At 37.3% G+C, this 72,089-nt stretch overlaps 1 long non-coding RNA gene across 1 annotated transcript; it reads left to right on the top strand.

The window, feature by feature from the left end:
• Window positions 1-24,087: 24,087 nt before the first annotated feature.
• LOC132508801 (uncharacterized) lies at window positions 24,088-27,828 on the top strand. Its single transcript, XR_009536776.1, has 3 exons — window positions 24,088-24,690; window positions 26,273-26,364; window positions 26,487-27,828. It is a non-coding gene; the product is annotated as an uncharacterized LOC132508801 (long non-coding RNA).
• Window positions 27,829-72,089: the final 44,261 nt, after the last annotated feature.

Genomic DNA, 72,089 nt, shown 5'->3' on the forward strand with positions numbered 1-72,089 from the left:
TTTTAAGGGAAGATTGAACCATGCATGTCCTTCAGCACCAGAGGAAATAAATTTAGAAAGGGAGAGAGAGGGAAGCACAGATTGAAAATCTGTGGGAAATTGGTGTAAAAAGAGATTGTTTGCCTTCATTTCCCAGACCTCCAGCCTCCAGGAGAGGCTAAGACCACGAACAGGGAGGTGAGATTTGCTGGTACTTACAGCTTTGCATACATTTACCCCTCTCTCAGGAGGCAGAGTCATTATTTACATTTTACAAGTAAGGAAACTGAGATTAAAAATTTGTCCAAGAGTATACAGGTAAGAATTTGCAGAATACATATTCAAATCATAATATTTTTATTACAAACCTCATAATCTTAAACCATATCTTATATGCTTGTGGGTACATGCGTGTGTATAAATTTTGACACATGTAAATAAGGAAAAAAAAACCAATATGTAAATACATAGACAAAGGAACCAAAGAATGTAATTATTTCATTTGTCTGTAAAATTAACATAATGAAATTCCAGGGATAATAGCCAATTGGGCCCCAGTTCTGTCATCACATGTTGCCAAAATATCGGCATGTGCTTTATTATAACCTTATTCAAGTCTCTGATAAAAATTACTGAAATATTTCATTCAATCTTTTATAATAGTTTCCATGTCCTAAGAACTCAAACATGCCACTTAATGGAAATAATAAATAAATTGAATCTATTTTCCCTATTTAAAATGTTGTAATTCCCTATACATTCCATATCTATTTCTTTTTATTTTCATGTAAAGATGTAAAGATTGCTGTAAATTATATTTATTAAAACTATGTTATGTGACACGGGATTTAAAATGTTTTTTACAAAAGCACTGGCTATAACACTTCTATGTATTATATTCTAGACTTCTTTGTGCACAATATTGTTCATAAGCAAATCTAAACTAAATTACTATATACATTTTACCCTCAAAGACACATTTAAACTAGGTATCCTTACAAACTCAAGCAGTAGCATCTCCTAAGGGTCTGATTTAATGTCTTTAATTCTACTTAAAATTTAATGATTACCATAATAAAGACATCATTACAGAATGATAATCCAAATGGTAATTAGCATTTCTATTTTGTTGCTTCAAGGTCAACACAGTGGCAGAGAAGCCTGTTCCTTCCTTTGCCTTGTAACATTTCTTTCCACAGTGCTAAACATTCATAGTGCAGATTAATATGGCTTTTGGCCTCACTCTCTGAGCTGCACATGAATCTTGGTGGTTAGACGCTGGGAAATTAACGAATGCACCACTCTGCTTCATTCTCTGCTCCTCTCTTTTATTTATTTATTTATTTAATTTTATTTTATTAACATCTTTATTGGAGTATAATTGCTTTACAATGATGTGTTATTTTCTGCTGTATAACAAAGCGAATCAGTTATATGTATACATATATCCCCATATCCCCTCCCTGTTGCGTCTCCCACCCACCCTCACTATCTCGCCCCTCTAGGTGGTCACAAAGGACCGAGCTGTTCTCCCTGTGCTATGTGGCTGCTTCCCACTAGCTGTCTATTTCACATTTGATAGTGTATATATGTCCATGCCACTCTCTCACTTCGTCCCAGCTTACCCTTCCCCCCGCCCTGTGTCCTCAAGTCCATTCGCTACGGCTGCATCTTTATTTCTGTCCAGCCCCTAGGTTTGTCAGACCTTTGGGGTTTTTTTAGGTTCCATATATATGTGTTAGCATACAGTACTTGTTTTTCTTTCTGACTTACTTCACTCTGTATGACAGACTCTAGGTCCATCCACTTCACTACAAATAACTCAATTTCGTTTCTTTTTATGGCTGAGTAATATTCCACTGTATATATGTGCCACATCTTCTTTATCCATTCATCTGTTGATGGACACTTAGGTTGCTTCCCTGTCCTGGCTATTGTAAATAGAGCTGCAGTGAACATTGTGGTACCTGACTCTGATTTATGATTTTCTCAGGGTATATGCCCAGTAGTGGGATTGCTGGGTCGTATGGTAGTTCTATTAGTAGTTTTGTAAGGAACCTCCATACTGTTCTCCACAGTGGATGTATCAATTTACATTCCCAACAGTGCAAGAAGGTTCCCTTTTCTCCACACCCTCTCCAGCATTTATTGTTCGTAGATTTTTTTGATGATGGCCACTCTGACTGGTGTGAGGTGATACCTCATTGTAGATTTGATTTGGATTTTTCTAATGATTTGTGATGTTGAGCATCCTTTCATGTGTTTGTTGGCAATCTGTATGTCTTCTTTGAAGAAATGTCTATTTAGGTCTTCTGCCCATTTTTAGACTGGGTTGTTTATTTTTTTGATATTGAGCTGCATGAGCTGCTGGTAAATTTGAGAGATTAATCCTTTGTCAGTTGCTTCCTTTGCAAATATTTTCTCTCATTCTGAGGGTTGTCTTTTTGCCTTATGGTTTCCTTTGCTGTGCAAAAGTTTTTAAGTTTCATTAGGTCCCATTTGTTTATTTTTGGTTTTATTTCCATTTCTCTAGGAAGTGGGTCAAAAAGGATCTTGCTGTGATTTATGTCATAGAGTGTTCTGCCTATGTTTTCCTCTAAGAGTTTTATAGTGTCTGGCCTTACATTTAGGTCTTTAATCGATTTTGAGTTTATATTTGTTTATGGTATTAGGGAGTGTACTAATTTCATTCTTTTACATGTAGCTGTCCAGTTTTCCCAGCACTACTTACTGAAGAGGTTGTCTTTTCTCCATTGTATATTCATCAAAAATAAGGTGACCATATGTGTGTAGGTTTATCTCTGGGCTTTCTATCCTGTTCCATTGATCTATCTTTCTGTTTTTGTGCCAGTACCATACTGTCTTGATTACTGTAGCTTTGTAGTATAGTCTGAAGTACAGGAGCCTGATCCTTCAGCCCCATTCTTCTTTTTCAAGATTGCTTTGGCTATTCGGGGTCTTTTGTGTTTCCACACAAATTGTGAAATTTTTTTATTCTAGTTCTGTAAAAAATGCCATTGGTAGTTTGATAGGGATTGCACTGAATCTGTAGATGGCTTTGGGTAGTAGAGTCATTTTCACTATGTTCATTCTTCTAATCCAAGAACATGGTACATTTCTCCATCTGTTTGTATCATCTTTAATTTCTTTCATCTGTGTCTTATAGTTTTCTGCATACAGGTCTTTTGTCTCCTTAGGTAAGTTTATTCCTAGGTATTTTATTCTTTTTGTTGCAATGGTAAATGGGAATGTTTCCTTAATTTCTTTTTCAGATTTTTCATCATTAGTGTATAGGAATACAAGAGATTTCTGTGCATTAATTTTGTATGCTGCTACTTTACCAAATTCATTGATTAGCTCTAGTAGTTTTCTGGTAGCATCTTTAGGATTCTCTGTGTATAGTACCATGTCATCTGCAAACAGTGACAGCTTTACTTCTTCTTTTCCGATTTGGATTCCTTTTATTTCTCTTCTCTGACTGCTGTGGTTAAAACTTCCAAAACTATGTTGAATAATAGTATTGAGAGTGGACAACCTTGTCTTGTTCCTGGTCTTGGAGGAAACGGTTTCAGTATTTTACCATTGAGAACGATGTCGGCTGTGGGTTTGTCATATATGGCCTTTATTATGTTTAGGAAAGTTCCCTCTATGCCTACTTTCTGGAGGGTTTTAATCATAAATTGGTGTTGAATTTTGTCAAAAGCTTTTTCTGCATCTACTGAGATGATCATATGGTTTTTCTCCTTCAATTTGTTAATATGGTGTATCACATTCATTGATTTGCATATATTGAAGAATCCTTGCATTCCTGGGATAAACCCCACTTGATCATGGTGTATGATCCTTTTAATGTGCTGTTGGATTCTGTTTGTTAATATTTTGTTGAGGATTTTTGCATCTATGTTCATCAGTGATATTGGCCTGTAGTTTTCTTTCTTTGTGACATCTTTGTCTGGTTTTGGTATCAGAGTGATGGTGGCGTCGTAGAATGAGTTTGGGAGTGTTCCTCCCTCTGCTACATTTTGGAAGAGTTTGAGAAGAATAGGTATTAGCTCTTCTCTAAATGTTTGATAGAATTCACCTGTGAAGCCATCTGGTCCTGCGCTTTTGTTTGTTGGAAGATGTTTTATCACAGTTTCAATTTCAGTGCTTGTGATTGGTCTGTTTATATTTTCTAATTCTTCCTGGTTCAGTCTTGGAAGGTTGTGCTTTTTTAAGAATTTGTCCATTTCTTCCAAGTTGTCCAATTTATTGGCATATAGTTGCTTGTAGCAATCTCTCATGATTCTTTGTATTTCTGCAGTGTCAGTTGTTACTTCTCCTTTTTCATTTCTAATTCTATTGATTTGAGTCTTTTCCCTTTTATTCTTGATGAGTCTGGCTAATGGTTTATCAATTGTGTTTATCTTCTCAAAGAACCAGCTTTTAGTTTTATTGATCTTCGTTATCGTTTCTTTCATTCCTTTTTCACTTATTTCCGACCTGATCTTTATGATTTCTTTCCTTCTGCCAACTTTGGGGTTTTTTTGTTCTTCTTTCTCTGATTGTTTTAGAAGTAAGGTTAGGTTGTTTATTTGAGATTTTTCTTGTTCCTTGAGGTAGGATTTTATTGCTATATTCTTCCCTCTTAGAACTGCTTTTGCTGCATCCCATAGGTTTTGGGTCGTCGTGTTTTCATTGTCATTAGTTTCTAGGTATTTTTTGATTTCCTCTTTGGTCTCTGGTGGACCAATGTCCTGAGCTTGGCTCTCCCACCTCAGAGGCACAGGCCTGACACCTGGCCGGAGCACCAAGACACTGTCAGCCACATGGCTCAGAAGAAAAGGGAGAAAAAAATAAAGAATAAAATAAAATTATTAAAATAAAAAATTAAAAAAATTATTAAAAACTAAAAAAAGCAAGGAAGAGAGCAACAAAACCAAAAAGCGAATCCACCAATCATAGCAAGTGCTAAAAACTGTACAAAAAACAGACAGACAGAACCCTAGGACAAATGGTAAAAGCAAAGCTATACAGACAAAATCACACAAAGGAGCATACACTCACAAAAAGAGAAAAAGGGAAAAAATATATATATCTACACATACATATAAAAAAAACAGGAGAGCAACCAAATCAATACAGAAATCTACCGATGATAATAAACTCTAAATACTAAACTAAGATAAACATAAAACCAGAAACAAATTAGATGCAGAAAGCAAACCCCAAGTCTACAGTTGCTCCCAAAGTCCACTGCCTCAGTTTTGGGATGATTCATTGTCTATTCAGGTATTCCACAGATGTGGGGTACATCAAGTTGATTGTGAAGATTTAATCCACTGCTCCTGAGGCTGCTGGGAGAGATTTCCCTTTCTCTTCTTTCTTTGCACAGCTCCTGGGATTCAGCTTTGGATTTTGACCTGCCTCTGCCTGTAGGTCGCCTGAAGGCATCTGTTCTTCGCTCAGACAGGACGGGGTTAGAGGAACAGCTGATTCGGGAGCTCTGGCTCACTCAGGCCAGAGGGAGGGAGGGGTACTGAATACAGGGCAAGTGTGTGGTGGCAGAGGCCGCCGTGATGTTGCACCAGCCTGAGGCGCGCCGTGCGTTCTCCCGGGGAAGGTGTCCCTGGATCCTGGGACCCTGGCAGTGGCGGGCTGCACAGGCTCCTGGGAGGGGAGGTGTGGAGAGTGACCTGTGCTCGCACACAGGCTTCTTGGTGGCGGCAGCAGCAGCCTTTGCGTTTCATGCCCGTCTCTGGGGTCCGCGCTGATAGCCGCGGCTCGCGCCCGTCTCTGAAACTCGTTTAGGCGGTGCTCTGAATCCTCTCTCCTTGTGCACCCAGAAACAATGGTCTCTTGCCTCTTCGGCAGCTCCAGACTTTTTCCTGGACTCCCTCCCAGCTAGCTGTGGTGCACTAGCCCCCTCCAGGCTGTGTTCAGGCAGCCAACCCCAGTCCTCTCCCTGGGGTCTGACCTCCGAAGCCCGAGCCTCAGCCCCCAGCCCCCAGCCCCCGTCAGTCCCAGCAGGTGAGCAGACAAGCCTCTCAGGCTGGTGAGATCCTCTGTGCGGAAATCTCTCCGCTTTGCCCTCCACACCCCTATTGCTGCGCTCTCCTCCCTGGCTCTGAAGCTTGCCCCCATGCCACCCCCCGTCTCCACCAGTGAAGGGGCTCCTAGTGTGTGGAAACCTTTCCTCCTCCTCAGCTCCCTCCCAGAGGTGCAGGTCTCACCTCTATTCTTTTGTCTCTGATTTTTCTTTTGCCCTACGTGGGAAGTTTCTTGCCTTTTGGGAAGTCTGAGGTCTTCTGCCAGCATTCAGTAGGTGTTCTGTAGGAGCTGTTCCACATGTAGATGATGTAGATGTATTTCTGATGTATTTGTGGGGAGGAAGGTGATCTCCACGTCTCACTCCACCATCTTGAAGGACTCCCTCTCTGCTCCCTTCTTTAAATGGTAATTATAGTTACACCATTCATGCTGCTACGGTTAAGCATTTCCATTAGAAAACCAGTCTGTCTTCTGAGATTAGTACTTCTCCTATAAAAATAGCCTATCCACTTAAATTAGACAAAAAAGCATATAAACGAATAACTCTGAAATTGTAATCTTGAGGGCAAAATTGGGAAAGAGTAAAAACAGGCTGCCATGTAATATAGTATAAGTTGTGCACTGAACAATTCCAGGGAATACAATTCACACAGATTTGTGCATCAACACTTCTGTGTTCCAGTTTAGGTTCAGTAACTTAAGTAGTGGAGGAAAAAAACTACAGCTGTATTAGGCTAAAAGTTAATCTCTGATAAGTACTTCAGAAATATTGCACTAAAAGTATAGATCGCAGGCAAACTCTTAAAGAAAATGTATCTAAGATGCTACTTACTGAGCGTGAGAGATACAGCTGGGATAGAAGGTACTAAAGGTGATATTATAAGAGCTGGTGACCAAAGGAACGTTCACATCACACCACATGGGAATGAGAGTTTATAGCAAAGCTTGTTTTTCCCTATGCTTTGCTTCCTATATTTGTAACCAGGGAGTAGAGATCTCCTTCTTAGCTGGGGCTAGGCAGCTGGCAAGGTGCATCAGTTGGTCTGAGCTGTTGGAATGAGCTAGATGTGTTTATTTAGAGATTAATTCTTCTATCATGACAGATGGTCCACCAAGTATGGTGTGTTTTTCAAAGCATACTTTCTGGGCTTCTAGTTTTTATTTAGGCCATGATATCAGGTGCTCTGCAGTGTAGAAGTAGTAGTACAGAATTCCTCACAAGCATTTTTTGGTAGTTGGAGACAGTTTCACTGAACTATTGTATAAAGGTCAAAGGAGAAGAATGATAACTCTTTGCAGAGCCCTTACTTCTCTACTACAGTGTTTTTAATGTTCTTATTTAGCCGTCCTTTTGGGCTTATTTATTGGGCTCCCCACTGAAAATGTAAATACGTTTCCATTTGTTTTGCAGCTGGAAATAGTTCAGCCAAGAGCAAAAGCTTGAACCCTAAGGGAAGCACAGGGTCTGGGGCATGGCAAGCTCCACTGGGGTCCTAGGAAAACCGAGCGGTTGGTTTTCTTGGACAAGGTACCTGGACATTCTGGTCCAACGGCAGTCCCAAGAGTGAACACCTGAGCTCTCATAGAATGTTATTACCTTCTGAAATGGCTGGGGCCAAAGCAGCAACAGGAATGACCAAGGAATGAGGATGAAAATCATGACATTTTAATGCTTTAAGCCTTGAGGTCCCCAAGGCGGGGCTGTGCTCCTGCCTTCTTTCTACCACACACCTGGGGATCTTCCTAGCATCTGGTGGCTGCTCAAAATAAGTTTCTTGAATGAATGAATAAATAAATGGTTGTCTTTCCATACACACTGCCTCATTTGATCTGGCAGCAGACTCCCCTGAATTTTTATTTCAATGAATATTATCGAGCATCAGGAAGATGGACAAATACATTCAAGTTAATGTCTAACACCTAAGAGCTGTCACTATACCAGAGCACGTAAAGGTACATGGGATAAGAAATGTGAATACATCTAGCTCTGCGTGGGCGTGAGGGTGGTCAGGGAAGGATGCATTAACACCTCTGTGCTCCTGGAGTCTTAAAAGGTGAGCAAACATTCTGTAGACCCTCAGGTGAAGGGAGATTATGCCAAGAAAACTCTCCACCTCAGTGTATACACCTGGTCACCTGGTGATTTTATCAAAATGCAGATTCAGTCGGTCTGGGTGGGACCTGAGAATTTTTTGTTTCTAACATATCCTGGGTGATGCTGATGCCATTGGTTCGACTATATTTTGAGTATCAAGACTTTGGGGGAAAAAGGTAACATTTAGAAAAATATAATCTATTCTATCCAGAGCACCATCTCCAAAGTGGTGGTCGTGTGCCCCAAGGGACACACAAGATGACAATGAGAAGAAACTATTATAGCTTCTTCGAGTTTAGTATCAGCTTCTGAAAATGTCTATTTTTTTTAACATACATGACACATTAAAAGATATATGTACAAGACATACAAATATATATAGACATATTTGTTTGAGAAGATGCTTAATTTTTTACTAAAAGAGTTTAGTGTTAAAGAAAAAAAAAAGGCTTAGACAGGACTGGTGCGGTGCACAGGAAAAGGCAAGGAATAGACCATTATCTCATTTCTCAGACAGAGACACTGAGGCTCTAAGATGTCAAGTGATTTTCCCAGGTTCACATAGCTGAGGCCTAAATGCAGACCTTCTGACTCTAAGTCTAGTGCTCTCTCCTCTCCTCTGTGCCTTGGGCACTTAGCTGGCAAACAGAGCCATAAAATAACTCAGAGCACAGGGAGAACCCTCACCTACAAATGCACTTTCCTTTGATCACTAATAAAACACAAGCAGAAAACGAAATTTGCAAAAGCCAGATTGTCTTACATTAGCGTCTCATTTGAGATAAAACCTTTCTTGCTGGTGTCCTTAATCACCTTACCTCTTCCCTTCCCCTAGGAATCCCTGGTGACAGACCAACTACAAGCTGTTTTGTATCTGTATTGCAGCTATCTCAAGATCAATTAGTATTTTTCACAGAGCTGTTCTGTAGAAATACAACAGGGGATGTGGACAAAGTCAACTGTTGTGAGTCCACAGGCCACAGCTGAGTTGCCCGTGAACCTGTAGGGACAATGAAAGGGCTGTCACATCTTATGACATCAGTCTGAGCTTTGAATATGGCCATTTCTGGTTTTATCTTAACAGAAGAATGAAGCCATAAACTAGGGAAGATTGGAGTGGGGAGTGGAGTTGGAGCATTACCTATGGAAGTACTTGCTTTGTTAGCTATCTTGCAAATGAAATAAATTCCATTTTAACATTGCAGAAGACCACAGCAAGTCACCTTCTCCAGGGGCCTTGACGGGAGACCAGGAGTCAGGGCCTGCGGAGGTGATTAGCTTTCCTGCCCGATATATGAAAAGTAAAAAGTACATGCAATATTAAAAAACAATTAAAGAGTGTCTTTAGAATGTGCCATAATGTGTGTATGTCCCGTCCTTTGCTCCAATCTCCAGCCCTACTTCCTTTGTTACTTTTGTTAGAGCCTGAAGCCCTGCAGGCACTGGAGGTTTGGACTCCAGAGGACTCGGTCCTTCCAAGTGCTAACCTGGCTTTCCCAGCTAGAGACTCACAGGCTCCTAACCAGTTTTCACATTGACTTGTTCTTGAATACCTCATTGTCATGATTATAAACCAAGTCTAAGGAATTTATGCCTGTTGATTAACTCATTCATTCCTTTACTCACTCGGTTATTCGGTTGTTGACTTTAGCAAGCAAGCCTTACCTAGTGCCTACTAAGTACTGGTCACTGTGGGAGTCACGGGAGAAACAGAATACATACCATCCTCACCTACCAAAAGCCCCTTGCCTAGGGGAGGGCAGATAAACAAGTAATCACAGTCCAATGGGATGCATGCTGGCAGGGAGTAGAACCAATGACAGAGAACTGGGTTCTAGTTCCAGATCCTGCATTTGTTAGCACTGGGAGGTAATACCTTTGAAGGGCTTGGCAATCTCTGGAGACACCAGCAAATTCAATAATGGGGGAGAAAAGTGGCATTTACTGAATATTGGGCAAGCTATATCTATTATCTATTTATCATACCTTTGCATGTATATACATATACATCGATATACATACATGAATATACATACATACATACATCTGTGCATATACACACTAATATACACAGATACACACATTTGCATATATACATATATTTACACACATACATACATATATACATATATATAAATGCATTTTTCATTTTCCCTCACTACTATCCTGAGATATTAATATTGCCAATGTACAGCAAATTATAATTTAGAAATTCTAAAAAGCTAGCCAAAGTTACTCTGAATCCACACAGTTTGGGCTCCAAAGCCAACACTGTTTCTGAAAACATGCCCTTAGAAGGGAGACGCAACGCTTAGTTCTGAGCAACTTACCGTAAATACTTTCATTGAGTATATAGAAAAGAAGCACAGTTGTTGCTCTTTAAAACTTTCTTTGGTTATGGGAGTTCTTGCTTTTTCCTTCTTGTGCTCAGATTCTTTCATATATTCCGGGTCACTATAGTAACACAGTGAAGCTTTAATTCCTTTCCCAAGGGCTAATCTCTCAGTGAAGAACTCCTCAGCTGTGCCAAGGAGTGACTGCCTAGGTAACAAATGTTTCCATGTTAATAATTCCCTTTAAGAGTGTCTGGGTCTTAGACAATCAACTTTCAACAATTCAGAAACCATATTTTAGAATTTCAAGATGGCAGATCCTGTATTATGCCATGAATTTCTCAGTAGCTGTGAATCTGACACCTTGAAAAAATATTTTCATGGATAATAATAGAAATCAAGAGGAGTTTCAGCCTAATCATGCAGGAGGTTTTCTGGGTTTTACGTATTAAATGTATGCACTCTCAGACCTGAGATTTGAGAAGCCGCTCACTTGAGAGAGAAGGAAGGTGGGTACAATGAGGTATCAAAGCTCTTTCCATTTTCCCAGCCTATAGAGATCACAGGTTTCCGTAACTTGTAGGCCACCAGCTCCTCTCAGGGCTCTTCAAACTAGCTCAGCCCAGCTTCTGACCCTCTCTGCTTTGGTCAAAGGGTAAATGTGGATAAGTAGTCACCACCCTACCAGGCACCACACTTATTCGGTGTCTTAGTCAGCTCGAGCTGCCATAACTAAATATCACAGACTGGGTGTCTTATACAACAGAAATTTATTTTCTCATATTGCGCAGGCTGGGAAGTCCAAGATCAACGTGCTGGCTGATTGAGTTCCCTGGTGAGGGCTCTCTTGCTGGCTTGCAGCTGGCTGCCTTCTCACTGTGTCCTCACAAGGAGAGAGTGATGGCCATCTCTTTCTCTTCTCATTAAGCTTCTCATCCCATCATGAGGGCCCCACCCTCATGACTTCATCTATCACTACCTCCCAAAGGCATCATCCTCTAATAGCATAACATGGGTTATGGCTTCAATATATGAACTTGGGAGGGACACAATTTAGTCCCTCGCCCTCAGGAATATAGTGTATAGGCGTATGTGAAGTGTGGTGCTCAAGCTGGGGAATGGGACTGCCCACACCAGTAAGTCATACTATCTCGGAGCAAAGTCGTGAGGTGCGGACGAGCATCACTCTTAGTGGATAATTACAAGTGAGATGCCAGAAGCTGACAAAGGAAAATCTTTACCCGTTACAAAAGAAGGGACAGTGCGAGTTCCCTGGACCCTCAGGGCTGCAGTGGGAAGGCTCATAGGATGAAGGAGGTGACTAGTTCCCATGGGGCTTCTGCACATTCAGTGGTCTTCCTTTCCTGGGTCTCACAGTGATTCTCTTCCACTGAAAGCAAAGTCCTCAGATTTATCTCCCAGTTCCTGCTCCACATACCCTGAAACCCTTACAGTCTCTCATCACCCTTCCTTCCCTCAAAGGTACTTCCTTCCTTTTACCTCCTTATGCTCTGTACGTTCTTTCATAATAGGTCTTGGTGATCCGTATCTTTAACCAAGTCAATAAGGGTTACTTTTTCTTGCATAACAGGAAAGTCTTCTTCGGCAAGTACTACCAGGGATTTAGAGAATGGGAAGTGGGAGGAAGCATTTATATTTGTATTTCTTTTGCTGTTATTTTATTTGCATGATAAATAAAAAATAATAAAAGTGCCACATTGCCCTATTAAAATATTATTCACATTATTTTTTCAGAGATAACCTAGTGTTCAAAGAGCCTATGTACTATACCTGGACACAGAATGATAAAGAAAAAAGCAAAAACAATAAAACAAAATACATTTCTTAGAAAAGCCATTCAAATACATGACATCACTGCTGTGAAGACATCTCTGACCCCACAGATGAAACTGAACATCCTTTCCTGTCTGTGGCCACTGTACCTATCACATCTATTATATTTTAACACCTTATCACATTATCTTGCAATTACAGACATACTTGGGAGATATCGTGGGTTCATATGCAGACCACACCAACAAAACAAATCTCACAATAGAGGAACGTCAATTTTGTTTCCCAGTGCATATAAAAGTTATGTTTACACTATACTGTATTCTATTAAGTGTGCAATAGTATTATGTCTAAAAAATGTATTCACTTTAATTAGAAAATACTTTATTGCTAAAAAATGTGAACCATCATCCGAGTCTTCAGCGAGTTGCAGTAGTAACAACAAAGACCACTGATCACAGATCACCATAACAAATGCAATAATAATAATGAAAAAGTCTGAAATGTTATGAGAATTACCAGGATGTGACACAGAGACAGGAAGTGAACAAATGCTGTTGAATAAATGGTGTCAATAGACTTGCTCTATGCAGGGTTGCCACAAACCTCCAATTTGTAAAAAACACAGTATCTGGGAAGGTCAGTAAAACAAAGGAAAATAAAATGAGGTATGTCTACATGTACTTTCATATGTTTCCCACTCTAATCTTCAGATTCCTTGAGGGTAGGGGCTCTCCTCTAATCCCCACGGTATACTTAGTGTTGAGTGAGACACCAGAGCCATGGTAGTGCTTAATAAAAGTTATTGGGTATTTAGTGCATATTGAGTTGGCATATGTGAAGTTATATCATTTCCAGACTGACCAGATTAGGAAATTCTTGACATCTAATCAACTCTTCAGCTTTGCCATTGAATAAAACAAACTGTCCTGTGGCCTATGGAAAATAAAAAAGACCCAGATTCAAGTTAACGACAGTCACTAATTGGCTAAGTGAGCTTTAGCAATGTGGGTAGCGTATGGGCCTCGTGTTCTTTTCTGAAAATGAGTGAATTATACAGGATGATGTCTTAGTTCACTTACAGCACCAAAATTATATTCTTTTATGTGCAACCATACTATGAGATAAGAAGTGGAAAATATTTTAATTTTTTTTAGAAAAAAAAATTTCCTTTGTTTTTATTAGAATTACAAAGTCCCAATCATATTCCCTAACTTCTCTACAGCTGTTTTAAAAATGAGGTTAAATGGGACAGAAATTGGGAGGAGAGACAGGAAAAGTGGGGGGGGGGGCGGAGAGGTATTCTATAAGTAATAGTCTTTTGTTGTTTTGTTTTTGTTTGTTTTACTATTCCTCCATCTTCTTATGTCTGAAGGGGGAAATATTTTAATGTAAACTGCACCAACCAACTTTGTGCAAACAGCAAATGTGCAGAATTGTAGAATTTGCTATAACTCTGCAAGATGAACCCCTTTCTTTCTCATATTTTTGTTAAAGAAATTGCCTTAGAGGGTACATACCTGCTGTGACAATGCAGAACATTATTGAAAGCAATACCTAAATTGAACAGACGCTCAGACTCAATACCATTTGGGAGATTGAGTGAAGTTTTTTGCTGTTATTTTGGGGAGAAGAAATTGGAAAATTAGTGCGATCTGACAAAGGAGGAATATGAGTGTGTCTTAGCCATTAACATACTACCAAATGGTACAGTCATCGGCTAGGGCTCAGGATGGCTAGTTCTAAATGTTGGGCTTGGTTCTGAAAGAAGAATCTGCAAAGACAGTAATATATGTGCTCACAGTTCGCATCTCAGTGACACCTTTGCAGGCACATTCCTGTCCTGGTAATGAGGCTTCTGCTACTGCGTGGCCCCAGTGACAGTTGGGTCCACAAACAGCAGTTCATCAATTGACTGAAGGTGTTTCCCCTTGGAAAATAAAAACTGCACGTACAGACCACAAAGTGATGGAAAAATCGATTCTCAACAGCCACACAATCTGGTGAGTTCTGAAATACAGCTTTGGGAAACAAATTCTCTTGCTGCTGCTTTTTAAAATAAGTATATTTCATTTATAAAATATATTGCCAAAGACATCAATAGTAATAAGGATTCATAAACTGAAAATTAACTCCAATATATCTAGAAAGGGGCAAAACCTTTTTTCTTGATTATTAGAAAATAATATCTCAAAATATTAAATGTCATTATCCATTATTATTCTTATGAAAGTCATTTATGTTTTTATCATGTTTGTAAGTTTTTGTGGAAAATGTTTCTTAATGTACATAAAAGAACAATTTGGTAAGAAACATGCCCAATTTCAGTTTAGGAAGCTTCCAATAATGTTTGTAATCTTACGTTCCCAAGTTTGGGATTTTGTTTATATTTATATATTTTTCAAATTCTCAAATAGATACTTGACACAGTCATGGGCCCCTGACTTTTTCAAGTGACATTTTCTTCTTTATGAATATCTTTAGACTTTTAGTGAAGACCTGTTTTTTTCTCCTAATTGACCTGTCTGCCTTTATCCTTTCTTTCTTCAGTTGCTGTAGATGATTCTACCAATGCCATCTTCTGTAAACACTTTTTATACCTTGGCTCAGATGTCTTGGAGTCTACATAAGAATGTCATTATATGCAGGGAGTCTAACTGCAAAATTCAGAAGCTACTCTTTGAAAAATAACTACATGTGATGCATTCTTTATTCAGTGATAAATTTACAAACATACTAATATTCAAATACCTCTTGATAACCCAGAACCCTAGGCACCAGTTTCTACTAATGCTTTCTAGTTTCAGTATGTTCTACATAAGGACTACACACATAGAAACTATTAATAAGACATCTTCATGTTCCCAAATACTATACCCATTACTTCTAGATCTAGATGTAAATCTACAGCAGGATTTCTTTACCTCAGCACTACTGAGATTTGGGGCCAGATAATTCTTTGTTGTGGAGCTGTCCTGTGCACTGAAGGACCTTTATCATTGTAGGAGTTTATTCCTGTCTTTATGTCAGGAGCAACCCTGCTCCCCATGTGCCCCTGGACTCCTGTATCTAAATGCCCCCTGGCGGGCAAGATCACCCCAGTTAAGAGCCACTGATCTAGAGCCTTTACTGAGGAAAATATTTGACCTTGCTTCCTCTGTACATATATTACAACAACGGGCAGTGAGAAGTCAAGAGCGGGAATTCTGATGCCCCTTCTTGGGGACCATGACAATTTGGAAGAGAGAGCTCCGAGTTATGACCGGGAGGCATAGGTTTTTGCTGGTTTGTTTTTTTTTCCCTCACCATTTCTGTAATTTTGGACAAGTTTCTTACATTCTGAAGACTCTGGTTTCCTCATTTATGAACGGAGTAGTCAGGGAATAAAGAATCTTATTTCTTTACAGTTCCATGCTGCCTACTTTACACAATTATTTTAAGGATGAATGGCGGTACATGCAAATAATATCAAAACTTTAAAGTTAAAATATCTGTAGAAATGTAAGTACTACCTGTTAAGGTCATTCCTCATGTCTGCCAATCCATTGCCTTTCCATCCCCTCTGTAGCCCAATTTAAAGCTTACTCTCTCCAGAAGCCCTTTCCTGATTAAGTTGACCTTAATTCCAAGTTGTGTAACTCTTCCTTTGCAGTTTTCTTCAGAGTCAGTTTATGAGTCATTCAAGGAAATTAGTCTCATCACTTTGTAATCACACCTCGTTTGGGACCCCAAATAGAATTACATAGTCTGATCACTCACTTAATTCACTAGATTTGGCTCCAAAAGACTTTTGCTATTTCCGAAACAAAATCAGTTTTCAAGAGTTGAAGATTTGTCAACTTTGTGTATGCTGGAAAGGTTGTGTTGTACACTCTGAAAACAATTGCAAGGGAGAGGTTTCATAAGATTTGGAGACTTAGAAACTTGTGGGGTTGAAAATATTGTTAAGAAAAGAATCACTCTGAATGTGGGTAATTATTCCTTTATGACTAGTCTCATTGTAAATCCATAACCATGAACCCCGAGTCCGCCTTAATGCCGCCTGACAATCTAGCTCTGCTTTCCTAGTTCGTGAGCTCATCCTTCTACAGATCTAGACTATTCCTTCTTCTTTTTCTCTTTTAAAGCTCTACCATCTCCTCCCACAGTCTCATTCTCTACTGATGACGTTGAGTTCTACCACACTGAGAAAAAGGAAGTAATCAGAAGAGAACTTCCACAGACTGGATCACCACTTGAGTCCACCTACCAGCCGTGTACCCCTGCACTCTTTCCCTCTCGGTACGAGATGAGCTACCCTTGCCCCCTACACAGAGCCGATCCCTTCACTTGTGCATTCGAGGTTACCTCTTCTTGTCTATTCAGGGGCGCTGCTCCAGGATATCTCCCTTCTCTCCTGAGCATCATTCTTTCCCTCTTGACTGGATCATCCCCATCAGCACAGAAATATATCTTTAAAATATCTGTCCCTTGCCTTTTCCCTTTCAATTTCCTTCTCATTTCTTTGCCCTCTACCTAACAAACCATCTTGGAACAGTCCTCCTTACTCCTCCCTGACAACCACTACCAGTTATGTGGCTTCTCCACACCACCTGGACGGCTCTTGTCAAAGGCACCAACTGGCTACAGGCAACGGTGACTCTTCAGTCTTATTTACTCAGCAAACTGACAGAATAAAAGTAGTTCATCACCTCCTCCTTGTTGAAATGCCTTCTTCACTTGGCTTCTGGAGACCCTGCTCTTGATTTTCCTTTTTATTTTGTTTCTCCTCCTCTGTCTCTTGCTGTTCCTTCTCTTCTCCTTTTTGCCCTTTTAACGTCAGGGTGCCCAGGGCTCATGCTTGGTCATCTTCTCTACTAGAGCTAGACTTACTTCCTTGATGATTTTATCCAGTTATAAGGCTTGCAGTAGCATCTATATGCTGATGGTTCCCCAATGTATATCTAGAGCCCAGACGTCAGTTCAGAATTCAAGCACATGTATATCACGTGCTCCCTATTCTATCCACGCTTGAATGTCTAGTAGACATTACAAACTCAGTAATGAGTTTCCCAGGGAATCTTGTTAAACTTATCCATAATGTATATGTCTAGAATCCAAATCTCTTCTCACCACTTCCACTGCTACCACCCTGGCCTAAAGAGCATCACATTTCTTCTGGATTATTCCAACAACCTTATAACTGGGCTCCGTAATTTTTCTCTTGTTTCCTAATGGTCTGTCATTGAGAGCATTCACAGTGATTCCTTTGAGCTTCTCTTCATGTCATGTCCCTTCTCTGCCCAAATCAAGTTTTTTTTTTCACCCTCCAATTAAAGGTATATATAAATCCTTGCAATGGCTCACAAGACCCTATATCATCCGAACTCGTATGTTTCACACCCACTTGGTTTTCCATGACCACTATTTACTTCAGAGCACTGGCCTGCCTGCTGCTCATCAAACATGCCAGGAATATAATTGCCCCTGGACATCATCTCACTTGTTCCCTCAGCCTGGAACTGCGTAGCTGACTCCCTCAGGGCCTTCAGGTGCTTCTCAGATGCACCTTCCCACTGGGTGTCTCCCTCACCACTCTCTTTGAAACCGCACCTCACGCCCCGCGACACCACAGCGCCGCCACCAGCCCGAAAGCCCAATGCTCAATTCCTCCTTCCACCCACTTTTGTAGCGCTAATCATTTCCTAATATATTACATAATCTAAATGGTATTACAGCTTATTTCTCGTTGTCTGCTTCCCCCGGGACAATATGAGCTACGAGAAGGAAGAGAGTCTTTAATTTCTTTCTGTTTTATTCCCCGATGTATTCCAAGGGCCTATGCTCCTTCCCAGCCCATAATAAGAGTTCAGTAAATATTTTTTAAATAAACAACAATTAAATTTCAATAAAGAGTTGCCTCTTAGATGTCAGTAATCTTACATCTTTCAGTGAATCCAAACTTGCCTGAGGTCAGGGATTGTACTTCTTTGCATATAATCTTTATGGAACAATTAGAACATATTTATACATATAGAAGGGGCTCAATAAATGCCTCCCAGATGATGAATGTTTACAAATATAATCTTTTCAAAGCTCATTTCAGTGTGGAGTTAGTCTATAAATACACCCTTTCCAGAACATTGAATACAAATGAAATAGACATACACATGGCATAATGATCTTGGATAATGCAATGTCTCTCTGTTTCTTTTACTGACTAGCAATTGTTACAATGGAAATGTCACCATGACCATACGTACTGTTGGTAGGCAGAAACAATGGTGCAAGAAGCCTGACATTGTACACGTATGCCGGGGACTTATTTGACAACTTTCTCTGTGTAGGCAGCAATAACCGAATTACTTTCACAAGCAAGTGGTGAAAATGAGCACATGGATGAAACAAAACTTGATTTTTCTTAGAAAATAGTAGAAAATGGGTCACAGTTGTGTCAAATTTGCAAAATCCTAGCAATGAAAGAGGCAACTGGGACATGGAGACTGTGTACGAGCCTTGGTAACTGATGACACCTTGAGTGAGGTGGGCTGGAGGAGACATTTGTTAGATGTGAAAACTGAACAGGTCAGATACACAATTTCTTAACCCCAGCAAAGATGGGTAGAAACAGATGCTGTCACAGTTCAGTTCTGAAGGCTTTAGCTTTTCATTGAAAAAAATATTTAAAAAGTTACTCAGGCAGCACATGAATAATCTTTCCTTACCTTTTTCCAATCCTCTGCCATACCCAGAGGTAGCCACTTTTGTTATTTAGATTATCTTCCAAGTGATTTTCAATAGTTATATATAAAATATACACAAATATACGTGCACACATACAGACACACATTATACTGGTTTTATACTTAGGTAAGTACAACATACTGTATGTAATAATTTGTGATTTATTATTTTCTCTAATTCTGTGCTTTGGAGATCTGTACTTGTCATTACCTATAAGTCTATCTCATTCTTTATAATGATTATATGATATTCCCTAGAAGTATAGAATGGCAGCTTATTTGCTTATGCCTATTTTGGTATATACCTGAGTTACTCTCAACTTTTAACGTCTAGTTAAAACCTGGAAGCGAGCACTTACGCGTCTGTGCGCGTGTACCAGTGCTTCTGTAGGGCAGACCCTTCACAAGCAGGACCGCTGGGTTTCGTCTCCACGGAGTTTTCACCAATTTATGCTCCCACTAATAGTGTTTGAGTTTATTTCCCCGTTCCCTCATCAATACTAAATATAATCCATTCTTTTAAAATTTCCCAATTTGATATGTAGAAAGGGACAACTTCTGGTTACTTTTAGCTTCTTTAGTTTTCACATCTTTGACAGTAGATCAGTTTACGGGGTTTCTTTTTTGTACACTTATTAGTAGATGCACTGTTTTTTTCATTTCTTTCTTTCTTTATCATTTACCATTTTTTCTTCATTTTGCTTTTTTCCTTGCTTTCCTTCCATTTGCCTGACTGTCTTCTCTAAGCCAGAGGGTCATTCAGGCTTAGGGAAAGGTGAGGGAGAAAGAAGAAACTCAGTGCATTCTCCAGCCTCACTGCCACTTCCCTTCACTTCAAGGCATGTTTGGGAAATAGAAGAAAGAACTTGTAAGTGGAGATGCTGGACTAGTGATCGTTAGCTTTGGATACCTATGAGAATCGCTTAGGCCTTTTGGGTTTGTTTAGCTGTCACCCCTTGGCATGGTGCTTAACAGCAGAGATGAGAGAGGAAGAGAGGTTTAGAAGTCTGGGAATCTTTCCTTCTAATCCTTGTTTCAGTGTTTCTCCAAGAAGAGATGGGCTTTCTGAAAGTACTTAAGTAGAATGAGGTGGGAAGTAGACCTGTGTTCAGTCTGAAGTTAATTTAACTGACAATTGTATGTGTCATTGTGCTAATGATCAAAATCAGACAAAACAAGTTACCTGAGTTTAAAGAAAGGCACAATGCTTGCCTACTGGATAGTGTATCACATGAAGAGGATTCCCAGATTGTCAAGCACTGCTTTCCTCTTCTGCCTGCTGTCATTCTAACTTACCCCCAATCTACTGGAGATTTCCAGAAGGCATCCTAACTGACTTCAGTATTGCTAACTGCAGAAACTGACTGCATTTCCTTCTTTTTAAGACATTACATCCTTCCCCTTTCTCAAATTAAAGATAAAATCTTGGTTCAAGTCAACATTTCTGACAGAAGTCTAAATGCTCATGGGGCAATAAAATGCAGGTTACAAAAAAGGAAAGAAGGAAAAAGAAAAAAGTAACTGTACAATGCCTAGTCTATGTAAAGAATTATTAGTGCACATGGTATGTGGTTGTTCAGTTTGGGAAGCATACTTATGCACTTGAATAATTTTTTCCTAAATATTTATTGATTGACGTACATTCCAGTCAACTTTAGGGTTAAGATTGGGAAATTAGGGCCATTTAATGATTTGTGAGAATAAGTAGCCAACAGCTAGCATCCAATGACGGTGACGATTTTCTGAGGTTTAACCGTGCACTTGGGTACCCAGGTTCTCCACATGGAGTCTCTAGGATTCTATTTCTGCTCTCTCTTGGGCCTAGAATGACAATCATGATAAATTATATCATACTGTGAGGTGGTTTGTGATGAAAACAAGTTTCCACTAGGGACTGTAACACAACCTCCAATCTCATGCTCTGATAAAACGCTTAGAAATGTATGATTGTCTCCTCTTCCTTCCTTTTTGTCTTTGTTAAAAACAAAAACAAAAATAATGAACAGTGAACTAAAATGTATGTGGGTAACAATAAACTTTGTAGAGAGAGATTAGGGTTTCAATGATGTTATCTGTCTATATCTATATCGAATTGTATTTATCATTATCTCATCGAATTTTTTTGAATTACTCAGTTTCAAAATGGAAAAAAGTGGAAAATGAATGAACAGGGGTTTGAAACTTTTAAGTGTTATAAATTCTGGAGTTAGGAGAGCTACAGATTAAAAAAAAAATAGATGACAGCTTTCTCTTTGAAATGGGCAATTACACACTTATACAGAGTTCTCTGTAGATGGAGCCCAGTGCTTAGCATGTTGGGAGATTACCTGTATCAGAGAGGCTAGTTTATTTCATTACTTGAAGATGCAATCATTTTGGGGTTAAATAGATCACCTATTTGACTGTGGATTAAGCCTGTTATTTGGTCGAAGTGAACAAAATTGGTCTTCGTAAAGGAGAAACGCAATGACCTGCCAAATTTTATTATCAGATTTCTTGCTTTCAATCATTTCAACTGTGTGGTATTCTTGTCTTTCTTCTCCCCAGAGTCTGCTCAGGACCTTGGCAAATTACTTCTCTGAAATAATCTTCCCACCTCTGGAGGAATTGCTCATAGAACTCTGGAAACATTGGAAAATCTCAAGATGTAGTTTGAGATACTCTGTAGATGAACAGAGATCCTTGGCCATTTCTCATATTGAAGATTTCCCAGGCAGGTGGCTCTGAAGAGTCTTCAGTAGACAACATCGTCACTTTGTGTGCCTCGAGAAGAAGCAGGATTATATCAGCTACTGCTACCCGACTCCTGCCGACTCACTCGTTGATTCACTGAGTTTGTTGTACTGCATGAGCATCGTGGGATTTACGAAGAAATACAATACTTGGACCACACTCTCCAGGAATTTACAAACTTAATTTTTCTATCATGTATTCTTATACAAGATCCCAGCCTCTTCTATCCTAAGAGACTGAGAGATTCCTAATCAAGTACCTGGACTATATTCTTTCTATATCAGATTACGTTCAAAAGGTGTCTGAATAATTAAATACAGATAAAAAATTATAAATAATGCAAAAATATAATGGATGAGGTAAGAAAACTATATAAAATAGATGTTTACGAAAGCAAGGCAGTTATGAGCTAGACTGTGTCCATTACAAAATTCATATATTGAAGTCCTATATACATATAAAGTCACAATAGAATGTGAGTGTATATGGAGATAGGATCTTTTACAGAGGAAATTAAGTTAAAATGAGGTCATTAGGGTGGGCTCCAATCTAATGTGACTTATTGAAAGAGGAGTGGACACTGACACACAAGAATATGTGAAGACACAGGGAGAAGACAGCCATGTACAAGCCGAGGAGAGAAGCTGCAGGAGAAACCAACCCTGCCAACTACCTGATCTTGAACCGCCAGGCTCCAGAACTGTAAGAAAAGAAATTCTGTGGTTGGAGCCACCTAGTCTGTGGTACTTTGTCATAGTGCCCTAGCAAACTAATACAACCCAAGACTTGAAAAGTGAGTCCAAAATAATTATTGATCAAATACTGTGTATACTTCATTTTAGTAAATGTTGTGCAGTGGACATTAATTTACCCAGGACTTAGCTACTTGAAATTAATACCTGACATGTATAATTACACTTTAGGTACCTGAAGAATACACACACACACACAAACACATGCACATTCAGGAACCTACAGCCAAGTGGGGAATGGCTTTTAAGACTGGTAGTTGAGAATGAAAAGTGGGAAAATCACAATAATGATAACAATGACAATAGTGACTCTATATTTAGTGACTTCTCTGTGCTAGATATAATATGAAGCATTGCCACACCCTTTTTATTAAAGATTTCTATTTCTGTCATAGTTGAGGACCTGAAGCTCAGAGAAGTTAAATCTTTTATTCACCCAAGATCTCACAGCTAAACTTTTTTTTAACATATTTATTGGAGTATAATTGCTTTACAATGTTAATTTCTGCTGTATAACAAAGTGAATCAGCTATACATATACATATATCCCCATATCCCCTTGCTCTTGCGTCTCCCTGCCACCCTCCCTATCCCACCCCTCTAGGTGGTCACAAAGCACCGAGCTGATCTCCCTGTGCTACGCAGCTGCTTCCCACTAGCTATCTATTTTAAATTTGGTAGTGTATATATGTCCATGCCACTCTCCCTCTTCGTCCCTAGCTAAACTTTTAACATAAATTTATCTGAGTCCTAACCTGAAGCTCTTATGTCTGAAGGAACAGACTTGACAATTGCCCATTCTTCCAAGGTGAAGTAGGGGCTTCCAAAGATTCTCCAGCCCCAAGGAAGGTCAGGTCTGCACCCCAGGGCTCATTAATGCTTCTGGGTAGACACTGGGTTTTAACAGTTACCAAGAGCTCTGAAATCCGTATTAACCCTTCAAACCTGGGAGCTGCCCTTGGAAAGTTCTCTTATCTGCCCTCTGCTGAGTATTTCAGATCATTAGGAAGCTACCTTTCTTTCTCCCGAAACTTCACCCAGTCACTTGGAGATTAGCTTGCAATAGACCTCTCCTGTACCCAACTGCTCTAAGACATTAGATAGGAATTGTTGCTAAGGTCTTTAGAAGGTCACAGCCAAATATGTGAAATAGGCAAGAGTACCACACTTGAATTTGCAAAAAAAATATGCCTTGAATTTGCATTTAAATGCATTTTAATTTGCATAAAAGTCTATTTTATGCCTTTTGAGTATACATTTTATAATTGTTCTTTTTCAAAGCTGTCATTTACTTTTCATACTTTCTCCCTTTCCTTTTCAGTCCTTCCCAAGGTTTCTGCATTCTTAGGAATGCCTCCTTTCATGACCCAATCATGATGTAATGGAGGTACTGATGCTTTTACATAAAGAACTCACAGGGAGGTGTGTTGGCACCATCCTTGGTTCTTGTTTCTCATCAGAAAAATCCACTTACACACTCTTCTCCCCTTTTCCTGTCTAGTGTCTGCCCTCCTCCGTGATTGTTAAGCCCACCACTGTCGATGAAAATTGCATCAGGAAAGGAAGACTTTATTCAAAACTACTGCAATAGAGGTCAACATTACTGCAGTAGGAGAGAGATTGAACTCAACTCTACTTAAGTACTAAATTCAAGAGTTTTTAAGTACTGGCATGAGCCAGTGTGAATGTGCTGAGGACACAAGGGAGGAGTTTCATCAATGTGATTAGGCATCTGTGTTTCCTAATTGGTGCTTCTACCCTCCCTGGAGACTTGGAGAGAGAGGTGTGATCTTCCTAATTACATTTCAAAGGGATGGCTTTCAGGTCCTTGAGAAAGACATTCCTGGGCTATAGAATTGGCAAGAGGCTGGGAGAACATTTACATCTCAAAGAGCAGAGAAAGAATTTACAATGGCAAGTTCTCTAAAGCACATGCTCTAAGAAAAGAGAGGTCAGGGGCCCATTAGTCAGGAAGAAATCTTTGTAAAATGTAGTGAGGAAAAGTTAGGGCCCTCGGATCTATGCAGACAGCTGTATTAAAAACGGTAGCCATCCAACCTCTTCCCCATGCCTGACTTTTATTTCCTCTCATTAGCACCCCTGATGTGCGGAACTTCTCAGTTTATTAATGTGTAGGGAGGCACAGCATGAGACTTACATCTGGAAGCTCAAAGCAAGCAGCTATTCTTCAAAACTACAGTAACCAGGTTACTTTACAAGAGTCCCTCACCTACCAAAGAAGAGCTAATCGAGTAAGTGTCCACATTTTAGATATTTGGGAAGGGTATTGGTCCTTTCTTCTTTCTTAAGTCCTCCACAGAAAATCCTGAATGGTGGTCATAATGATGTCAACCAGCCTTGAACCACTACTTTGCAGCAATCCATGGTTTTGATGCTAGCACATGCTAACACTTGTAAGTCTTAGTCGTATTGTATAAAAAAGCAAAGTGAGATGACAAGAAGTATAGTGACTTTCTTAGAGTCACTCAGATAGTGATACTTTGGGGAAATGAAATGTTTTACAGATTAGCTCTGCCATTTACTGTCTCTATGACCTTGGCCAAATCATTCAACTTCTCTGTGGCTGATGTCCCTCATCTATAAAATGGGAATAAATAATAATACAAAATTAAGGGGTGGTTGGGAGTTGATGAGAAAATAATCCATGTACAGCCTGCAGAAGATTCCTGAGCACATAGGAAACACTTGATAAACTTTAGGAATTATGATTTACTGGCTAAATCTGGGTTCTGCATGATTCTAAAACTCATGCTTGTTTTTTTATTGTCATGATGTCATCTATGTTGTTGTAACCTCATCAGTTACCTAGAGGTTTGACTGAAAGTGTTTTTGTTAAACATAAAATTCTAAGGGCACAGAGGGGCACATAAGGATTACAGATGGCACCTGTTCTTCTCCTGTTTTCCAGAGAGACTTTATTTCTCTCAATATCAGATTCTTACAGAATCTAGTCTTTTATACCAGTTGTCCAGGCATTAAAATAATCTCTGTAGCTACCTGATGTCTGGGTTGATCATTTTTTGTTCTACGATGTTCATAAAAGCAAGAAAAAAGTAAACTTTTATTCATTTAATTTCGGCAGCTGAGACCAAGATGACAATATGATATGCTCCAGCTTTTACTCTAATTGAGCTTATGACTCTTTTCTTCTTGACTCTGAGTTACATCTTTCCTTGATCCAATTTATTGTTCTCTGTTCTAAGTTTTCCTTAAGATTTCCCTTAAATCTAACTCACTTTGTGAATTTCTAATCCTAATTCACGCCCACAGAGTGTAAGGTTGACAAGATGTTTCTCCATTCTTAGTCATCTGGACGTTGGAGGTACCTATTTTTCACTGTGAAAGTATCTTGATACTTGATAACTTGAATAAGATATCAATGGTATTATTGAATATTCTCACTTAAAATGTGTATCTGTTTTCTATTTTAATTTTTCAGGAGAATGGAGTGACTAATATTTACTCTGATATTGAATACAAGCAGCTCAAAATATCTGAAAGAAAGCAGGTTTATGCCTCAATTGTTGAAATAATTCTGAAATATTTTGTTTATGAATATGTGATGTAGTTCATTTCTTTTGGCGAAATGAAACACCAACTTAAAAGGGGTTATCAGAGGCTAAATGCTCTCATCAGTGTCAGTGTTGATATTTTGGGCATTGTTCCAACGGATCATAATCTGAGAGATAATGATTCTAGTGCTGTTTTCCCCAGCTGTTCTTAGTAGTGGGAACAGCTGCCATTGTTACACTTATAAACTCTATGCTTGGCAGAACTTGTGATGGAGTCTGAAAATGCATTTTTTGTTTGTAGGTTTCTTTTCCTGCACGGCAAAGTTATGTTCAGATTTAAAACAGGAGCAATACAAATGGTCTGGTTGACAATAACAAAGCCTAGGAGACTTGGTAAGAATTCAATTGCACTTACAGACATCTCCTTGGATCTTCTCTTTATCCTGGTTGAGTGAATCATTTGTGATATACTTATTTGAATAATCTTGTCTTACATGTAAAAAAAAACCCTCAAGGACAAATGTAGGTGAGTGGAGCCCACAGTCTGCCATGTTGTGAGATGTAAGATTAACGAGGTTAGAAACTTCTGCTGCTTTTCGTGGATGATGATTCTTCATCAGGAATTCACCTTCTCTCACCTGGGTCCCTTTGTGCCCAATGCCAAACTGGGAAGACAGCTGGACTTGAATAGAAGTGCATACAAAAAAGCTTTCCCTGTGTGAGGCCTGTCGGCAGTACAGAGATTGAACCAGAAACTTTGGCCTCATTAGCCTCGTGTTCTACCAGCTGGCTCTAGGAAGAATTAATATGCAACATGAAATGATTTCTCTGAATGATCAGAAATAAAAGAAAATGGATTTGAATCAAAGTGTCTTTTTTACCTGAGTTATATTGTATCCAAGGAATCTTCAAATTTCCTGCATCATAAATCATACAATGGCACTAGACATCTCACCAGATGTCAGATACACAACTTCAGGAATATCATGTCGTGGGCTGTACATATCTGACTGTGGAGCTTTCTTTTTAATTATTATTATCATAAAAACCTAGAAGTTTTGCCAGAGACTGTTACAGTGTTTTAAGCCCTTTTGAAGCTACATTTGAAAAAGACTTCAATCATACCTTTATTGAGACTACTTTTTTTTTTTTTTTTTTTTTGCGGTAAGCGGGCCTCTCACTGTTGTGGCCTCTCCCGTTGCGGAGCACAGGCTCCGGACGCGCAGGCTCAGCGGCCATGGCTCACGGGCCCAGCAGCTCCGCGGCATGTGGGATCTTCCCGGAGCGGGGCACGAACCCGTGTCCCCTGCATCGGCAAGTGGACCCCCAGCCACTGCGCCACCAGGGAAGCCCAATTGAGACTACTTTTAAAAAACAAAATCTTACATGTAAACTTGATAAAAGGAAAAGATGTCTGAAACCCAATAAACGTGGACATTGTCCAGGATTCCTTCTAGGTTCCCTTCTCCATTTACTTTCTTAGACTTTCCACCTCCAGAGAATGCTCAAAATCGTTTTGGAATCTTTTCTAAATGCCAACCTTTCATCTACTGCCTGGTGGAATTTTCAATTTGCATAAATCCTTCACTTCATCAAATTGCAGAGCATCTCCCATAAACTATATTATTTCTTAAAGTGGCATTCCCTTTTGACTTTTGTTTCTACTGGTACAGCTTCCTTTCCTCAATCACTCAAGTTTAATTCTAGGTCATGACTGCTCGTCAGCTTTTTTCTTTCACTTGACTGTATGCTCCCTAAGTACCGGAATTGTCATCCTTTTATTCTCCATTGCCTGCTGCAGTTCTTACCACACTGTAGTTGTTGAATAAACATTTCTGGAATAAATGAATATATATATTTTAACCTTTGCTTGCTTTGATACTCTTCTTATGATTAAAGAAATTGAATAGATAATCAAAGAATTTGAATGCAAAATCAAAAGTAAAATGTATAGAAGGAAAAGTCTCTCTTTCATTCTCACCTTCCAGGTATGCGGGCCTCTCACTGTTGTGGACTCTCCCGTTGCGGAGCACAGGCTCCGGATGCGCAGGCTCAGCAGCCATGGCTCACGGGCCCAGCCGCTCCGTGGCACGTGGGATCTTCCCAGACCGGGGCACGAACCTGCGTCCCCTGCATCGGCAGGCGGACTCTCAACCACTGTGCCACCAGGGAAGCCCTTGGTGCTGTTTTAAAGTTGTTTTTTGTATAAATCTTGCACGGGTCTTATTAAATTTATAGGTGTTTTGTCATTCTATTGTCTTTTGTATAGGGCCTTCCCTTCAGTTATATCTTCTAACTAGTTTTTGTTTGTATGTATACAAGCAACCGATTTCTTCATATAAATTTTGTTTTATGTCATCTTTCTGAATTTTCCTTTTGTCTGAAGTAATATTTTATTATGTTTTCAATTTCTCAGGCCTACATCATATCAGCTAAAATTGATTGTTTTCCTTCTTTCCTTTGGAATTTTATAACCGTAATTCTTTTCATTTTATTTTTGCCTTGTTCCTCATTTACAGTGTTAAATGATGGCAGTTGGTTTGGTCCAGACTTTAGTGGGATTATTTCAAAGTTTTCTGATTCAAGTATTTTGCTGACTTTTGAGTTTATCTATCTATCTACCATGTCTTCATTTGTGTGTGTATGTGGGTGTATTTGCATACCTACATAACTGTATATGAGTATATATAATGTACATATAAGTGCTTTTTCAGCATATATGTAGTTCAATTTATACTTGTGCCAATTTGAGTCCTCTGAGAAGTATATGCTCAAAAAGGATTAAACAAGCACAATTAGTGGGGGAAACACATGAGAAGAATAAAGGGTGCAGGGCAGGAGGAGCTTGTAATGCAGGCCTGGTAGTTGTGAAACAAGAAAGGGAAGGAAGGGAGATTTGGTGGGAAGATTCTCAGATGCTGGAGCAGTTCTAAGAGAGTTTGGCCATCATTATGGGGAGATCCTGGGCCAAAGTTTTCCATTAGAGGAGTTCTGTGAACCTTCACTATTGCCCTATCTGTGCTCACCCCTGACTGGAGACGCCTGAGCACCACTGCAGCATTGGTGTTTCATGTGGTGGTCAATCCAGAGGGGTGGCTGCTGATACCAGTTAGCTACACACCCACACAGATCTCTCTTGAAGTAAAGCTGAGAAGCTCATTTGTATGGTTTCCACAATTCACACTTCTAATTAACTACTGGATTCTTTTTATCTTTATATAGAATATTTGCATTTCTGCTCTCAGGGCATGTTGGAATTTTCCTGAGGCAAGAAAGTTGCTCCAAAGCATTTCAGGTCTTGGGCAACCCTCATGTTAACGTTTGACATAGAAGCTGGTATATATGTTCCTATCCCACTCATGCACACTTAGAAGACCAGATCTGAAATAGAGCCTTATAGTAGAAACTTTTATGGCTACAGATATTGAATTCAGGAGAGTTATTCATTCTGCCTTCTTCAGTAGAAAAGAAGGAGAAAAGAAATACAAAGACTTTTGAGCTGGAGAATGGTAAAAACACAAATTTTTTCAAACCCAAGAGGCAAAAACTACGTGAACTTTTGGTGTCAGATATATACCTGTGTCTAAAATCTGGTCATTACCACAAATATTTAACACTCAGAGCCTGAGTTATTCCTTCTTTGAATACACAGGTAGAAACCGTTTCCCAGCATCCTTTGCACTAGGTATGGTCATGACACTAAGAGCCCAAAGTACCTCTTTGAACACACAGGTAGAAAGCGTCTCCCAGCATCCTTTGCAGTAAGTATGGTCATGTGACTAAGTTCTTTCCAGAAGAATGTGAGTAGAAGTGACATGTGCCCCTTCCAGGTGTGGCCATAAAAAGCTTCAATATGAGATACTCTCTTCTTCTAACTGGATTCAAATAAGGATGAGGCAGTAGGTGATGGAGCAGCCGCAAGATGGAAGCCCTTCCTGAACGAGACTGGAGGAGAATAGCTACTCTACTGAGAACACCCACCCAGGGTTGTTACATAAACATTAAGTAAGCATGCCTCATGCTGTAGCTGTTCAATTATTAAGTCGATTTATGATTTAGAACACTGAAAGATAATAAAGTGAGCATTCAATGCTAATAAATACATAAAGTTTAATTTATAGTAGATGCTCAATAAATATTAATTCCTGCTCTAGTCTATGGCACGACCATAAGGTACTTGACAATGTATGGTTTTAAAATAACAGAAATAAAATTTAAATAATCTAAATCTAGGCTATATTTAAGGTGTATACATATCCTAATCAAATTTCTGTTAATCTGTTATTTATAGAACATGATTGCCTATACAATAATAGTAGCACAGGAACTGTAGAGCCGGAACGTTTTCTGTAAGTTTTTTGGATGTCGGAAGATCATTACTCACTCATTTATGTATGATTTAAAAGAAACCCTAGGGGAGTGACGGAGGCAGGGCCAGGAGCTCAGGCAGCAATGCGCGGACCCGGGCAAACAACACCCTGAAATTGGGTGACATCATCTGCCTTGGGAGGAGTTACAGGCTTTAGCACTTCTGTGTGCCCATTTTGCTGGAAGACATACTCCAGGATGGAAAGGCAGCCATGTGGCTGACAGGGTCTTGGTGCTCTGGCCAGGTGTCAGACCTGAGCCTCTGAGGTGGGACAGCCGCGTTCAGGACATTTGTCCACCGGAGACCTCCCGCCACCTCGTAACATCAATTGGTGAGAGTTCTCCCAGAGATCTCCATCTCAACGCTAAGACCCAGCTCCACTCAACAATGAGCAAGCTACAATGCTGAATACCCCATGCCAAACAACTAGCAAGACAGGAACACAACCCCACCCATTAGCAGAGAGGCTGCCTAGAATCATAAGTTCACAGACACCACACAACACACCACCGGATGAGGTCCTGCCCACTAGAAAGACAAGACCCAGCCTCATCCACCAGAACACAGGCACCAGTCCCCTCCACCAGGAAGCCTATGCAACCCACTGAACCAACCTCACCCACTAGGGGCAGACACCAAAAAGACGAGAACTACAAACCTGCAGCTTGTGAAAAGGAGACCCCAAACACAGTAAGTGATGCAAAATGAGAAGACACAGAAATACACAGCAGATGAAGCAGCAAGGCAAAACCCCACCAGACCAAAAAAATGAAGAGGAAATAGGCAGTCTACCTAAAAAATAATTCAGAGTAATTATAGTAAAGATGATCCAAAATTGTGGAAATAGAAAGGAGAAAATACCTAGGACCTAGAAGAACTAAACAGCAAACAATGATGAACAGCACAATAAGTGAAATTAAAAATTCTCTAGAAGGAATCAATAGCAGAGTAACTGAGGCAGAAGAACAGATAAGTGACCTGGAAGATAAAATAGTGGAAATAACTACTGCAGAGCAGAATAAAGAAAAAAGAAGGAAAAGAATTGAGGACAGTCTCAGAGACCTCTGGGGCAACATTAAACACACCAAAATTCGAATTATAGGGGTCTCAGAAGAAAAACAGAAAAAGAAAGGGTCTGAGAAAATATTTGAAGAGATTATAGTAGAAAACTTCCCTAATATGGGAAAGGAAATAGTCAATCAAGTCCAGGAAGTGCAGAGTCCCATACAGGATAAATCCAAGGAGACACACGTCAAGACACATATTAATCAAACCATCAAAAATTAAATACAAAGAAAAAAATTTAAAAGCATCAAGGGAAAAGCAACAAATAAGATACAAGGGAATCCCCATAAGTTTAACAGCTGATCTTTCAGCAGAAACTGCAGGCCAGAAGGGAGTGGCAGGACGTATTTAAAGTGATGAAAGGGAAAAGCCTACAACCAAGATTACTCTACCCAGCAAGGATCTTGTTCAGATTCCACAGAGAAATTAAAACCTTTACAGAGAAGCAAAAGCTAAGAGAATTCAGCACCACCAAACCAAAAGCTAAGAGAATTCAGCACCACCAAACCAAACCTTTACAGCAAATGCTAAAGGAACTTCCCTAGGCAGGAAACACAAGAGAAGCAAAAGACCTACAATAACAAACCCAAAACAATTAAGAAAATGGTCATAGGGGGCCTCCCTGGTGGCGCAGTGGTTGAGAGTCTGCCTGCCGATGCAGGGGATACCGGTTCGCGCCCCGGTCCGGGAGGATCCCACGTGCCGCGGAGCGGCTGGGCCCCGTGAGCCGTGGCCGCTGAGCCTGCGCGTCCGGAGCCTGTGCTCCGCAATGGTTGAGGCCACAGCAGTGAGAGGCCCGCGTACCACAAAAAAAAAAAAAAAGAAAGAAAATGGTCATAGGAACATACATATCAATAAGTACCTTAAATGTAAATGTATTAAATGCTCCAACCAAAAGACACAGACCGGCTGAATGGATACAAAAACAAGAGCCGTACATATGCTGTCTACAAGAGACCCACTTCAGACCTAGGGACACATACAGACTGAAAGTGAGGGGATGGAAAAGATATTCCATGCAAATGGAAATCAAAAGAAAGCTGGAGTAGCAATTTTCATATCAGACAAAATAGACTTTAAAATAACGACTATTACAAGAGACAAAGAAGGACACTACATAATGATCAAGGATTCAATCTAAGAAGAAGACAGAACAGTTGTAAATATTTATGCACCCAACATAGGAGCACCTCAACACATAAGCCAAATGCTAACAGCCTTAAAAGGGGAAATTGACAGTTAACACAATCATAGTAGGGGACTTTAACACCCCACTTTCACCAATGGACAGATCATCCAAAATGAAAATAAACAAGGAAACACAAGCTTTAAATGACACATTAAACAAGGTGGACTTAATTGATATTTATAGGATATTTCATCCAAAAACAGCATAATACACTTTCTTCTCAAGTGCTCATGGAACATTCTCTAGGACAGACCATATCTTGGGTCACAAATCAAGCCTTGGTAAATTTAAGAAAATTGAAATTGTATCAAGTATCTTTTCTGACCACAATGCTGTAAGACTATATATCAATTACAGGAAAATAATTGTAAAAAATAGAAACACATGGAGGCTCAGCAATACACTACTAAATAACCAAGAGATCCCTGAAGAAATCAAAGAGGAAATCAAAAAATATGTAGAAACAAATGACAATGAAAACACAACAACCCAAAACCTATGGGATGCAGCAAAAGCAGTTCTAAGAGGGAAGTATATAGCAATACAATCCTACCTCAACAAACAAGAAAAATCTCAAATAAACCACCTAACCTTACACCTAAAACAGAGAAAGAAGAACAAATAAACCCCAAAATTCACAAAAGGAAAGAAATCATAAATATCAGATCAGAAATAAGCAAAAATATAATGAAAGAAACAATAGCAAAGATCAATAAAACTAAAAGCTGGTTCTCTGAGAAGATAAACAAAATTGATAAACCATTAGCCAGACTCATCAAGGAAAAAATGGAGAAGACTCAAATCAACAGAATTAGAAATGAAAAAGAAGTAACAACTGATACTGCAGAAATACAAAGGATCATAAGAGATTACTACAAGCAGCTATATGCCAATAAAATGGACAACCTGGAAGAAATGGACAAATTCTTAGAAAAGCACAACCTTCTGAGACTGAACCAGGAAGAAATAGAAAATATAAACAGACCAATTACAGGCACTGAAATTGAAACTGTGATAAAACATCTTCCAACAAACAAAAGCCCAGGACCAGGTGGCTTAGCAGGTGAATTCCATCAAACATTTAGAGAAGAGCTAACACCTATCCTTCTCAAACGTTTCCAAAATATAGCAGAGGGAGGAAAACTCTCAAACTCATTCTATGAGGCCACCATCACCCTGATACCAAAACCAGACAAAGATGTCACAAAAACAGAAAACTACAGGCCAATATCACTGATGAACGTAGATGCAAAAATCCTCAACAAAATACTAGCAAACAGAATCCAACAGCACATTAAAAGGATCATATACCATGATCAAATTGGGTTATCCCAGGAATGCAAGGATTTTTAAATATATGCAGATGAATGCAATAAACCATATTAACAAATTGAAGGAGAAAAACCATATGATCATCTCAATAGATGCAGAAAAAGCTTTTGACAAAATTCAACACCCATTAATGATAAAAACCCTCCAGAAAGTAAGCATACAGGGAACTTACCTAAACATAAGGCCATATAAGACAAACCCGCAGCCAACATCGTCTCAATTGTCAAAAACTGAAACCATTTCCATTAAGATCAGGAACAAGACAAGGTTGCCTACTCTCACCACTATTATTCAACATAGTTTTGGAAGTTTTAGCCACAGAAATCAGAGAAGAAAAAGAAATAAAAGGAATCCAAATCAGAAAAGAAGAAGTAAAACTGTCACTGTTTGTGGATGACATGATACCATACATAGAGAATCCTAAAGATGCTACCAGAAAACTACTAGAGCTAATCAATGAATTTGGTAAAGTAGCAGGATACAAAACTAATGCACAGAAATCTCTTGCATTCCTATACACTAGTGATGAAAAATCTTAAAGAGAAATTAAGGAAACACTCCCATTTACCACTGCAACAAAAGGAATAAAATGCTTAGGAATAAACCTACCTAAGGAAACAAAAGACCTGTATGCAGAAAAGTATAAGACACTGATTAAAGAAATTAAAGATGATACCAACAGATGGAGAGATATACCATGTTCTTGGATTGGAAGAATCAATATTGTGAAAATGACTCTACTACCCAAAGCAATCAACAGATTCAATGTAGTCCCTATCAAATTACCAATGGCATTTTTTACGGAACTAGAACAAAAAATCTTAAAATCTGTATGGAGACAAAAAAGACCCCAAATAGCCAAAGCAGTCTTGAGGGAAAAAAACCGAGCTGGAGGAATCAGGCTCCCTGACGTCACACTATGCTACAAGGCTACAGTGTGGTACTGGCACAAAAACGAAAATACAGGTCAATGGAACAGGATAGAAAGCCCGGAGATAAACCCATGCACATATGGTCACCTTATCTTTGATAAAGGAGGCAAGAATATACAATGGAGAAAAGACAGCCTCTTCAGTAAGTGGTGCTGGGAAAACTGGACAGCTACATGTAAAAGAATGAAATTAGTACACTCCCTAACACCATACACAAAAATAAACTCAAAATGGATTAAAGACATAAATATAAGGCCAGACACTATCAAACTCTTAGAGGAAAACATAGGCAGAACACTCTATGACATAAAGCACAGCAAGATCCTTTTTGACCCACCTCCTAGAGAAATGGAAATAAAAACAAAAATAAACAAATGGGACCTAATGAAACTTCAAAGCTTTTGCACAGCAAAGGTAACCTTAAAGAAGACAAAAAGACAATCCTCAGAATGGGTGAAAATATTTGCAAATGAAGCAACGGACAAAGGATTAATCTCCAAAATACACAAGCAGCTCATGCAGCTCAATATCAAAAAAACAAACAACCCAATCCAAAAATGGGCAGAAGACCTAAATAGACATTTCTCCAAAGAAGACATACAGATTGCCAACAAACACATGAACGGATGCTCAACATCACTAATCATTAGAGAAATGCAAATCAAAACTACAATGAGGTATCATCTCATACTGTTCAGAATAGCCATCATGAAAAAGTCTACAAACAATAAATGCTGGAGAGGGTGTGGAGAAAAGGGAACCCTCTTGCACTGCTGGTAGGAATGTAAATTGATACAGCCACTATGGAGAACAGTATGGAGGTTCCTTAAAAAACTGAAAACAGGGGCTTCCCTGGTGGCGCAGTGGTTGAGAGTCCGCCTGCCGATGCAGGGGACGTGGGTTCGTGCCCCGATCCGGGAGGATCCCGCGTGCCGCAGAGCGGCTGGGCCCGTGAGCCATGGCTGCTGAGCCTGCACGTCTGGAGCCTGTGCTCCGCAATGGGAGAGGCGACAGCAGTGAGAGGCCCGCGTACTGCAAAACAAACAAACAAACAAACAAAAAAAACCTGAAAACAGAACTACCATATGACCCAGCAATCCCACTACTGGGCATATACCCTGTGAACACCATAATTCAAAAAGAGTCATGTACCACAATGTTAATTGCAGCACTGTTTACAATAGCCAGGACATAGAAGCAACCTAAGTGTCCATCGACAGATGAATGGCATAAAGATGTGGCACATGTATAGAATGGAATATTACTCAGCCATAAAAAGGAACAAAATTGAGTTATTTGTAGTGAGGTAGACGGACCTAGAGTCTGTCGTACAGAGTGAACTAAGTGAAAAAGAGGAAAACAAATACCGTATGCTAACGCATATATATGGAGTCTAAAAAAAAATGGTTCTGATGAACCTAGGGGCAGGACAGGAATAGAGACGCAGACATAGAGAATGGACTTGAGGACACGGGGAGGGGGAAGGGGAAGCTGGGACGAAGTGAGAGAGTGGCATGGACATATATACACTCCCAAATGTAAAATAGATAGCTAGTGGGAAGCAGCTGCATAGCACAGGGAGGTCAGCTTGGTGCTTTGTGACCACCTAGAGGGGTGGGATAGGGAGGGTGGGAGGGAGACGCAAGAGGGAGGGATATGGGGATATATGTATACATATAGCTGATTCACTTTGTTACAAAGCAGAAACTAACACACCATTGTAAAGCAATTATATTCCAATAAAGATGTTGAAAAAATAAATAAATAAAAGAAATCCTTGTCTAACACATATGGTTCCTCCTACAATAATAGTCCAGAAGCAATATTTTGTAGCTGACCTTTGAGCGAGTGAGTTCTGGGCGAAAGCCACAACACTGTAGTTTTTGGCACTAGTCAATATCTGTATGGTAGCAAACTTGGCAATATTCAAAACAATGTTTTTTGAACAACTTTGATGTGTCACTGTTTGAGGCATGCAAGTTTTATATGTCACTCATAAAGGACATATAGTATTTGCACATCTTAGTTAAGAAGAAAAAATAAAGATTTCCTAATCTTCAACTATAATATTATACTAAACCTAACTGTTTGTATTACTAACTCTACATCAGATCCTTGCCCTGTCTGGGAAGGCAGATTTGTTTATAAATACACAAAACAGCAGAATGGCATTTGTGGAAGGGCTGGCAGAAGGCATTTTACACACATAATCTCATCTGAGCCTCAGTAGTCCTTTGAAATAGGCATTTCCCACTATTTATGGATGGCATTAACTGATGTTCAGTGATGGTAAATAAATACAGGCAATGAGACCCAAGAATAAAATGTTAATCCTGGAGTTGATTATGAGCCTGACTGTGCCCAAACCGATGTTCCCTCCATCAGACAGCACTGATGTACTGTGGATTATGTGTGTATGCTCGAGTGTATTCCCTAAACAACTGAAGCTTACTGTTTGAAAACCTAAACTTTTAATGATTAATTTGTAAGAAAATCCTTCTAAAACCCAACTTCTCTTAAAGGAGGTTATTGTTATGCACATCTTTTAGGGTATTACACTTGCCTTTCTATCAGTAAGGGTTTTTACTAACTGGGATTTTTGTTAAACTATATTTTCCCTCATCTTTATTTTCCACATATGGCAAATGTCTGTATTAATACCTATCTCACAGGATTATTGTGTCAGTTTAATGAGAGACACAGACATAAAAAGTGCTTTGAAATCCAAAAACTGCTATACAAATATTAACTATTTTTTTTTTGCCACTGAAGTAGAAAGATTTCATCACTAAAAATGTCTTTAGATAGATTGAACAACAGCACCTATCACTGGGTATTTGCATGTCTCAGTTGACAGCATAGTATACTTCCACTATTCTGATTGGACAGGAAGGGGTATATGTTGCCCTTTTGTGTGATTTTGTGTGTGCATATGTGTGGTGTGCACCACGTGTGTGGCGTGTGGCACAGGTATATCTATATTCTATTTTTATTTATATATTTGTCATGGCAAGGTACTCTTTTCACCTTTTTTTTCAACACAATAAATAATTATTTCTTTAAAAACATTATCTTTTTCCAATCTTTCATCTATTTCTTCTCTGTGCAGTTAGGGGATTGCATTGCTCCCACATGTACCTTCCAGCTCTAAAGCTCTGAATCCATTACTATTTGTTGAACTCTCTCCAACACTTCCCCACGCCTTGGGAGTTTGTGGTCACAGCTCACTGAATCAAGCCACAGAAGGGATGAAGGGTGGCCCAGGATTATATGTTATTTTCAAAGAGTTGATCATAGTTGACATAAGTCAACGAAGTACAGGGTTTAAAAATCAGCTATATTTACAAAGAAACAAGTAGATACACGTGGAATCCTTCTAGCAAAAGCTAATGTCGTACATTATTTAAGTCCTGATATATTCAGTATCATTGATAGTTTAAAATATCCTTATTTGAACCCTTTAGAGCTGACGTGAGTGCTGAAAGAAATTCAAACACTTTGAAATATACAATAAAACTTCCTTTGGAGATGTAGTATTTGTAAAATTTAAAACACTTTGAGAGTCTAATAATTAAGGATTTGTCACCGGCAAAGCCCATTAACAATTCTCGGGAAATAAAAACAGAATCTGGGTAATAAAATAAAAGTCTAACCTTTTTTTTTCCTTTGTGCTCAGTCTAGTTTCGCTGTTCACAGTGGGCAGCGTGCAGAGGTCTCACTTCGGCACCCTCAGGCCAGAGTTCCTGATGCAAAGCGGCTGTGCCGGTACCTCAGCTCGGCGAGCCGTGGGCGGAAGTTGCGCGCGTAGCTCTCGATCCAAGATGGCGGCGGGGGGCCGTGTGCAGAGACGCTGCACCCGGCACGGGATCTGGAGCTGTGAGCAAATGCGCCTGCGCCAGCCCGCGAAAACGCCTCCTCCCTCACCACTGGCTTGAGCGTTGTGAAGTGGCACCGCTCACGGCCTGCCGGGGAGCGTGTGCTCCAGAGCGAGAGCTGACAGCTTTCCATTCTCTCGTCAAAGGATAAAACTTTCCTTTGCTTCTGAGCCGAATTCGAGCCCGTCCTGTTGGCTCAAAGGACGCTGGGAACCCTTGCTGAGGCCTGACTTGAAAAGGTGAGTAACGGATTCAAAGAGAGAAAGATGATTTTACGCTTACCGTGGAAAAGAAGTCTTAGGAAAGGAACTCAGAAGCATAGAAATAGCCATAGAACTTACCTAGGCTATTTTCATGTTTATAGAAAATCGCCGTTTTCACAAAACTCAGTTCTCGAAAATAGTTTATGGAAATGAGGTTCGAATGAAGCAACATCATCTCACTTTGATCACAAATTTCCAAAGGGGAACCTTTAAATATATGGGAATACTGTGAAGCAAGTTGTAACAATCATGCTTTTGAAATGTATAAATTGAACTTCAATATACAAGGATAGTTTTTTCCATAGACGAAGAAAAATATCGAATTAAGGCATATCAGCATGAATTATTATATGCTGTGATAAAGGTCACTATAATTTATGTTTTGCCCCTGTAATAGGCACAGTTCATGGAAATTGGGGTCTCTTAAATAAAGGCTCTTTCACTATATAAACCCTTCACTAGAGGACATGTTAACAAGCTCCTTTTCTCAGCTGTTTCTTTTCATCCCAGTGGATAGGGTAAGGGAGCAGGTCCTGGGATGCACCTCTCCCTTTAAGTTACCTCAGCCTCCAAATAAGTACAGTACTTTCTTGCTCCCAGCCCTGGAGAGCAGGAGGGGCGTGCTGCTTTGTCCCACCTGCTGTTTAAAAACAAAGCAAACAAAAAAACACAATCCCCTTTTCTCTAAAAGGTGTAGCCAATTTATGAAGAGATGCAAGAAAAAGGAAGTTTTTTGGTGAGCTCATTCATGGTAATTGAAATACAACAAAACTGATTTTTTTCTGAACTGTAACTTTTGCAAAATGAAGAACCCCAACATATAGATATGAAAAAATATATCTTAAAAATTGTTCAAAATAAGATACACAGACAGCCAGTGTAAACTTAGTCCAATGCTTTATAACATCTATAATTAAAGAGCTGTAAGTGGTGTTCATACTGGTGTCCTTGTAAGACTTCAGAATTCCAAAATGACTTTTGAATTATATGAGTTTTTGTGTTAATTGTGTTGTAATTCTATAATTCAATAATTTGCAAATTCTCTGATATCCTATGCTTGGCTTATCTGTTAATTTTCATATAATCAGTATATTCAATTCCCAGAATAAATAAAAATAATGAAATGGGAAAAATGGGTGAAGGTAGTCAAAACATACAAACTCACTTATAAGGTAAATAAGTCCTGGGAATTTAATGTACAGCATGGTAAGGAAAAAGAGAATTCTAGACATTGGACTTTACGTGCCTGTGATTAAGGTTTCTTTCAGAAGAATAATGAGAGAGAAATGATAAAAAAAACTTTATTGCCCCTGGTAAAGTGGAGTCAGACTTTTCAGGAAGATGTTAAGTATAATGAATTGTAACTAAGAGTTGAGAGTTTACATTTTAAAAGCAGGTATTTTTAAGCAACTAAGTTATTAATAAGAGTCTAGCTGAAGTTCATTCTATAATATCATAACTGTGCTAGTGTTTATATTTTAGCAGTGATAGTAAACTAGAGGCTTATTTCCCAAAGTATATCTGATATAAAAATAGCCCTTTTCTTTGAAAGTTGTATCTACACTTATTTTTACTTAAAACTTTTTTTGGTTAATTTTTCCAAGCACATACATTTATGGTGGTGTGTGAACAGAAGCTGTAATTTTAATAACAGGAAACAAAAAGTTCTTCACAAGCTAAAAGTAAGAAAGGTGACATGCATCAATTTTATAGAATGAAAAGGCTCATTATGCATTCACTAAGGCATAGAATAATTTGAGGCATCGATAGCATAAAATTTTGGCTTCTTAATGTTTGCTTAATACAATTGAATAAGTACAACAATAATATATCAAAAATGTATCAGTAAGATTTTTCTAGATTTTATTAATTCCAATACAAATAGATTTTTTTAATAAAGACAAAATGGGAAATTTTTCTAGCATTTACCTTTTATGAAAAAATAGTCTTTTCCAGCATAGGTTTGTTTTTCAAGAAGATATTTCATTGCAGGACTTAATAGACTGGTTTGCTCACATTTTCTGTCAGAATGAAAAAACTCACTAGAATTATAGAGTCTTAAGTAGCCAAAAAAAGTTGTATGTTTTAAGCTGTAGAATTTTATAAAGTGACATGGGGAAGATTAGTTGAAGCAATATATTTTCCTGAGTTTTCTCTAAACAGAGAATTAATTTATAGAGGCTGGCAGATGAATATTCATTCTGCGCAAATTAAAACTATATTTCTGAAGATAATTTCAAATATTTTATGCATAATTATTTATAAAGTGGTTATAGTTATTTGGGAAATAGCTATAGAAATAATTAACATAAATAATAAACTTCAAGCCAAAGAGCTTATTTTTCCCTTATATAAAAGCTAGGAAAATACATTTGAATTAAAGGCATGCGTGATGCTGTAATCAACATAGTAGAGAACAAACTGCACAATGTCAGAATTCTGGAGCTCTTGAAGGATGGGGTAAACATGAAAACTTTACTGAGCCATTGGGTGAATTTTGAGTTGAAGTTATGTAAAATTAAAGATTGGAAGGGATATGTACATTTCTTAAAATGTTTTCAGAAATTCCTTAGTAGAAATTTATATCCTTCTGAAGCTGAAAAACCATTGGGAAGCTTTAAAAGTGGAAAGCATAATAAGGAAGTTTTGTTAGGATGTATAACTTTTCGGAAATGGTTAGGGACAAAGGATACAGAAAAACCTTCATTTACAGTTAAAATAAATTTATATCTCTAAATGCCAGTTAGCAGGCCTCCATTGACTCTTGGTGATTCAGTCTTTAATGAAATCATAAATGTTTCCCTAGAGCGATCTTGCACATCTCCCCAGAGGGCAGCAAAAGTACCCTGAGGTAGATCTTGGATGCCTGCCATGTCCCACCTGCAGCCGAAGGGGTTCTGATTTCCTCAAGCAGCAATGTCCAGGTGGAGGCCCGAACACACAGGGCGTCTGGCTTACACGTCATGTATTATGTACATCTGGAACAATGTCAAAGCCATAATTAACACAGAGGCAGATTTTTGCACCATATTGTGGAGCACCAAAACACCCAGAGTAGAACACATCACCATTTTCTTCTGAAACTTAGCTCTTGGATGTCCAAAATAATGCCGAGTTAAAGGAGAACTGTTATAATTGTTGTCTTCCCTACAGATCTATAGAAATAAAAAAAGCATTTAAATTTAGACATGATTTTTGCATTATTTTATTTACAAATTAAAATTCTGAGAATATTTTGAAGTTTTAAGAAAATTTTGTTGAAAATAAGTTCAAGAAAATTAATTTCAGATTTCTAAAAAGAACTTCAGTGAGGCAGAAAATATAAATTAAAGCAGATTTTAGGAAAAAATATCTAAGATATGTCTACTGCAACAAAAACCTTAAACAAATAAAAGGAATTTATCAAAGCTAATTTGTTTTAAAAACAACATGATAGTTACATTGTATTTATGCTAAATATATTTATTTTTAATGATGCTCTAACATTGTAGTTAAGGGATCTAATGATGCGAAGAGCTTATCTTTTCTGGTATTTTGTTTTGATGATAAATATCGATACAAAATATCTAATCAAAAAAAGTACTCCAATGTCATTAGTACAATTCTTCCATAAGAGTTAGTTCATTCACACTGATCTATTTTATTTTCATTGTTGAATTTAAATAGTTATATATCACACATTATTTTCATGCAGTGAGGATCTTTGTATATCAGTAATCATTTCTTTTTTGGTTTATAGTACTTATAATAAAATGTCAACAGGATTTTTCAGTTAAAAATTTTAGATAAATTTTACTAGATGCTACAGGAAACAAAGGTTAAAGAGAAATGGACTCTAAAATCATTTTCAGAAGGACTGTAATAGAAATGTATTTCTTTTATATGTTGAATTTCTCAACCTTTTTGGAAAATTTATGAAATATTTAGTGCTCCTGAAGAGTTGTTTGACAACTTAAAAATTACTTTTCACGTAAAGGTGATTCCAATTCAATAAAATATAAAATGAAGTACAATGAGAAAATAAAACCCAGATAACATTCAACCAAAGAAAAGAAAACACTAAAATATTTCTATTTCAAAATAGTAAGGTGAGGTATATTTAGTTTATGGTCCCTCATGATCACACTGAAAACAACTAAAAGAGTGAAAGAATAAGAAATATAAATAGTGGTCAAAATGTAAAAAGGGAAGAGAAACATTGGCAGACATTTTCCAAAGGATCTATATAAGAAAATAAATTTTCAAAGAAACGTAAGATTTCCAAAAATTGTTCTCCATTCTGAGAACTTTCCAACAATTCCTCTTTAAGTGAGAAAGGAGAGAGAAAAAATCAAATTTAATAAATACAAGGGCTTAAGTATGGAATTATAAGACAACAGAATGAGATGACAGGTAAGCTGGCAGACATCAGGAAAGAAATGAAAAAAAATTATAGACACAAAAAGCACATAAGAAGTAACAGAAAACAGAATACAGGAGCTAAAGCAATTATGTACATGGTGGACAGGCTGGAGGAAAGGAGACTGGAAAATCACAGGTATATTATACAGGATAATAAAGAAGGCAGACATTAGAGAGTCAGCAGGTCAATACTGTATGTTCCTTACAAATATGACAGAATAAATGAAAAAGAAACATTTAAAGATAAAACAGAAAAGAATACCTGAAGTGTAGGTAGACCTGAAACTGCAGTTTGAATCAACCCTCCAGATCCCCAGAAAAACTGACAATAATCAACTCCAAAATTTATGCTGAAAAAGGATGTAAATTCAATGGCTGAAAAAAAAGTCTACAACTATTTAGGGAGGAAAAGTCATCAAATAGTAGAAAATATCAAGTCACTCTTAGAATTTTCTACAGCAACATTCAAGGCCAGTTGATAGCGGAGGGTTGCCTCAAAAATTCTAGGGGAAGCTATCAACCTCCAATTTTGTACTAAGTCTTTGAATACAAAGTCAAAATACAGAGAGTCCCACAAATCCAAAAATTCTCAGGGATATGCAACCTAGAATATTTTAAAAAATCTAGTTTTTTCCTAATTTCAACCAACTCTGAGATATGTCCACAATCTTACATGCAGGCAATCTGGTGTTCAGTATCAAGTATAAGACACTTCAAACATAAGATTATTTACCTGACAATTAAACAAGCAACCTCATGATGAAATTCATCCAATCCACAAAGGAATCAAAATAAAGAAGTATGCAAAGAGGAGATGTGGTAAAATGACTGATGCTGAGAATTAAACCCATCTAAATAAAACAAATTATATATTTGAACAAGATGTAAATGCAATAAAACATGACAAGGAAAAAATAATGCAACCAATGAAAATAGGCCAGTGGAATAGGGAGGTAGAAGGAAACACATATATGACTAATAAAAATCTCATATATATAGCATGGAATCAACCTTACAGTATTTAGAATATAACCATGCGGTTTAAATAAAACCACAATGACTTCAAACTCAATATAGCTATCAGAATCCCTTCTTTCAATCTCAGAGATTTTTAAAGGAAGACTATCTCCTGTAGTAAAGAAACATTTACACGAAATTCCAGAATCCTTTCAGTGTCACTTCAGTTTGTATTTCTTGTCTTACATTCAATTAAAATGGGATGTAATACATTTTAAGCATGTTTAATGTAATCTTATAATCATGAAATTATTTCATTCTCTGGTTCTCAGCGTCCTCATTCATTATCGGTACGTGTCCCTGCCCACATGTGTACTTATTTATGGAAGCATGGATGCCACAGCCTTACACAGATGATTTCTAGCTGGCAGGGTCTTATTGCTTTTTTGTCTCCCTTTTTATAGACTGCTATTTTAACAGAGTATATTATCTTAATAAATCAACACAGTCTTTAAAAAATGTATTAAAAACACACCCTGATGGAAGAGTGAGGAAAAGAAATAAACAGACCATGGAGAAATGTGAAATCACAAGTGCTTAATAAAAATAAGGGGTGGTGTGTGGGAGGTTTAACCTCAATGACAGCTAACTAACCAACTAAAATTTTAAAAGTGAGAGATTATATTTTCTCATTTCAGAATATCTTCAAAGGAAAAACCACAGTAATAAATGCCCGGAAGACAAAGTCAAATGTGTATTGGGAACGTGAACTATACAAACTTCCAAGAACAGTCCGGAGATTTGAATTCCAAAAGGTCTGGTGAGTTTACATCTTTTATCTATGCAATTCACTTTAGGAAACAATCTACAGAAATAACATGAAATGCAAATAAGGGACTGATGCTTGTAGAGACTCATCCTTGCATTGCTTATAACACAGAGAGTAGATGAAACCTATTATCTGCCTAAGGAAACATTTAATATTGATGTATAAATATTCCACATGTATGACATACTACCATACAGATGTTAGAATTGATGTTTTCAAGAATTTTTTAAGGAGTTGAAAAATACTTGCAATGTTAGGTTAAATGTGTTTTCAAAATCAAATGTTCAGTATGATTGCAAAATATATACTTTATATAATATATGTGCTAAAATGTGTGTGTGAGTATGGGCCTGAAGTTTAATATGTCAGTATTTTACAGTGGTTTATTCTATATTAATGGATTACGAAGAGTGACTTTTATGCTTTTCCTAATTATAAATTTCTTTATGTAATGTTTTTATTTCCCAAGCTTTTAATTATGAGATTTATTATTTTAGTAATCAACACTAAAAAGTACATCTAAAGATATCTGATATATTTTAATATTTTGACATACCTTATAAATGCTTATCTCGTTTACTCTGAGATGAAAATTTATGTAGGTAGTGATTATACGTGGGTTTCTCATGAGGTAAAGTGTCCCATCCATTGGAATATTCTTTTACTTACATTTATTTTTGATGGTCCATTGTATATATGGTGTAAAGTTGCACACTTTTATGTCTTTGTTAATTTTTCACAATTTTGCCTGGTGAGAAATCTTACAGTGACAATTCAAATATTCTTGTTAAATATAATGATAATTGAAGAGTATAAACTTTGTGGCATGTAGATGGATTTTATTTTTGTAAGACTTTGTTTCATGAGTTAAATAATTTCAAAATGCAACTAAATGTTCAAAGTTAATAAAGTAGCAGTCCAGCTTATATATATAACTACTATACTCAGTGTTAAAAGGTACCACTTTTCTTTTTCATTTATATGGAACTGCAAAATTTCCCACTATTTTCATTTGTAAAGTGATTATTATAGTTTTCACCTACGTACCTTGCAGGGATGCTGTGAGGATTAATGAGATCATTCTTATAAAGAATTTGAGTTCCTTGGAGATGGGAGATATAAAAATGTTATCATTATCCTGTCATTCATATATTAGCTTGCTCACTCTTTCAGGACCTCAAGGTAGAATAAAAAAGAAACAAATTCTGATCCACAGTGAGAAATATTTAATGAGATTTTAAAAAACTTTTTTTCATGTTTAATACCCGTGTTTCCCAGAGCTTGATATATTAAATTTATCTCAAAGACCTTTTTGCATACCAATTTGATGTCTTTTACCTATAAACCTGGGTTGTTTTAGGTTAAGTTTAAAGTGAAATCAGATTGCATCATTTTCGTTTGTTTGAAATGAAGTTCACTACCTTTGGCTGAATTAATGTATCTTAAATTTAGAAGATTAAGGTATAATATTATGCCATGAAGTAAAAGAAAGGCCACATAGGTGACCACAGCTCAATTAAATTATGAGTTCACTTCTTTGTTTTCTAGCATAGTCATTACTTCCTTTGAAGTTTCCTTTTAATTTTATGTGTTCAAACACTCTTAGCAGTTGAATTATCTATCAGCTGTAAGAATGAAATATGTCTTTCTTATAAAGCCAAGAAAAATAAAACCTTGGTTGGAGATCATTTGTTGAAGCTGAGCTGTATTTTTTCCCAAGTGTTTATTGCCATTCCACAATTTCTAAGAGTATACAGGCTCACCTTGTTTTACTGCACTTCACTTTATTGTGCTTCATAGATATTGTTTTTCTTACAAATGAAAATTTGTGGCAACCCTGTGATGAGCCAACCCTGTTGGCACCAGTTTTCCAATTGCGTTCGCTCACTTCCTGTCTCTGTGTCACATTTTGGTAATTCTCACAATATTTCGATCTTTTTCATTATTATTATATTTGTTATGGTGATCCGTGATCGGTGATTTTTGATGTTACTACTGCAAAAAGATTATGACTGGCTTAAGGCTCAGATGATGGTTAGCAGTTTTTAACAATAAAATATTTTTAAATTAAGGTATGTACATTGTTTTTATAGATATAATATTATTGCACACTTAATAAACTACAGTATAGTGTAAGCATAACTTTTATATTCACTGGGAAGCCAAAAAATTGAGTGACTCACTTTATTGCAATATTTGCTTTATTGTGGTGGCCTGGAACTAAACCCGCAATATCGTATATATACAGGTCTGCCTGTATATATATCTGAACTGTGGTACTATAGGCTGTCTGTCAGAGTGCAAATGTCCCCCCAAATTGTATTACATCAATTACCAGCTCATCAGAAGTGTTATTTAATTCTCTGTAATAGATTATTTGATGTATACTAGAAAATATAAAGTTTATCAAGAAAATTTTGGAAGAGATTTTTTATTTACCTGTTACTGTATCCTTAGGAGAGAGTTGCATATACTGATTAAGATACTGCCAAGTAAAATGAGATTAAAAAAAATTTTTTTTGCTAAGATTTTAGACTTCCTCATTAACAATGCACTGACTGCAATCTTTACAGAATCTGACAAACTGTAATATCAATATGTCTCAAGGTAATTTTCCTCAAATACTACTAATGAATTTTCATACATCATCTCAGATATTTGCTTTAGTTACCTTAGATTAACAAACAAAAACATTTAAAAATATCCTCAAAACTCTTACATTTTGTGTTTTAAAATTTTATGTAAATGAGTTAAATCTTCACAAATATTACATGAAATTTTTACTGCATTGTTTGTTTTCCAAAAACTTGTTTTGGAGTTTCAGGAAATATTTTGCAACCAGTACGGCCATACATTAATGAAGTATGTTAGCTAGTGCAACCATAAATTAATATGGCAGGAATAGAACTTTGGCAATATTTTTAAAAGTTATTTCAAATATGCGTCTTGATTTATGCTGTTAAACATAGTGTTAACATTCTGGTAGAATTTTATAGTCTTTATTTTACCAGCATAGTTTATCTATTTATTTTAAATATTTTTAACTTTGAGAAATTTCAAACTGACAGGAATATAGAAAGAATAGTAAAACAAACATAATTTTTATTTATTTATTTATTAACTTTTTATTTTATATTGGAGCACAGTTGATTAACACTGTTGTGTTAGTTTCAGGTGTACAACAAAGTGATTCAGTTATATATATATGCATGTATCTATTCTTTTTCAAATTCCTTTCCCAATTAGGTTGTTATGGAATATTGAGCATCGTTCCCTGTGCGATACAGTAGGTCCTTGTTGGTTATCCATTTTAAATATAGCAGTGTGTACGTGCCAAACTCCCTAACTATGCCTCCCCCTCCCCCTCCCCCCGGTAACCATAAGTTCGTTCTCTGTCTGTGAGTCTGTCTCTGCTTTGTAAATAAGTTCATTTGTATCATTTTTTTCAGATTCCGCAAATAAGCGATATCATACAATATTTCTCTTTCTCTGCCTGACTTACTTCACTTAGTATGACAATATCTAGGTCCATCCACTTTGCTGCAGATGGCATTATTTCATTCTTTTAATGGCTGAGTAATATTCCACTGTATATATGTACCACATCTTCTTTATCCATTCTTCTGTTAGTGGACAGTGAGGTTGCTTCTATGTCTTGGCTACTGTAAACAGCGCTGCAATGAACATTGGGGTGCGTGTATCGTTTCGGACCATGTTTTTCTCTGGGTATATGCCCAGGAGTGGGATAGCAGGATCATATGGTAGCTCTATTTCTAGTTTCTTAAGGAAATAAGAAATGTCACAGTTTGAAACTTTTGTTACTTTTTTCCCCTCTCTGTTTCTTTTACACACACACAGGCATATTTTCAACTGATGCATCTCTTTAAGAATAATGACATCCTCCTACATAGCTAGAATATATTATACATTAGACTATCAACATTAATTTGAAAAAATCACGTAATATGCCGTGAATATTCAAATTCCCTGAATTATCCTCAGAATATCTATGGAAACTTTATTTTCTATCCAGATCTAATTAAGATTTGCATATTACATTTGATTGTAATTTCTCTTTATTCACTTTGGGTTAAAAGCAGTCTGCTCACATTTTTCTCTTTTTCTTTACCCTGAATTTTTTGAAATGCCAGTCAAGTTCCCATAATCTGACCAGACAAAATGTCCTGGATTTATCTGAGTATTTCTTCATGACAGAAACATGTTAAACATTAATGACAAAATAAAAATATAGGTGATATAGTTGTGGCATCATCTTAATGATTGTATCTATTAGTGATGCAAAGTTTGACCACTTGATTAAATGGATGACCATGGAAGTAGCCATCATAAGGCTGTATTTTCCCCATTATCCTTTGTAATTAGTGATTTATTTGTGGGGTGATAATTTGAGACCATGTGAATGTTCTAGATTACGCAACTATTTTTCACCCAGTAGCATTAACCTCAGTGCATAATCTTGGTCCGAGTTTGCGATATAGTGATATTCTAATTGTAATTTTCCCTGTACATTTATTAGTTTGCATTCTGTTTTCCCTCTTTTCTTTTCTTTTGAATGAATATTACTATATACTCATGGATTTCTTTTTAATTCAGTGTGATGTAATTCATTGTCATAAATATTACTTTATGTTCAACTTGTCCCAATTTTATGAGTATGAGAGCCTCCAAATTAGCTTCTGTTCTGTTTTGTTGTTTTCATGATTTTGGGGATTTTGTTGTTTTCATGATTTGGGGGGTTAATTTTAATATTCCAAATGCTTTATTTTTATATAATTTATAACATTTATTAAATTGTTTCACATTAATTATTACTGTTGGTTGAACTATGGAATAAGCAAAACATGATTGTCATCTTTAAAGAAATAGGTTTCTCACACTTTGCTTTGATGCTACAACTTTGGACAGAATTTTCATCGCACATTTATATCATTAGCAATAATCAAGTCTCATTTTTGAATTAAGATTTCTATTCCAGAAAAAGAAATTGTTTTTTAGTTTATAAGGATTTTTTAAGCTGTATATATTTTCCCCAATATCAGATATTTGGCTTGGTGTACGTTTTCCATGCAATCCCTTCTTATTTTTACTCAGTAGATTCCGAAAGCTCATGTTTGCTGATTTACCATTAGTCATCATATAGAGCAAGTTAAAACCACAATAAGATATCTTTCAACATCCATTTGATTTCCCAAAATTGTAATTACTGATCCCGTCAAATTTTGGTGAGTATGTCTGGCAACTGGAACTCTCATATTCTGCCTGTAAGAGTGTAAAATTGTACAAGTCTTTTAGAAAACTGTTTCTTATAAAGTTAAGCATCCGCTCACCACACATCCCAGGAATTCTAGCTTCAGGTATTTCCCCCCAGAAGATGAAAGCATATAACGACACAAAGACTAATAAACAGATATTGGTAGCATTTCTTTTTGTAGCAGCCAAATACTGGACAGTTTATATGACCATTAATGTATCCATGGATAAACAACTTGTGGTCTACACAGGTGGAATAAACTAGTGATACTCCCATCAACATAAACATAAAAAGTATTATACTGAGAGAAACAAGTATGCGTATATGGTTACACTCATATGAATTTTTTAAAAAGCCAACTACTCTTTAGTGACAAGAAGAAGAATACAGGTTGCCAGTGGTGAGGGCAAGACTGATTGCCAGAGTCTTGAAATCCACCTGGGCTGTTGGAAATATTCTATACCTTGATTTCAGTGGTGGTTACCAGAGTATATTCATTTCTCAAAATTTCTCAAACTGTTCTTTAAAAATGGATATCTTTTGTTGTATGTAAATTATACCTCAATACAATTATTTTTCTAAAAAAGAAGAAATAAACCCACAAATACAAAGAAAACAAAGTTCATATAAGTTTCTTAGTATTCCTTATAATAACACAAACTAATGAACCTATCTTTGTCCATAGAAAACTGTCCGTCAATACTTATTAATTAACCTATCATTTTCCCCATTAATTTGCAAATGATACTCATAAATCAAGTTTCTACATATATTTTATCAACCTCTGTACTCTTTTAGTCCATTCCATTAAGTTATTTGTCCGTCCGCAGTGCCATTTCCAAATTATCCAAAGTGCTTCAATTTCTAGTAAATATTGATGCCAAAAAAGGTAAATCCCACCAAAGTGCTGTTTTCCTCTTTATTTTTTCCCTTCTCTCCACCTCCTTTTCTTCTTCTCCTCCTCTCACCCTTCTTTTCCTTCCCTTTCTCTTTCATATCTTTCTCTCCCCTCTCTTCTTCCTCCTCCAGTGTCACCCCTAACTTACTTAATCTCTGTCACTCTTTAAAATATATATTTTAATAGCTTGCCAAAGGCTTGTATGTTGAAGAACCAACATTTGGTTTTCTTGAACCGTGCGTTGTTTTCTATTTCATTCTCCATTTAACTTTTTATCCATTTCTGCCTTTATCTTTATTATTTTCTATCTTTTCTACTTTTTTTTCTAACTGTATAACTTAAATGCATAACTCATTACTTTTGAGGCTTTCTTCTTTTCAAAACTAAGCCATTCATCTCTTTTTAAGAACTGTTTTAACTGCATTCTAAATTTTCAATGTGTGATATTTCCATTATCTGTCCATTTTAAATATTTTTAAATGTCCACCATAACTTCCTCTTTGACTCATGAGTATCTTAGAAATATTTTCCTTGAGTGTCCAAGTCTATAAAACGTGTGTAACTAAATTTTCAGAAATGTTCCATTGAGAGTCAAAAGTAAGCGTGTCCTCCTTGGGTGTATTTTTATTCACGTAGTCACTAGGTCAGGCTTTTTTGATTGTTGCGCCAGTTGTAAACTATTGCGTCTTCACTCCAAACCCACACCTGGAGCCCCGTTTGCAGTCCTACGACATTTTTCTCTTAGCAAATTGCATGGTGTTCAGTGACAGTAGTGGAGGCATGGAAGGACCCTGAAGGAGAAGGGCTCTTCTTTGTGGTTCTGGAGAGCTCCTCCCAGCAGGCGCTTGCAGTGTATGGTAGCCATGCACCTATGGCCCCTTCTCATGAGAGAGCTTCCTCAGCACGTGCCTCCTCAGTTTTTCTCTGATCATAAACTATTTTCAAGTATTTTTGGTTTATACTATGTTTTGTGTTCCATACACGAATTAGATAAGGTTATTATTGTCATACACAATCAGGTTTTGTTTATATTATTTACAATAATATAAACGTCATGCACATAAGCTCTCCTAGTTATTTGTCATAAATTTCTCTTCAATCTTGTGGTCATTGGGGACCCACTGCAGGGATTTTAAAAATACTTGACATAATTGGATTTTTTTGTTTAAAGTTGTACAACACTGAGGCAACTATGGGTATAAAAAAGGAAACCAAACCTCCAGTTATAAGATAAATAAGTCCTAGGGATGTAATGTACAGCTTGGTGACTATGGTTCCTAATACTGTATCATATATTTGAAAGATGCTAAGAGAGTAGTTCTGAAAAGTTCTCATCACAAGGAAAATAAGCAATTATATGTGGTGATGGAGGAGTAGAAGGACCTCAAAGAAGCTTGTCTTTGGGTTGACACTTCAGTTCTGGCTTTAAGGATGGTGTTGCCTTAGCCATTCTGCTTTAAAGTTTTGAAATTTAAAGAAGGTAGCTTTGGGGACATACATTCCTGTTAAAGGCTGCTTTTTCTTATGTTTTCCATTTTTTCCTTCTCCTTTTAAGTTTTGACCTTCAGTATGCTGCAGGTGATAAAATACAAGTTTTTCTGTATATTTTATAACATGTTTATAAAGAAAGACTCTTCTACATCAGCGAGAAAAATGTTTTTGAAGATTTTTTTTGAAAAATAAATATAAAATTATAGTGATTTTAGACTCATTTAAGCTTCCAAGCACTGCAAAGAAAACTGTAAAATTCAAAATGAAGAAATCAGATATTCAGATCTTCTGACTGTAGTAATTTCTCACCTTTCACTTACTCAAAAAGCTTCCTGTAATTTTAAGTTTTTGCCAAGTACATGTCTTTCAACTTTCACACCTACAATATAATCCAGATGGAGGATTTATGCTTCTTGAATACTGAAGTAGATCTATACCATGTTACACAGTAAAGTCATTCAAGACAGTAGTTTGATATGAAACTGAAAAGTTTAACAAAATTCTTTCCCCTCTACATACTTTAGTCTTGAAACAAAACTGGCCAGGACCTGAGCTAGTTTATTCTTCTGGGAATTTATAACATCACATTTTTCTCAATACTGTTTGGAAGGGATACTTTCTCGAAGACAAACCATTTCATTAGGGAAAATCCCTAAAGTTTCTAGCTACAAGAGTAGAAAGATTTATCAATTAGGCAGATCCTAGAGTGTTAACATGAATTCTTGCCTCCACAACTGTTACCATATTTCTATAATTAAGAAAAAATTTGGAATGTGCCCTCCTTCTCTTTTCTGTTGCTGACAGCTTTATATCTCGATAGATATAATAATTCATAGGTTGAAAACCAAGGCTGCAAGTTACGTTGTTTTCTACAAAATAGATTCTGTATGAGGAAAGACACATTTTTATTTGGTTTTTATTCATATGTTTTGTGTGTAGAGCCTTTTTTGTTGGTATGATATAGTTTAATTTTCTTTCTTTTTTGTGAATTTTATTTGTTTTATACAGCAGATTCTTATTGGTTATCTATTTTATACATATTAATGCATCTATGTCAATCCCAATCTCCCAATTCATCCCACCCCCCATGCCCCCCCACCCCTGCTTTCCCCCCTTGGCATCCATACGTTTGTTCTCTACATCTGTGTCTCTTTCTGCCTTGCAAACTGGTTCATTTTGGAAATGGATTTGAAAGAAAAAATGAAGTTTAATCAGGTGGTGTTAAAAGAATCACAGTCAGAAACGTGGATAAGAGTTAATCTGAACGTATTTACAATGAGTTGCAAACTACCTATTGAACAGGGTAATGGTGGAATTAATGGTGGTTTATGAAGACTGTTCTAGCAGTTGAGTGTAGGATAGATGGTGTAGTATGAAATCATATAATTTCCAACCATTACTTCCAAAGGATTATTCCCCACCTTGGCAAGGAATTCTGCCTTCATACAGAAGTTCTGGCCCTAGAAGAAAACTGAAGGTCTGGTTCTGGGAAAGGCTGTTCCTAAGTTCCCAAAGTCAAAGATTCTTGTTGAAATAAATCTAATAACAACTAGGCTATATTAAAACTAATTTAAATTATTTCGAGGAGTAACCCAATGACATTTCAGAGAGAGCAAAAAGATGAAGGATGGAAATGATGATAGAAAAAAATTAAGAGATAGTATGGATAGCCTTAGAAAAGTTAATACCTGAATAATAGAAATTCTAGAATTACAAAAAAAGGACATATAACAGAAAACCTAGAATTTGATAAATAAAGTTTATTGAATTTAAGAAAGACTGGTGTGAAAGCGTTCAAAAGAACGTGTCAGGAATGTAGAGTTACAGATAGAAAAATAAAGAGATATTGAGTATCACTGTTCTTTCTCTGAAAATTTACATATTCCTTGGCACCCCTGTGAGTTTACTGCAGCATGCCAGGGCCCATGGGAACACTGCTTGAGAACCGTGACCTTACAAGGTTGCAGGCCAAGTCATCTGGATTTGATATCCAGGTTGTGAGTGTATTTTTAAAAAACACTACCAGTGCCATTTTACCACTTGTGGAAAAGTTGTATAATAAGATCTAGATATCACCCAACGCAGACACCTAGAAAGCATGCAATGATGCCCAGGCTTCACACGTGCAGTGCTATGATATCTTCAAGGGAAAAAACATGCCAGGATGACTAGAGCCTTCTACAACAATATGTTTCTCCCTGTGGATGTATTTGAGGTAAAACTCAAACAAACAAACAAATAAATAAATAGTCTAAGAATAAAGATCAAAACAGAAACAATCCCTCAAAGCCTACACTTAGATATAAAAAAATCTCCCTTTTAAATAAGTCACTTGGAGGAGATAGATCTCAAACATTATTTTATTCAGCGATAACAAAGTCAAACTCAAATTGTAAACCTGGGAAGGGTGCTGGAATATTTGGAAGTTAACAGACATATATGGGTTCCCAATTTGCTTCCTTATACAAGTAGGTAAGGATGTGAGGATGAAGTTCATACGGAAACAAAGGTTGGCAAAGTATGGCTGTTGAGCCAAATCTGGTCCTCTGTCCACTTTGCAAATAAAGTTTTATTGGAACCCAGCCCTGATCATTCACTTACATATTTTCTATGGCTCTTTTTGGGCTATAACAGCAGAACTGAGTAATTGCAACAGAACCACATGGCCCGCAAAGCCCCAAATATTTACTATCTGGATCTTTACAAAAATAGTTTCCTAACCTAGCACTGTAGTGTGTGTTCTTCAAAGCATCTATATTAATGACAGTACCAGTGTGTCATACTATACATGATTTTGTCTTTAGAATGTACCCTGGACTAATATACAGGTACAGATATGTCCAATTCTCTGCAAATTCACTTCAAAAAAGATATTAAAGCCCCATGGTGAAGATGTACTAGGAAAGATGAAAAGGCCTAAAATTCTGCAGTAAATCCCTATTTCCACCACACATCTCTGAGCTAAATCTCTTCCCTTGAACCTGGAAATAGGCTGGATTCCATTTCAGCTTCAGTATCAGCTTGAACAGAGCAAGTTTCTGGTTCCAGTCCCTGACTGCCACCCTAAGAACTGTCTGGAATTTCAAGTAGAGTACATACGTAGAGGCAAGATTGTACTCCAGAAAAAATTAAGCTAGTCTGAGAAGACATTAACAGGTAGATAAGAAAAATACTTTTGGAGACTTGGTGTGATTGACATGAGTACTTATAATATTAAAGTTCCCAACACTGAGGGGCTGCCTTTTGGGTGCCAAAGTAGCTAGGTTGTGAATTGGCTTTAGAAAAATATTCCCACTGTAAGCTGATGCAAGATTAATAGCTTCTTTCCTGGCCCAAGATTCCTGTTATGATTTCTAGCAGCAATTTCCATATAGGGAGAGAGTTCTGTCTCAGATGTTGGGATAAATCTTATCAGAAGAAATCCATATTTAGAATTTATATGAAGTGGGTATAAATCTTAACATTCTAAATTAGGTCGACATGAAACATCACTTTATTTTTTTTCCCAACTCATAGACACTATTTCCAAGTCATAGACACTATTCCACTGATGACTCTGGTAGAATATCTTATAGAAGGCTGGGGAGCTGCCCCTTTTGGGGAAACCCTCTTTTCCTCAGGGTTTGACAGTGATTTCTGTATCTTAGGTAAGCAAAATAGTTACTTATGGAGGAAACCTTCTGGATTCCGGTGACCTTCCTGACACTGTGCAAGTAAAATGTCCTCCTTTACACATAAAATGATTAGAAATAAAATACTCTCCATTCTTTTCCCTCATGATTTCTTCATGTCCAGCAGGTTTCCCTTGTTTAAAACCAATACTCTAAAACCAATAGAAAATCAGTATTTTTAAAACATTACCTTTGATTAGTGTTCATTGGTAGAATTTCAGATGGAGAAGATAAAAAAGTTTTGGAAATGGATGATGGGATGGTTGTACAGCGTGTACTTAACACTCTGAAACTGTACACTTAAAATGATTAAAATGTTGAATTTTATGTTACATTTATTTTACTGCAATTTTTAAAATTGTAAACTTCAAAATGAAAAATGGATTGTTTTCACAGTAAATTATTAGATACATTTAAGATACATGTTGTTCCTATCAAATAAGCTTTTACAGATTAGTAAAAAGAGGGAAACTATTCCAAATTTATTTCATGCACCAAATCAGAAGATGACTTTTTAAAAGTAATTATAAGGCACTCTTATTCACTGATAAAAAAATTAAAAAGTGGAAATAAATTTTAACGATCAAAATCTGGCAGTATATGAAACACATAATATTTCATGAATAACTTGTTTGCTCCAGAGATTCAAGGGTGGATTAACATTAGGAGGTCATTAATGTATTCTACAACATTTATAAATTAAAGGATAAAAACATTTGATCAAGTCAATAGATTCCATAAAAATCTGTCATATATTTATGGTTTCAAAAAAATCAAAACAAATCTGAATTAACTAGAAATTAAAGAAATATTTCTTAAGCTGTTAACCAGTGCCTACTCAGAAACTAGAGCTAGATGATATTTAAAGTTAAAATATAGAGTTAAAAGTAGAAAGTATTTTGGTGAAACCTGGGATCGAGACATGGATGACTGACATTACCATTTCTCTTCAATATGATCCTGCAGATCTTAACTGGAGCAAAAGAAAAAATAAAGTAAAATGTAGAAGACTTGGCAAGAAAGAGAAAACAGAGTCTATCCTCACAGATGATATAATTTGACTTAGAAAATCTAATCAGCTAATCAGAGTGACCAATAATGTTAATATAATCAATAAGTTGATGAAGTCTACTAGATACACGATCAATATGAAACATAAATTTATCACTATATCCCAGAAATGAAAATATATATAAAATATAAAATGTAATTTTATATAAAGATGTTGATTTTAAAAATCAATAAAAATCTGGTACTTAGGACTCACTTGATTTAACCAAGCTATACACAGTCAGTGTGAAGAAAAATATAGCATTTTATTGGAAAATATTACAAAACACCTAATATTAATATAGTAGAGATGTCCATTTTCTTGAATGTACTATGTAAATAACACAATTAAAATAAAAATCCTGGTAGAAAAGTTTTGTGTGGTGGAGAAAAACTGTAAGAATATCTACCTCCCAAAATACCGATTATACGTACAAGTATATACAAGTTTCTCTTGTAGCCTAGAGAAACTTTTACAGATGTACTCAAAGAGATACATACAAGAGTATTCTTAGCAGAATCGTTGTAAAAATATTAACAATAAATAAAAGAAACTGCAAATAGGTTCATCAAAATGAGAATAAAGTATGATATATTAATACATTGAAGTTGCATATGACAATGATAGTAAACTAACTTGAGCTACACACATGAATAGAATGAATCTTAGTAACAACATCCAGCAAGAGAGAGTTGGCAGAAGACCTGCTACATGATGACGTTTATATATAATTTAAAAACATAACGGAATACTTAGAGGAATATGTATACAAACACAAGCTGTAAAAGCTTAAAGAAATGCCTGGGAGTAATAATCACCAGAGTTAGGACAGAGACTCAGTGCGGGGGGCCGGATGGGATCAGATCAGGGAAGGGATTTCATGCAGCCTGGGAAGGCTGTATTTCCCACACAGAGTGCTGAGTACCAGCCTATTTATCGGGTCGCTCTCGGTATCTTTAGTGTGCCTTAACTCTTCTGTAATGAAGTAAAAATGAACATATGCTAGAAAGAAAATTACCCTAACAAACAAAAGGGCAGACAAAGAGGGGCAAAGCAGGAGGAGGACGTCGGGCTGGACAAGCTTTCTGAGCCTTTCTGTCAGGCAGGACATTTAGATTCCTGGCTCAGAGTGACTGGAAAGGGCCCTGGGGGAGGGTGGAGAGCTCCAGCAGATTTTAATATAGAAAAGAAAACTTATTTTTTGCCCCTGGGATTTGTTTGTTTATATAGTACTTAAATTCAGCCAATAATGAACAACCAAGAATTAACATTAATACTAATGTCACCACTGTCATCATCATCATCACTTTGAACAGGAAATAATATAAATGAACTTTCCCAGTGGCCTTTATTATCAGGATGGATGAGGAGAAAAAGGGAAAGGAGACAGCCTGCTAGAAATACTAGAAAAGAAAACTTAAGGCCAAGGAGATAAAGCGTATCTGGGAGAGAAAGAGAGACAGACATGGAAACTGTTGCTTTAAGATAGATGGGTATCCTTTTCTTGGGGCAATAGGGCAGATGTCTCAAATGAAACTCAAAGCTATGTCTCGTGCTAGATATTAAGGCAGATAAGATACAGCCTTGCTCTCAAGAATCTTATAGCTTAATGGGGAGACTGACATGTAAAATGGTTAAACATATGTATGCACATAAGGAGTATTGGTGTCGTGTGGAACCGCACAATGAAGTAACAAATTACTGGGATGGTCAAGGATCTTAGGAACCTTTCCCACCCAGGGTGCGTTTCAACCATGAGCAATGATGCCTAGATGTGAATGGACAGAACTAAGAAGTAGTTTCACTTGACTGGAGTTTGGGCTGCGTGAGGTAAGCATTGGGGGTGTTTGGGGAAATTGGAAGGGAGGTAGCATAGGAAGAGACTGCAGAGTGAACGGAAGTCTGACTCTAAAGCACCTTCTTACTTACTCTGGATTTTTGGCAATGGGAAAGCACAGAAAGGTCATAGTTGGGGGTGGGGTGAGGGAAGATAATTCAAATGGTAATTTGCAGGATGAATTAGAAAAGTGAACCACAGAGGATGTGGTTAGTTGGTAGGACATTAAAATCAGATGCTCATGGGATTATGCAGGCCCGACCATGAGAGGGGGGTAGAGTTGGCCCGTGTGTAGGAGACAAGAGACATTTCGTATGCACAGGGGAGCATAGGATTTGAAGTCAGGTCCATGCAGGAGGCAAAGTGGTTTTCAGATTTCTGTCTTGAACATCTGGGAAGAGGGTTGGTAGGGCAAGAGATTGAGTTAGATTTTACATGTTTTAAATTTGATGTATTTTGTTTTACGCACACATTTCAGTGAGTTACCACAAAGTGTATATACGTCCATCACCATCTCCCCTCAAACGTTTGCTTTTTAGGGTGTTCTTTTGGAGTGGAAGTGTGCACTCCTGAGAGACCTTTTACTCAGGTGTACTTCAGGATTTCTCGAAAGCTTTTAGTTAGGAATGAAGATCCACCCAATGAATGAAAACTCTGTAGCACTCCTGTTTGGGAAATCTCTTTAATTTTGGAGCCCTTAATGGCTGGAGTTGGGATGGGGTGTGAGAATACAGATAGGAAACAAGAGGACAGAGGAACAAAGCACAGGTGTTCATTTAAAAATGGACACAACACAAGAATTAAAGGAGTTCTTTTTTAAGCTATTCAGCCTAAGTGGAAAAGAGTGCGGATATACTACTCCAGACTTCTGTCTTCCCTAAAAGAGGTAGAGGAAGGGAAGGAAGAAAAATAAATGATGGGAGGGAAGGAAGGAGGAAGGGAAGGAAGGGGAAGGAAGATTTCTGGCAGGGACATAAACTATTATGGTGCATCTCTCAGGAAATACATATAAACAAATGACAAGAAAATAGATTTTATGCAACTGAGGTTCGTAGAGATAAGGTCAGTTTCCAAAGGTCAGAATCAGACAAGAGAGGAAATATGGAAATATTGGAACCTAGAATATATCAGCATAGAACTCTTATTCTGTATCATTGCATTATATGAGCACCCCTTTGTGGAGTGAGGCATTTAATTATATTCTGCTTTGGGCATTACTGTCTTATGCTTGTATACTTGTCTTGTCAATTACAGAATTTAAATTTAATAGCAGGTATCCTTAAATTAAAAAAATACTGAGCTATTTAGTAGATTTTCAACATATGGTTACTAGGATGAATTAATATTACCTAATATAGATTATTTATAATTTCACTTATTACTTAAGAAGCTAAAATACATCCCTCTTGGTGATATTACAATCATTTGTCATTGTGAGAAAACATCTAAATTTTAGAAACTTTTTTTCAACTTAGAAGGATTAACAACTTAGACCTTTAATCTTTTATTTGGAATGTCTGTCATTTCTGAAAAGATGAAGAGCCTTACACCTCAGTGACGAGATGCTTTTTTCTCTTTTGTGGCCTGACTATGAAGGATACATGACATTTATTATCAGCTGGTGAAAGAAAAGGTCTGAGAAACAGCAGACAGAGTTCAGTGATAAATCTAAATATCTTTTCACCACATTTTTGGACTGTTTTTCTTTCGTTATTTGTGTTAGCCCTGCAGCTAGCAAAGCAAAAATTATTTCTAACGCCATTAAAATGTTCTTCACACTTCAAGAGCAAATGCTTATTTGTTCTTAGTGTTCCTCTGAACAGAACAATTGTCTGGAAATAATGTCTGGCATGTCTTTTCAGAGAAAGGTTAACAGAGAATAGACTCAAAGCACAGACATACGAAATTCTACTCACTGCATTCTTCACTTTGGAAAACAGTTTTAAGTAGTTGAATTGCTTATAAAAAGTGCATGGCAACGACAGATTCCTTTTAATGCATCTTGCTTCTTGAAGTTTGTTTAATCAGTGTGGCACTACTGAATGATGGCCTCTTTCCCTTAAAACACCAACGAGAAGTGTAATCTTCTAGAACAAACTACTCTTTAGATTTTGAACTTTTTATTCTTCACTAACTATCATACTTTTTGGGGCAAGTCACAAACGAGTTTTTCCTTTATTAAACCTGAAAAGTTGCATTCACATCGAGCTACATTTCTCCACAATTTTCAGGAAGTTTAGCCTGATTATATTAAAGAATTACTACATACTAAAGAGCTTTTTCCATTCTCTTTAATGTCTAAAGATGCACTTAGAGACATTCAGTATTTTTAATTTCATCACCAACAGCCAGGCTCTAGTGGATAAGATTACAAAGATGGAGAAGATGTAGCTTATAAATATTATTTTAAACTCATTTAAAATGAAAGAGGATGGCATACGCCAGCTAGAGTATAGCTGTTAATTGCTAAAATTGTACATAACATGAGCAAACAGAAGAGTGTATGCTAAAATGTCTTACTTTAAAAAAATTTTTGACCCTTTAAAATTTTTTAATAGTAATTATCAAAGGTTCTTTTGAAAAGATCTAGAGATATTTTGCCATCTTCTTATTCTCATTGAAAAGTCTGTCTGTAGTTACAAAAGATATGTCATTAGACATTATGGTGCCTTCAAAGCAAATTTCTTTATGTAGCTGGGAGTTACCATCAATACTAGTGGTTTTAACCTTTAAACTATATGAAATAGCTCCTATTTGTCTGAAAAAATATTATTTTTAAGACATTTGTGTCTTTATTTTTGTTTTGCAACAAAAAGAGCCAGGCTTTGTCTTGTCTCAAATGTGTGACAATCTCAAACGCATCTCAATAAATTGGATCATAAACCTTAAAAATCAGTGGTTGCTCATGTCATAAGTAACCTTTGAATTTTGTGTTATTGTAGTGGATTGAAACCTTCACTGGATAACTATATATTTTATTTATTTGATTCTAAGGATTGTTAATAAACAAGTCGAAAACATAAGTATAAGAAGCGTACAGAGCTCATAGATCTGAAAGAGTATTATTCTTTACAGTTATCCTTCATGCTAGACTCTGCTTTTATTCAGTGAGACACCTTTGCAGAAAAAAGAAACAAAAAACACTTTATAGTGATCAGGACTGAATTCAAGGCCAAGTAGCAATAACAACAACAACTGGAGTAGCAAAAACAAAACAAAAAGCGTGCGACACTTAACTTACTGTGGCTGAAATAACTGAGATTCATTTTTGCCACATAAGCAGTTCTTCAGACTTTTAGTGGTATTGGTGCAGTGGCTAAACACTCTTAGGGCCAATGACCCTGTACTTTAGTTGGCATTTATCTCGTAGGCACAAGATGGCTGCTGCAGCTCTAGGTATCACATCCTGAGCAGTGTGTTCTTATACTTACATATACTTACTTACATTCTTATACTTACATTTATCTGTCTATCCTGTTTTATTTGTTTTCCCAGAAGCACCCCTAGAAAAAGTCCTTTTACATTTTATGGGTTGGAATCAGTCTCATGTATACTTAAGCAGAAAACGAGGCTAAGAAAGTTAAGCATTCTTCTTTAAGCCCCTAATTTAGTGAGAAGGTGCAATATAAGAAGAATATGGGAATGGTGTTTGGTTGCCAGTTTTGTGTCTACCACTACTTTTCTTTTGAAATTGCTTTCAGGGATAATTTAACAACCTTATGAAGAATTGTCTCGTTCTCTCACAATATGTGTAGAAAATTATTTCCAAAATCACATATTTTCATTTTCTATTCTTCGTTCTTTTAATTCATGTCAACTGGTGCTGAGAAGAGAGGAAGCATGAATAATTAAGTTGTATAATATGGTACAGAGAGAAAATGTTGTGATTTGATACAACAAAATAACTAATATACATGAATTTTTGTGTCCTTTGACTGCTAAAATTAGATCACATATATTTATCTAACTTGTGAAACCCCTAGTAAACAGAACTAAATTTTGTAAGGTTTGACTTCTTTTAATAGTGTATAAAATAGGTACCCACATATTAACTAACAAAATCAGAAATTTTCAGACTAGCATTTGAAAGTAACCATCGTCTTTACCTACCCAGATTTACAGCTCTATCTTCAACTAAATATTTCCTTTCGCATCCAGTGAACCTTGCCAGACTGAATGGGGTAGAGAATGTTCATGCTGAGATTCGGCACTTGGACTAGCTTTGATCACTCTGTTTCCTTTTTCTTAAACGTCCAAACATTCAATTATATATAGTTAGAATACATATTATATATAATTATATATCTTTGTAAATTATTTATATTATAAAAATGTATAAATATATTTAAGTTGTAACATATACTCTACTATTCCACTAATTACTTTTAACAGTTTGCTGTTATTCTTTTCCTAAATGTTTTTGGTAACTAGTTTGATAACTAGCTCTTGTACTGCATTTAAATTTTAAAATACCCTGAAAAAAAAATTGAGAAATATTTTGATTCTTATTTTTACCTCTTCTAAAACAAAGGATTTCATGGTGCCGATTTTTGTATCGTTATTTTTGTTCAGTTGTTTTCATGTTGATGATTTTATTAAATATTTATTTTTGAATGTTGGTGTGCTATGATAGCAATTATAAATTTTTATAGGGATCCTCAGGCAAAATACAGAATTAAAAATAATCTAATTTAGAAACTATTCTTAATATCCGCTGTACTATATCTGGTTATACAAATGCCAGGCTATGAATGTCATTGGATGGAATGGATTTGGGATAAATTAAGCCAGAATTCAAATTTATTCACAGGAGAAGCAAACTTTTATGGAGTGACAGATACTTTAGGTACACTTAGCTATGTGAGAGGAGAGCAAAGACATATTTCTTTTTTCTTACGTCTTACACATACTCAAGAACAGAATGGAAGTGAAAGCATCTGTTGGAAAAGTGGGTGCTCTAAAGCATGCAGTGTTGTTTGTTTCCTTGACATGTTTGATCTGTGTGACCGAGTATACTGCAGCTTTATACTGCTCCCTGGGAACACATCCTAGATTTGGAGTACCTGGTGGTTTCCCAGTCTTGGTTTGACTGGTGGTGGTGAATTTTTTCAGAATACAGTTGGCCCTCAGTATCCTTGGGATTCCACTGGGATTCAGTGAGTTTCACGGAAGGTTGAAGCCGTGACCCGGGACCCTGGGGTGCCGAGGGCTGACTGTACTCTGCCATTTCACATAAGGGGATTGAGCATCCCTGAATTTTGGTGTCTGCAGGGGTCTTGGAATCAATACCGCACCAATACTGAGGGATGACTGTATGTATTTTGAGATTGCTTAGAAGAGACAGTTTTTTTTTTCTTTTTTTGTTTGAAATCTCAGAGGCTTTCTTCTGTTACACTACCAGGCGATGAACTAATATGCATTCCCTTCTTTCTTCTTATATTCCACTGTCCTTGAAAAGTCGAAGTCAAGTATGCATGTATATTTTGTTCCTACAAATAATCCTAAAAATAAGTGTACTTTTTTTTTTTTTAACCAGAATCAGATCTAGAGCTAGTTAGGGTGGGAGGAATAGTCACAAATGAAGAAAATTGCAACTTCCAAGATCAACTGTGAGCATGTGCATGAACATGTGTTTAGGTGTGTGTTTTGAATAATCTGATTCAAATTTTACACCTTTTACTTTTTTCCACTTCTGAACATTTTGTCAGGGACAGCATCTGGCTATTTTATTTTTGTACATTCACCAAGAATAATTAATCACTTATTTGATCTTGAATTCCATAATATGAAGGTTAGATACCAAGTTTAAATATCTGATACAAACAACTCCATGTGTAGCCAGAGAGAGATGAGGACTTTGCTAGGTTCTGTTTGGCTGAAATCCTTCATGGACAATCAGTTGGACATTTAGAGGACAAAATACATTCACAAATGTCAGGTATGATGACCACCACTGAAGGGAAATAACACTGCATGCATTTTATATGTTGAATAGAAATATTACTTGTTTCGATCATATATTTGACAAAGTCTAGTGCAACAGATTCTTTGAAAAAATGTCTAGAAAGATGCTTTCCCATGAAATTTTTTAAAAAGCCTGAACATAACTGCATTTATATACAACTTGCACATGTATGATTCTCTAGTGATGGATTGTTTTTATTTTTATTTATTTTATAGTTTTTCACTCTTTCCCTTTATTTTTAACATCTTTATTGGAGTATAATTGCTTTACAATGGTGTGTTAGTTTCTGCTTTATAGAAAAGTGAATCAGTTATACATATGTTCCCATATCTCTTCCCTCTTGCGTCTCCCTCCCTCCCACCCTCCCTATCCCACCCCTCTAGGCGGTCACAAAGCACCAAGCTGATCTCCCTCTGCTACGCGGCTGCTTCCCACTAGCTGTCTATTTTACGTTTGGTAGTGTGTATATGTCCATGCGACTCTCTCACTTTGTCACAGCTTACCCTTCCCCCTCCCCATATCCTCAAGTCCATTCTCTAGTAGGTCTGTGTATTTATTCCCATCTTTCCCTGGGTTCTTCATGACCTTTTTTTTTTTTTTTTTTAGATTCCATATATATGTGTTAGCATACGGTATTTGTTTTTCTCTTGCTGACTTACTTCACTCTGTGTGACAGACTCTAGGTCCTTCCACCTCACTACAAATAACTCAATTTTGTTTCTTTTTATGGCTGAGTAATATTCCATTGTATATATGTGCCACATCTTCTTTATCCATTCATCCAATGATGGACACTTAGGTTGCTTCCATGTCCTGGCTATTGTAAACAGTGCTGCAGTGAACATTTTGGTACATGACTCTTTTTGAATTATGGTTTTCTCATGGTATATGCCCAGTAGTGGGATTGCTGGGTCATATGGTAGTTCTATTTGTAGTTTTTTAAGGAACCTCCATACTGTTCTCCACAGTGGCTGTATCAATTTACATTCCCACCAAGAGTGCAAGAGAGTTCCCTTTTCTCCACACCCTCTCCAGCATTTATTGTTTGTAGATTTTTTGATGATGGCCATTCTCACTGGTGTGAGATGATATCTCATTGTAGTTTTTATTTGCATTTCTCTAATGATTAGTGATGTTGAGCATTCTTTCATGTGTTTGTTCGCAATCTGTATATCTTCTTTGGAGAAATGTCTGTTTAGGTCTTCTGCCCATATTTGGATTGGTTTGTTTGTTTTTTGATATCGAGCTGCATGAGCTGCTTGTAAATTTTGGAGATTAATCCTTTGTCAGTTGCTTCATTTGCAAATATTTTCTCCCATTCTGAGGGTTGTCTTTTCGTCTTGTTTATGGTTTCCTTTGCTGTGCAAAAGCTTTTAAATTTCATTACATCCCATTTGTTTATTTTTGTTTTTATTTCCATTTCTCTAGGAGGTGAGTCAAAAAGGATCTTGCTGCGATGTATGTCATATAGTGTTCTAATTTCATACTTTTACATGTAGCTGTACAGTTTTCCCAGCACCACTTATTGATGAGGCTGTCTTTTCTCCACTGTATATTCTTGCCTCCTTTATCAAAGATAAGATGACCGTATAGGCGTGGGTGTATCTCTGAGTTTTCTATCCTGTCCTATTGATCTATATTTCTGTTTTTGTGCCAGTACCATACTGTCTTGATTACTGTAGCTTTGTAGTATAGTCTGAAGTCAGGGAGCCTGTTTCCTCCAGCTCCGTTTTTCTTTGTCAAGATTGCTTTGGCTATTCGGGGTCTTTTGTGTTTCCATACAAATTGTGAAATTTTTTGTTCTAGTTCTGTGAAAAATGCCAGTGGTAGTTTGGTAGGGATTGAATCTGTAGATTGCTTTGGGTAGTAGAGTCATTTTCACAATGTTGATTCTTCCAATCCAAGAACGTGGTATATCTCTCCATCTATTTGTATCATCTTCAGTTTCTTTCATCAGTGTCTTATAATTTTCTGCATACAGGTCTTTTGTCTACTTAGGTAGGTTTATTCCTAGATAGTTTATTCTTTTTGTTGCAGTGGTAAATGGGAGTGTTTTCTTAATTTCACTTTAGAATTTTTCATCATTAGTATATAGGAATGCAAGAGATTTCTGTGCCTTAATTTTGTATCCTGCTACTTTACCAGATTCTTTGATTAGCTCTAGTAGTTTTCTGGTAGCATCTTTAGGATGCTCTATGTATAGTATCATGTCATCTGCAAACAGTGACAGCTTTACTTCTTCTTTTCCGATTTGGATTCGTTTTTTTTTTTTTCTATTTCTTCTCTGATTGCTGTGGCTAAAACTTCCAAAACTATTTTGAATAATAGTGGTGAGAGTGGACATCCTTGGCTTGTTCCTGATCTTAGTGGAAATGGTTTCAGTTTTTCACCATTGAGGGTGATGTTGGCTGTGGGTTTCATATATGGCCTTTATTATGTTTAGGAAAGTTTCCTCTATGCCTACTTTCTGGAGCATTTTAATCATAAATGGGTGTTGAATTTTTTCAATAGCTTTCTCTGCATCTATTGAGATGATCATGGTTTTTCTCCTTCAGTTTGTTAATATGGTGTATCACATTGATCGATTTGCGTATATTGAAGAATCCTTGCATTCCTGGAATAAACCCCACTTGATCATGGTGTATGATCCTTTTAATGTGCTGTTGGATTCTGTTTGCTAGTATTTTGTTGAGGATTTTTGCATCTATGTTCATCAGTGATATTGGCCTGTAGTTTTCTTTCTTTGTGACATCCTTGTCTGGTTTTGGTATCAGGGTGATGGTGGCCTTGTAGAATGAGTTTGGAAGTGTTCCTCCCTCTGCTGTATTTTGGAAGAGTTTGAGAAGGATCAGTGTTAGCTCTTGTCTAAATGTTTGATAGAATTTGCCTGTGAAGCCATCTGGTCCTGGGCTTTTGTTTGTTGGAAGATGTTTAATCACAGTTTCAATTTCAGTGCTTGTGATTGGTCTGTTCATATTTTCTATTTCTTCCTGGTTCAGTCTCTGAAGGTTATGCATTTCTGAGTATTTGTCCATTTATTCCAGGTTGTCCATTTTATTGGCATAGAGTTGCTTGTAGTAATCTCTCTTGATCCTTTGTATTTCTACAGTGTCAGTTGTTACTTCTCCTTTTTCATTTCTAATTCTATTGATTTGAGTCTTCTCCCTTTTTTTCTTGATGAGTCTGGCTAATGGTTTATCAATTTTGTTTATCTTCTCAAAGAACCAGCTTTTAGTTTTATTGATCTTTGCTATCGTTTCCTTCATTTCTTTTTCATTTATTTCTGATCTGATTTTTATGATTTCTTTCCTTCTGCTAACTTTGGGGTTTCTTTGTTCTTCTGTCTCTAATTGCTTTAGGTGTTAGGTTAGGTTGTATATTTGAGATGTTTCTTGTTTCTTGAGGTAGGATTGTATTGCAATAAACTTCCCTCTTACAACTGCTTTTGCTGCATCCCATAGGTTTTGGGTGGTCATGTTTTCATTGTCATTACTTTCTAGGTATTTTTTGATTTCCTCTTTGATTTCTTCAGTGATCTCTTGGTTATTAAGTAGTGTATTATTTAGCCTCCATGTGTTTGTATGTTTTACAGATTTTTTCCTGTAATTGATATCTAGTCCCATATCGCTATGGTTGGAAAAGATACTTGATACAATTTCGGTTTTCTTCAGCTTACCAAGGCTTGATTTTGACCCAAGGTATGATCTATCCTGGAGAATGTTCCATGAGCACTTGAGAAGAATGTGTATTCTGTTGTTTTTGGATGGAATGTCCTATAAATATAAATTAAGTCCATCTTGTTTAATGTATCATTTAAAGTTTGTTTCCTTTTTTATTTTCATTTTGGATGATCTGTCCATTGGTGAAAGTGGGGTGTTAAAGTCCCCTACCATGATTGTGTTACTGTCGATTTCCCCTTTTATGGCTGTTAGTATTTGCCTTATGTATTGAGGTGCTCCTATGTTGGGTGATAAATATTTACAATTGTTGTATCTTCTTCTTGGATCGATCCCTTGATCATTATTTGTCTCTTGTAATAGTCTTTAAAGTCTATTTTGTCTGATATGAGAACTGCTACTCTAGCTTTCTTCTGATTTCCATTTGCATGAAATATCTTTTTCCGTCCCCTCACCTTCAGTCTGTATGTGTCCCTAGGTCTGAAGTGGGTCTCCTGTAGGCAGCATATATATGGGTCTTGTTTTTGTATCCATTCAGCCGGTCTGTGTCTTTTGGTTGGAGCATTTAATCCATGTACATTTAAGGTAATTATCAATATGTATGTTCCTAATACCATTTTCTTAATTGTTTTGGGTTTGTTATTGTAGGTCCTTTGCTTCTCTTGTGTTTCCTGCCTAGAGAAGTTCCTTTAGCATTTCTTGTAAAGCTGGTTTGGTGGTGCTGAATTCTCTTAGCTTTTGCTTGTCTCTAAAGGTTTTAATTTCTCTGTCAAATCTGAATGAGATCCTTGCTGGGTAGAGTAATCTTGGTTGTAGGTTTTTCCCTTTCATCACTTTAAATATGTCCTGCCACTCCCTTCTGGCTTGCAGAGTTTCTGCTGAGAGATCAGCTGTTAACCTTATGGGGATTCCCTTGTGTGTTATTTGTTGTTTTTCCCTTGCTGCTTTTAATATTTTTTCTTTGTATTTATATATATATATATATTTTTTTTTTTTTTTTTTTTAGCGGTACTCGGGCCTCTCACTGTTGTGGCCTCTCCCGCTGTGGAGCACAGGCTCCGGACGCGCAGGCCCAGCGGCCATGGCCCACGGGCCCAGCCACTCCGAGGCATGTGGGATCCTCCCAGACCGGGGCACGAACCCGTGTCCCCCGCATCGGCAGGCAGACTCCCAACCACTGCGCCACCAGGGAAGCCCTGTATTTATTTTTTGATAGTTTGATTAATATGTGTCTTGGCATATTTCTCCTTGGATTTATCCTTTATGGGACTCTCTGTGCTTCCTGGACTTGATTAACTATTTCCTTTCCCATATTAGGGAAGTTTCCAACTATCATCTCTTCAAATATTTTCTCAGTCCGTTTCTTTTTCTCTTCTTCTTCTGGGACCCCTATAATTCGAATGTTCGTGCATATAATGTTGTTCCAGAGGTCTCTGTGACTGTCCTCAATTCTTTTCATTCTTTTTCTTTATTCTACTCTGCAGTAGTTATTTTCACTCTTTTATCTTTCAAGTCACTTATCCATTCTTCTGCCTCAGTTATTCTATTGATATCTTCTTAGAGAATTTTTAATTTCATTTATTGTGTTGTTCATCACTGTTTGTTTGCTCTTTAGTTCTTCTAGGTCCTTGTTAAACGTTTCTTGTATTTTCTCTGTTTTATTTCCAAGATTTTTGATCAACTTTACTATCATTATTCTGAATCCTTTTTCAGGTAGACTGCCTATTTCCTCTTCATTTGTTAGGTCTGGTTGGTTTTTGCTGTGCTTCTTCATCTGCTGTGTGTTTTTCTGTTTTCTCATTTTGCTTATCTTACTGTGTTTGGGGTCTCCTTTTTGCAGGCTGCTGGTTCATAGTTCCTATTGTTTTTGGTGTCCGTCCCCAGTGGCTAAGGTTGGTTCAGTGGGTTGTGTAGGCTTCCTGGTGGAGGGGACTAGTGCCTGTGTTGTGGTGGATGAGGCTGGATCTTGTCTTTCTGGTGGGCAGGTGCATGTCTGGTGGTGTGTTTTGGCATGTCTGTGGCCTTATTATGATTTTAGGCAGCCTCTCTGCTAATGGATGGGGTTGTGTTCCTGTCTTGCTAGTTGTTTCACATAGGGTGTGCAGCACTGTAGCTTGCTGGTCATTGAGTGAAGCTGAGTCTTGGTGTTGAGATGGAGGTCTCTGGGAGATTTTTGCCGTTTGATATTATGTGGAGCTAGGAGGTCTCTTGTGGACCAGTGTTCTGTACTTGGGTCTCGCACCTGAGAGGCACAGCCCTGACCCCTGGCTGGAGCACCAAGAGCCTTTTATCTGCACGGCTCAGAATAAAAGGGAGAAAATAAATAACGAAAGAACGAAGATAAAATAAAATAAAGTTATTAAAATAAAAAATAATTAAGAAAAAAATTTGAAGAAGTAAAAAAACAAAACAAAACTGACAGACAGAACCCTAGGACAAATGGTAAAAGAAAAGCTATACAGACAGAATCACACACAGAAGCACACACATACACACTCACAAAAAGAGGAAAAGGGGAAAAAATAATATATCTTGCTCCCAAAGTCCAGCTCCTCAATTTGGGATGATTCGTTGTCTATTCAGGTATTCCACAGATGCAGGTACATCAAGTTGATTGTGGAGATTTAATCTGCTGCTCCTGAGGCTGCTGGGAGAGATTTCCCTTTCTCTTCTTTGTTGGCATAGCTCCTGGGTTTCAGCTTTGGATTTGGCCCCGCCTCTGCCTGTAGGTCGCCTGAGGACGTCTGTTCTTCGCTCAGACAGGACGGGGTTAAAGGAGCCGCTGATTCGGGGGCTCTGGCTCACTCAGGCCTGGGGGAGGTAGGGGTAAGCATGGGGGGGCGAGCCTGCGGCAGCAGAGACCAGCATGACGTTGCAGCAGCCTGAGGCACACCGTGCGTTCTCCCAGGGGAGTTGTCCCTGGATCACGGGAAACTGGCAGTGGTGGGCTGCACAGGCTCCCCGGAAGGCAGGTGTGGAGAGTGACCTGTGCTCGCACACAGGCTTCTTGGTGGCGGCAGCAGCGGCCTTAGCGTCTCATGTGG

This window comes from Lagenorhynchus albirostris, chromosome 18 (genome assembly GCF_949774975.1).
Source record: "Lagenorhynchus albirostris chromosome 18, mLagAlb1.1, whole genome shotgun sequence".
In the NCBI taxonomy this organism is placed as follows: domain Eukaryota; kingdom Metazoa; phylum Chordata; class Mammalia; order Artiodactyla; family Delphinidae; genus Lagenorhynchus; species Lagenorhynchus albirostris.